The sequence below is a fragment of the Dama dama genome, chromosome 9 (assembly GCF_033118175.1).
Source record: "Dama dama isolate Ldn47 chromosome 9, ASM3311817v1, whole genome shotgun sequence".
In the NCBI taxonomy this organism is placed as follows: domain Eukaryota; kingdom Metazoa; phylum Chordata; class Mammalia; order Artiodactyla; family Cervidae; genus Dama; species Dama dama.
Genome location: NC_083689.1, coordinates 9,112,677 through 9,179,442, shown reverse-complemented (window position 1 = coordinate 9,179,442; position 66,766 = coordinate 9,112,677). Strand labels below are relative to the sequence as shown.

Here is a 66,766-nt window from a genome sequence, read left to right as displayed (position 1 = left end):
GAGTACTATGTTTATCTTCCAGAGTTGCTGTGATGGAGTATGTGGTGGAGGGTGCGGCACATATGGGTTCTCCTAGTTTCTCTTCCAGGACTTTTCTGAACACTGAGCACACTAATGAAGACCACGAATGGGATGTTCCACAAATCTATTTGACCTTAGGACACAGTTCGGGGGCGGGGGTCAGGCACTGGTCAGACAAGTGCCAAGAAAAGGAATGGAGGTTGAGAGCTCTGTGTAGCTCTGAGCAGGTGATTCAGCGTCTCTGAGTCCTGTTAGCAGCTCTGAGAAAGCAAATCATATGTGTGTGTGTGTGTGACAGAGAAAGACAAGAAAAGGGCTCATAAACATGAAGTGTCTCAAGCAATTGCCTGTGGCTAGTGATCACCGTGGTTACCACGTTTTACTTCCAATCTCCTTCACGACAGAGATGGGGAAGCCAGGCTCAGGAGAGGAGAAGGCCTAGGCCAAGGTCACTCCTGAACCTGAGCTGTCTGGGCGCCATGGGTCAACCCGAGCCACCCCTGCTCCTTACCCAGGATGTCCAGCCACTCGTCGGGGGCCGGGGCGGGTTCAGGCTCGGGCTCCATGGCGGCCAGGAACTCTCGGGCCAGGGCCCCGGGCTGCTCGGCCTCCTCCAGTGGGGGCTGCCCCACATCCTCAAGTGGCGGCAGCTCACTCAGGTCCTCCTCTTCTTCCTCCTCCTCGCCCTCAGCATCTTCCACCCCGTCCAGCACCTCGAAGTCCTCAAGTGGTGGGACCCCAGCAGGTGGCGGAGCAGTGGGCTCAGGGTCTGCAGCAGAGGGCTCAGCACAGGATGCCATGCTGCTGGGGGGATGGGAATTGGCCCTGGTGGGGGGAATGGACGGGGGTAAGAATTCCACCACACCCCTCAAATCTCCTCTGCCTCCATTCCCCACACTTGCTGTGTGACTCAGGGGCTCCAGGCCTTAGTTTCCTCATCTGTACAGTGGGTAGAACAACAATCCCGGTTTGTTCCAAGGACTTGACAACCCACTCACCAAACCCTGGCGTCAGGTTCAAACAGCAGTAGCTATTATTAGAGTTAATTATTATTTAATCTTTATAAACACGCTGGGAAGTAGAGAACATCCCCTTGCAGAAAAGGAAATTGAGGCCCAGAGTGGCAAAGCCATTTGCCCAAGGTCACAGAGCAAGCCAACCACAGGATGCAGGATTTGGAACCTGGGGCTTTTATCTGCCCAGAGTGGGTGCTGGGATTTTTTTTCCGGGGGACAACCCCTGAGATCTTGGGGAGGCCATTTTTAGAGCCCAAGAGAAAAATAAAGTGAATCTTTACCAGGGCTCCCCACCTTCAGTTGTCCCATCTCCTAAGGGGAGCCTCCCAGAAACCCCAAGGCATTCCTTCGCAATACCTTCCTGAACCTAATACCACCCCCCAACACCAGGGACTTTGGCCCAAACCATTTCCTAGGAGCCCCTTCTCTCCTCAGGCCTTCTTGACCACCTCCAAAGTAGCCTCTCCCTTACAGAAGTGGTCGACGCCCCCACAGCTTCTTCCCTGGACCATCAAGAACTGACCCCCTCGCCTAGGCCCCAAGCTCTGGAGGTGATAAAGCCGTCATTCTAACCCACAGCATCTCCTCCCTAACTCTCACCTGCCTGCTCTTTCCGGGCTCGGGTCCCATTTTCTGAGACCCTCCCAGCCCCAACCCCCACAATCCCCTGCGCTCGCATAAATAGCCCTCCCCCCACCCCAACCACCGCCCCCAGCCCGGACCAGCTTCCCCCACAGCTGGTCTGTCGCCCCTAAACACTTTGATCTCCCCAGACGCCCCCTTCCCACTCCCATAACACCCTACGCTCTCCAGAAGCCCCCTGCCCCGGCCTGGCCCTCCGTCAACCTCCCACCCCAGTCCCCAACGCCCCACGCCTATTTGACGCCACCAGTCTGGGGCTCCCGACCCCCCGCAACCCTCGGGCACCCCCGGCCCTGCACGACTCAGCCGGCAGCGCCCCTACCCGCTGCCCTTGACCCTCCGTGGCCCCCACTCCTAGTCGCCCCCACCAGGTAGCACTCCCTCCGGCACTCCGACCCCCGGCGCCCCCCGGCTCGCCTCCCCCGCGGCCCTTCACCCCGCCTAGCAGTCGCAGCCCCTGCCGCGCCAGGCCCCGGACTAGCCCAGGCCCGGGCAGTGCTTCGGGCCGACGCGGCCCCGCTGGCGCCCCGGGACACGTGCCTCCGGCTCCGGGACCCCAGCCTGGGGTCCTGCGCCCCCCTCCCCGCCCCCAGCCGCGGCCGCCGCGCCTCGGGAACCAGGCTCTGGCGCCCAGCCCCGCCCTCACCGCAGCCATTGGACGCCGCCGCAGTGACTACAGCGTCCATTGGTCTGCGCGCACGTCTATCTCCGGCACAGGCACCGCCCCCTTCCTGCTTGTATCAGCGGGGCTTTCTTAAAGGGGCAGAGGCCGCCGCGCCACCCCCGAACGGGGGTGGGGGCGGGGGGTAGAGCGGGGGCGGGAGCCGGGGTAAGGGTGAGGGTGCTGTAGATCGTAGTCGGTTCACAGGTCAGCACCGCGCAGCCTGGCCAGACAAACCGCTTGTCTGACGTTCGGCTCATCTGCGAAATGGGGATAAACACCTCTATCGACGCACTCTCACCTTGAGGGATGTTGGGAGGACAGCTTTAAATGGTACTTTCTCAAGGAACTCAGGTTTGCGGGTCAGGGCAGTTCTGAGACTGCTGGATAACCCACCCTGAATCCCTAGTTACTTCTATGGATCACAGGCTCCGAGGAAGAGCAACGTGCCCAAGGGCACACGGAGCCTTGGTACCCCTCCCCCACCCCCACCCCCGGCGCAACGTGGTCTGTCTAATCCCGGGAAGGTTGCCGGGTGCAAACTGGAGGAACTCAATAATGGCTAGGTTAACTGCTCAAAGAGCAGGGCCACTGGGAGGAATCCCGCCTCCCTTCCTCCCCTGCGGGAGTATGATAAGGTACCCATGGCCCCAAGGAGAAGGTGGCAGCTTTGATTAGAAGGGTTTTTATGGCTCGTGTTTTGAAAGGAGGGCACTTACTCCTCCTTCACTGTATTTTTTTTTTTTTTTTTTTTTCTTCCCGGCAGTTACCCCCTTCCAGAATGATCTTGCTAATTCTTTGGCTTCCCCCCAGCTCTTCTCCATTCTGGAAAGAATTTTGCCTGTTTTATCCTTACCACCTCCTTGAATGATGCTTAGGGTCTATGGGAGTTCAATATATGAATGAGTAACTGAATGAATTAATGAATAAATGAAACGCTGGCTTTTGGAGGTAGCTAACATTGTGGGAGGTAACTCGCTTTTGGAGATAATTTGTCAGATAGGAGCTCTGAGGTCCCCTCCTACTGGAAGCCCTCCCTGAGCTCCCCAAGGCAAGACTAGGTGTTTTGTTTGTCTTGGTATACTTCATAGGTGATTCACTTCTGTCTGTGCCATCAGTTGACTTCTGCCTCTCCCAGTAGATTGGAAGACCCTCCAAATCTGGGAAGAATATGTTTCTCATCGTTTTAGTCCTGAGACCTACATAGTGATTGTGCCTGGCACAAAACAGGGAGAGGTGTCCCGGAAATCACTGTGGAAGGAAGAAGCGGCGGTAAGGTACCAGGATTATGTGAAACTGCCTGGGAAGGAATAGCAAGTAAACTTTGGGCCAGTCCTGGTTCTGAGGGACTTGGACTAATCTCTGTTCATCTCTGAATCTGTTTCATCTGCATAATGGAGTCACTTACCCAACCAGTCCCACCCTTGTTATAGGGGCAGAAGGAACTATAGTAAACAACAATAGTACAAAAACAATTAAAATGAACAAATATAAAGTAATAACATCAACAATAATGGTAATAAAATAGTGACTGGCAGGTGTCAGAGATGTAGGCAAACACTTTAAGTGTTCTTAATCCTCACATCAGCCTTGTGAGACAAATACTCTGATATTTAGAAGCCACGTCATTGGCTGTGTATAGAGCTGCAATTGTCAGGTTCTCCCAGTGAACTGAGCTTTTTATTATTATGATATGCTCCTCTTTATGCTTCCTGCCTGAGAGTGGACTTTGGTATAAAAATCACACACCTAAAAAAATAAATAAATAAATAAAAATCACACACCTATTCTCCATTGGTGCATGTTTTAAATGCTCCATTCTCTTCCACCTTTATGTATCCTTGTGTTATTCATGTGCCCCTTGTAAGCAGCAAAGAACTGGGTTTTGCTTTTTTGGAGGGGGGGGTGTTGCTTTTTGATTCGGTCTGCCCATCCTTGCCTTTTAACTAGGGCATTTGGTCTGTTTACATTTAATGTAATTATAGACATATTTAGACTTAAATCTGCCTTTTTATGTGTTTTTTGCCACCTAATTTTTCTCTCTCTTGTCTTCTTTAGGATTGGATGTGAATGTTTTGGTAAGACTCTATTATCCTCACTTTACAGAGAGGAAAACTGAGGCACAGATTAATGAAGGATAAGATGGGCCCGGTCTTTTATACCCTTTGAACTTCTCTTCCAGCCAGGCAGCTGGATATTGCACAAACAATAAAGCAGATAAATATCTAGTTGCAGCTTTGGTGAGTGCTTTGCAGGAAATAAAACTGGAAAAAGTAGGAGAGAAAGGTTTCCTGTCCCCAGCCTTAGGTTTCCCCTAACCAATGTCACCATCGCTGGGCTGACTGGGCATTCCCACTCCTTCCCACCCTCTCTCTCAAATACACAGAAGAGGAAAATATTTTCTCACCTCTACTCCACTGTGCACAAAACCTTTGGAGCCAGCCAAGTCCCTTTTGGCCTCAATGTGCAGCCCCCACCCCTTCCAGGACCCTTATAAATGTTGCCTGGCCTCCAACAGAGCCCGAGACCCACTGAAAAGTTTCTGCAGTCTGGGCCTCTTCTGTTACAGCCTGCAGACAGAGTCATGGTTCTACTTTTCCCAGCAGCCATCACCCAGACTCTTCTCAGCACTGACTGCTGTCTGGCTCCGGAGGTTCCAATATTTGTAAAAGATCCAAGCCACACTACATGCTTTCACACCATCCTGTCTTTGTTCCTGTGATCCCTTCAGCCCTGAATGATTGTCAGCACCCAGAAAACTCCTAATCCTACCTCAAAACTCCATCCAAGGAACTTCCCAGGTGGTCTAGTGGCTAAGACTCCACATTCCGAACGCAGGGGGCCTGTGTTCAGCTCCTGGTTGGGGAACTAAATCCCACATGCCACAACTAAGAGTTTGCATGCCGCAACTAAGATTCTACGTGCTGCAACTAAGATTTTGCATGCTGCACCGAAGATTGAAGATTCCATGCACTGCAGCTAAGACTTGGCAGAGCTGCTCTGGCCACCAGGCTCCCTATGGGACACAGCAGTGAGCACACGCTTGGAAGCAGGGCTCACCATCTTGGACCACCAGTGTCCCCCACATGGGCCCCTGCATCTGGAGAACCTGCATACTGACCTCCCCAACCCCCAAGATCTATCCCACAAAGATGCTTGGAAATGGGCTTTTCAAGACCCCAGCTAGGAAATCAGGAGACGATTCCTGAAGAGTCTGCCTCCTTTTTCTTCTTATTCTTAACAAAACGTGCGCACTAAAGCTGCTCTTTCTTTCTTTCTTTCTTTTTTTTTTTTTTTTTAATATTTATTCATTTGGCTACGCTGGGTCTTAGTTGCAGCATGCAGAATCTAGTTCTCTGACCAGGGATCTAACCCAGACCCCCTGCATTGGGAGCACGGAGTCTTAGCCACAGGACCACAGAGAAGTCCCAAAGCTTCCATTTCTTTAAAAAAAAAAAAAAAAAAAAAACTCCATCCAGATGTACCTGCTTCCTGGCCTTGAAAAGTCTTCATACCCAATTCTTCAGGTTCCTCCAGCCTTCAGTCTTTCCTCCCTCTAGCACAACACTGTTTCCTTCAGGGCTGGGAGTGTCTGTGTTGGACTCTACTTCATTATCCAAGGCTAGGCAGGGACTGAGTATTTTCTGGATCCTCAGAATACAGGCCAAACCCTGAAAGGGTGGCTAGAGTTTACTAAATAATTTTTTAAATTGTTGGTTGAACTATAAGAATGTATAAGAATCCTCACCAGCATTAACTTTTCAATGAATGAAGGCAAGAGAGCATGGGAGTAATAATACAGTTTACCCACAGATAACCCTCAGTTTATCAAGGGCTTAAAATGGGCCAAGTGTTATAAGGAATTAACCCTGCAGGATTCATAAGGTTAAACCACTTGCTCAAGGACAGTCAGCTAGGATGTGACAGCTGGAATTTTAACTCAGATATGTCTGTTTCTTGGGCCCTCAAAGAGTATTCCATGTGCCCAAAGGCATGTGTGTATCTCTCAAGCTCTTAGCAACCATAAGAGACAGATGCTGTGTTACCTAGACTCACAGTTAACAAATTGAGACCCTGAAAAATTAGACATGTAATACAGAGCATCACATGATAAGACCTCAATAACTAATGATACTTGCTAACACTTACCTAGGGCTTCCCTGGTGTCTCAGAGTAAAGAATCCACCTGTCAATGCAGCAGACATGGGTTTGATCCCCGGGTTGGGAAGATCCCCTGGAGAAGGAAATGGCAACTCACTCTAGTATCCTTGCCTGGGAAATTCCATGGACAGAGGGGCTTGGTGGGCTACAATCTATGGGGTTGCAAAAGACTCAGACACCATTTAGTGACTAAACAACAACACTTGTCTAGCAATTTCTATTTGCTCTACTCTTTCATGTGTTTAACTTGGGTTATCTAACTTAAGAATGCATCCTATCTCAGTATAAATCATGGTTTTTGGTATAGACACAAGGGGACAGATAATAGAACTAAAAATAGATGTGTGTATGCATGGGTTTTTAGACATACATGTATTTCCTAACTCTGACTGATGAGAGAGTTTCTAAGCAATACCACCTGGGTAGCAGCAACACCTAGATCTTGGTGTCTAAATACCATTCTCCAAGAAAAGGAACCAGGCTCCTTGGAGAAAAGACTGATAGCAGGGATATTCCAAAGTAAGCACAGAAAATCTTGTGGTGCCAAAAGTAAGGAATTACTCACAGAAACACTGAAACATATTAAACGGACGCAGGAACTAACTTAAAGGGCCAGCAAAATAAATAATATAGAAATTAATTATAAGCCACAAAAAAAATACTCATGACTTCATGGTGATATAAATACTTGAATAAATACATAATTGAGAAGAATGGACAGCTCTTGTTTACAATAGAATTACATTAAAAGGCACCTTTATGCAAACAACCATAGTAATAATTATTGCTGCCAGGAGCGATGGATGACTGCTAAAACTAAAAGGCAAAAAATATGTTAAAAACAAAACAACAACAAAAAACAACTAAAAAGCCAAGGGTATTCATATGGTCTCTTAAGTATCCCCCCCCCCATAGGATACTTATTAATTGCAAAAAATAGTTACTTGACAGTTGAGAAATAAGAAGATACTGCCTTAAGTAAGTAATCGAAGTCAACATCACCAACAATGAGACACAGCAACATCCCAGTGCCTCCTGATAGAGGATGCATTGAGAAGGACACTATGTCACTTTTGTGGGGTTCCTGCCCAAGTGGCTTAACTTTGGTCTAAATGTGAGAAAATATTAAAGAAGTCCATAATCATAGTTATTCCAACAAAACCAGTGGCTCTTTAGTTCTTCTTCTCTTTCTGCCATAAGGGTGGTGTCATCTGCATATCTGAAGTTATTGATGTTTCTCCTGGCAATCTTGATTCCAGCTTGTGCTTTATCCAGCCTGGCATTTCGAATAATGTACTCTGCACGTAAGTTAAAATAAACAGGGTGACAATATACAGCCTTGACATACTCATTTCCCAATTTGGAACCAGTCTGTTGTCCCATGTGTGGTTCTAACTGTTGCTTCTTGACCTGAATACAAGTTTCTCAGGAGGCAGGTAAGTTGGTCTGGTATTCCCATCTGTAAGAGTATTCCACACTTTATTGTGATCCACACAGTCAAAGGCTTTAGTGTAGTTGATGAAGCAGAAGTAGATGCTTTTCGGGAGTTCTCTTGCTTTTCTATGATCCAGCGGATTTAGGCAATTTGATCTCTGGTTCCTCTGCCTTTTCTAAATCCAGCTTGAACATCTGGAAGTTCTCGGGTCATGTACTGTTGAAGCCTGGCTTGGAGAATTTTGAGCATTTCTTCGCTAGCATGTGAGATGAGAGCAATTGTGCGGTAGTTTGAGCATTCTTTGGCATTGCCTTTCTTTGGAATGAAAACTGACCTTTTCCAGTCCTGTGGCCACTGCTGAGTATTCCAAATTTGCTGGCATATTGAGTGCAGCACTTCCACAGCATCATATTTTAGGATTTGAAATAGCTCAGCTGGAATTCCATCACCTCCATGAGCTTTGCTCACAGTGATGCTTCCTTAAGACCCACTTGACTTAGCAGTTCAGAATGTCTGGCTCTAGGTGAGTGATCACACTATCGTGGTTATCTGGTCATTAAGGTCTTTTTTGGGTACAGTTCTTCTGTGTATTCTTGCCACCTCCTCTTAATATCTTCTGCTTCTGTTAGGTCCATACCATTTCTGTCCTTTATTGTGCCCATCTTTGCATGAAATGTTCCCTTGGTATCTCTAATTTTCTTGACGATATCTCTAGTCTTTCCCAGTCTATTGTTTTCCTCTATTTCTTTGCATTGATCACTGAGGAAGGCTTTCTTATCTCTCTTTGCTATCCCTTGGAACTCTGCCTTCAGCTAGGTATATCTTTCCTTTTCTACTTTGCCTTTTGCTTCTCTTCTTTTCTCAACTATTTGTAAGGCCTCCTCAGACAACCATTTTGCCTTTTTGCATTTCTTCTTCTTGGGAATGGTTTTGATCACCACCTCCTGTAACAGTGTCATGAACCTCCATCCATCATTCTTCAGGCACAGGAACTTAGAGACTACAAAATGGCCTGGGTTTCCTAAGAAGGAAGCTAAGATAATTCTTTGATAGACAAGATTACATTATTCCTACAAGTTTCCCCTCTTTTATGATATATTTTTACTCTTTCAATCAGTTAGCATGAGATGGCTCTCATGTTCTGATGTGTCTAATAGTAAGAGACTGTTCTGGTAGGGTTTCTGCAGACTGTTTATTTTTTTATTTTTATTTTTCGATCTTAGGTAATTTTATTTTTATTTATTTTTTATTTTTATTTTTTTTATTAGTTGGAGGCTAATTACTTCACAACATTTCAGTGGGTTTTGTCATACATTGACATGAATCAGCCATAGAGTTACACGTATTCCCCATCCTGATCCCCCCTCCCACCTCCCTCTCCACCCGATTCCTCTGGGTCTTCCCAGTGCACCAGGCCCGAGCACTTGTCTCATGCATCCCACCTGGGCTGGTGATCTGTTTCACCATAGATAATATACATGCTGTTCTTTCGAAACATCCCACCCTCACCTTCTCCCACAGAGTCCAAAAGTCTGTTCTGTACATCTGTGTCTCTTTTTCTGTTTTGCATATAGGGTTATCATTACCATCTTTCTAAATTCCATATAATGTGTTAGTATGCTGTAATGTTCTTTATCTGTCTGGCTTACTTCACTCTGTATAATGGGCTCCAGTTTCATCCATCTCATTAGAACTGATTCAAATGAATTCTTTTTAACGTCTGAATAATATTCCATGGTGTATATGTACCACAGCTTCCTTATCCATTCATCTGCTGATGGGCATCTAGGTTGCTTCCATGTTCTGGCTATTATAAACAGTGCTTCTGCAGACTGTTTAGTAAGGACAGTTTCTATTGATCTTAAGAGAAGACCTCTAATACAAGGGATTATACAATATCACATTAGGGCCATTCCTTCAAATACAAAATTAGGGAGGTCAGGACAGAGATCATTATTATACCTTTCCATTTGCCCCCCCCCGCCCCCCCGCCCCAACCATTGTTCCACCAGACTGGAGAAAGGATCATTTTCCCTGAGTTTTTAGCCAGCTTATTAGCCAAGGTGGTCAGCCCTTGCAGGGCTCTTGTTATTCTGCCATCAGGGGTGGTGGTGTTGGGTATGAAAGTACAACACTGACCTCCTGTCATAACACATGCTCCCCCTTTCCTGCCAGGATCATGTCTAAGGCAGTCGGTTCTCCCAGCTGGTCATCTTACTGGTTGAGTCTAATTGTTCTGCTAATCCTTGACAGTGTCTCTAGGATAGCTGACAAAACTCTGCTGGTTATAATAAATGTAGTTTATCCAATCCACATTTTTACTGATGGTGGACCACTAGAATAATATTGATTCAAATTCTGATATCTGGTTTCTAGCCTTGAATTCATTAGGGGCATCCCTGGGAACTCTAACTGAGTCCATGTAAACATGTGGATCACATGACCCACCATGCCTGGTGACATCTCTCTCGCGTCTATGTCTGGTTTGTACTGGGGTTGAGTCGGGGTAGAAATCCCAGAGTGAAACGGACAGCCAATTGAACTAAAGTGCGAGTTCCACTGCAGTCAGCCGGAAGAACCCCAAGCAGTGGTTCTCCACAGTACCACCAGACATCCATCTGGGTCATCAACAATGCAGATGGATTGCTGCTCTCAAAGGACTGGCTTTCTCTGCACCCAGATACATTGCCCAGGAATGCTAATTGCTCCCCCACAGACAGAGGCACGAGGTGTAATTAGTGTCATGGAATGGGGGTCAGACAGTCTTTGGGGGCCTATTGGAACCTTTCACAGTCAGGAACAACAGTGACTAGGTCTTACAGGATTTATTGCCCCAGGCTGTATTGTCCTGAAAGAGGGATATCGTGCATCCCACGCCCATAGGGTCTGAAGTCCATCCAAGTGGGAATGGTACCACCTGGGCTTCCGGCCTACCTGCAGCAAAGTGTAACAACTGCTCTTGTTTAAAGCTTGGACAGAATATCTAATCCATTCCACCCAGGCATTTGTTTTCCCATATCCAGTCTCCATCTCTATGGTTTGGTGTAAATCCTTCCCCTCTACCATGGTGACCTTAGTAGGGTCATTGGGAACTGGGGGTTGAATTGGTTCAGAAGTTTTGCATCTGTGGCACTAATTAGGAGGTAATTTTTAACAAGTGTAATAGCTAATCTGTCCCAGATATGTCTGCCCCTAGTCCACACCAGGGCTTCCCTGGTGGCTCAGGCGGTAAAGAATCTGCCTGCAATCCCTGGGTTGGGAAGATCCCCTGGAGGAGGCCATAGCAACCCACTACAGTGTTCTTGCCTGGAGAATCCCCACGAACAGAGGAGCCTGGCGGGCTATGGTCCATGGGGTTGCAAAGAGTCAGACACGACTAAGCAACTAAGCGCGGTACAGTCCATACCAACGCTCAAGAGATGGACTGGTTTTCCCTGGTTTTATCATTAACAGGATGGGTTATGTTGTAGATTCCCACAATCATCTCCGGGTACTCCCCTTGTCAGGGGTAATCTATCTTTTACTTGCGCTAGGGTGGGAGCTGCTTTATGTGGCTCAGCCATGTAACCCCCATACTGGGTAATCCACCATACTTCGGCCCAACTAGAGCAGAGGCGTTGGTGTGGATCATTTCTTGACATGCCCCATATTGCTTCAGGACAAAGGTACTTATGTTCTATAGATAGCTGTGTAGGTCATCACAAGGTAACACCTGGCAAGCATCAGATTTCACAGGTCACATTAATGTGACCACCTGCTCGTGGTCACATTAATAATTAAGTTGACCACGTAAGGGCTGCCCCCAACAATCTGCATCTTGGTATACAGAATGACCAAGAAGGGTATTAAAGTCTTTTCAGAGTCAGCTGTGTAGGATTGGGATGTTGGACCACAGCCCATTGTTCCTCTTGGTTAGGGGATTTAGTCCCTTTGACTTGCATGTAATGAGTCCAACCTTTCTCTGCAGTGCTAACAGCTGTTTCAGTCGTGAGCAGCATCTGGAAAGGTCCTTCCCAGGGTGGTTCAAGTTTGTCTTCCTTCCAGGTCTTTATCAGGATATGATCACCGGGCTGAAGAAGATGCACTGGAAATCCGAGGGGTGGATCCTGACACAACAGGCCCTGCAACCTAAGAGAAGACAGAGGAGAGGAGAGGCCAAGGATATAGTTTCTCAGAAATTGGTCTTTAGTTTCCATGGTTGACACGTCAGCAGTTTGACCCAAATATGGTAACCCGTACAGCGTCTCATATGGGGATCATCGAATATCCTTACGAGGGGCAGTTCTGATTCTGAGAAGAGCAATTAGGAGGCACTTGGTCCAGGGAAGTTCGGTTTCTAACATTAATTTAGTTATTTGTTTCTTTAGTGTCTGGTTTATTCATTCTACCTTTCCTTAGGAAGTTATTCTCATTTTATCCCCAGACTTTTTGTAAGTTCCTTAACAGGAGTAGAAATAAAATGACTTCCGTTATTTGAATCTATGTTCTCAGTTAATCCAAACCAGGGAATTATGACCTCTAATAGTGTCTTAGTTACGTTGCTAACCATGGTAGTTGACAGCAGGATGGCTTCAATCCCATTAGTTAAATAGCCTACAATTACTAAGAGGCACCTGAGGCGACCAGCTTGAGGCATCCTCCATATAGTCGACTTGGATACTCTGAAATGGCCTCAGACGCAGGTTCTTCCCCACCGAGGGCTGTTTTTTTAACACTAGTTTATGTACCTTCCTGCAAGTAATACAACTTTCATTCACCTGTTTAGTTATGGTATATATACCTTTGTTTTCCATAAACTCTTTAGGCAGAGTCACACAGGGCATGTGGGTCCCAATGACTTCCTCTATGTAACTTGAGTTAACAGTTCTCTCATAATCAGTTTTGAAAGCATCTCTTTTCTGTCAGGTAGAAGCCATTTCCCTTCAGAGGTTTTAGAGGCTCTCACCTTGGCCAATTGTTCTTCTTCCCAGGGTTTGAAAACCAGGGTGATGGAAGGAGGAGGGTGGATGGGGGTAAGATGGAAATTCGGGGCCTCTGACCTGAGGGCCATCTCCTTAGCAACTCCATCTGCCAGTCTGTTTCTCTGTGTCTCCATAGAATAGCCCTGTTGGTGTCCAGGTATATGTACTACTGCTATTCCCTTGGGTAACAGTAAGCTTTCCAGCACCTGGGTGATTAACTCTTTATGAATTAGGTCCCATCCCTTGCTATTAATAAGGCCACATTCAGTGCAAATCTTTCTGAAGGTATGTACCACTCCAAAGCCATATTGAGAGTCTGTGTAGATGGTCTCCTCTTTTCTTTCAGGCATTTTAAGGCTTGGATAAGGACGAATAATTCACATATCTGGGCAGACTAACTGTCTGGTAATCTTTCTGATTTGATAACTGTGGATCGCTCCCCATCTATAATAGAGTACCCATTGTGTCTTTTCCCTTCCAGCACTGGGAGGAGCCATCTACAGAGAGCTGAAACCCTGTGGATAAAGGAGTTTCCTTGAGGTCAGGTCGAACTTTAGTCTGGTCATCTATGAGATCTATACAGTGATGTTCCACAAGACCCCGTGTTTCATCTCTGGTCAAGAGTTCGGCTGGGTTTAGACAGCTGTCAGTAGTGAGGACTAGCTCATGTCTTTCTAATAGGATAGCTTCATACTTCAGTATCCTGGAATCAGTTAGCCACCTTCCTACCTTCTGATGGAGAATTGCCCTACACTGATGTGGTGTGCTGACAATCACTGCCCCACCAAATGTCCATTTTCTACTTTCCTCAGTTAATATAGCTATGAAAAGCTATGACCAACCTATGACCAACCAGCAGCATATTAAAAAGCAGAGACATTACTTCGCCAACAAAGGTCCATCTAGTCAAAGCTGTGCTTTTCCCAGTAGTCGTATGGATGTAAGGGTTGGACTTTAAAGAAAGCTGAGCACCGAAGAATTGATATTTTTGATCTGTGGTGTTGGAGAAGACTCTTGAGAGTCCCTTGGACTGCAAGGAGATCAAACCAGTCCATCCTAAAGGAGATCAGTCCTGAGTATTCATTGGAAGGACTGATACTGAAGCTGAAACTCCAATACTTTGGCCACCTGATGTGCAGAACTGACTCCTTGGAAAAGACCCTGATGCTGGGAAAGATTGAAGGTGGGAGAAGGGGATGACAGAGGACGAGATGGTTGGATGGCATCACCGACTCAATGGACCTGAGTTTGAGTAAACTCCGGGAGCTGGTGATGGACAGGGAGGCCTGGCGTGCTGTAGTCCATGGGGTCACAAGGAGTCGGACACGACTGAGCGACTGAACTGAACTGATTCCTAGTTTAGTCATTAGGTCTCGGCCTAGGAGATTAGTCCCCACCTTGGGCACAAAGAGAAATTCTGTCTGAGTCTGCCTAATCTTATACTTGAGTTTCTTTAAAGATGAACATTGAAACCTTCCCCTTTTACCCCTGAGACTAACAAATGCACACTGGCCAGAGGTAGGTAAGGAGGGTGACATGTCAGAGAGGAACGCGCCACTCCAGAGTCGGTCAGGAAGGTGACCTCTTCTTTCTCAGGTCCTACCTCTAAATTTATCAAGAGCTGTTGGTAGGACCCTTCAATGTAAAAGAGCCCCTGACCACCCCCCCCCTTCCTCATCAAAGGTCATGAGAGGTATGACTTTTTCTTTTTTCCTTCACTGAGGACAAAAGCATCCCTCTTGAAATGTCCCTCCTTCCCACATCTGTAGCACTTGATTTCCCCTTTTCCCCTTAACAGCCCCTGGATCCTCCTTCCATTAAATCTTCCTGGAGGTGGTCTTTGTTTTTGATTCTTGGGGCCACCTCTTCCCTGAGTGACCTGTTCTGTGATGGTAAGCATAATCTTAGTTTTCTGTTTCTGCTTTTCTTCATCCCTCCGTACATATACCTTCTGGGCTTCTCTTAATAATTATTCTAAACTTTTATCTTTCCAATTGTCTAATTTCTGGAATTTCTTAGAAATATATGGCCAACTATTAGTTACAAAATGAATTTTAACATACGTTGGCCAAGAGGATCATCTAAATTCGATCCAGAGTATTTTCTTATTTGGTCTTTCAACCTGTTCGGCTGGCCCTTCATCTTTTCCTTGCTGTATGTCAAAGGACTTAGTAATGTTTGGAATCAGGGAACTCTCTGATCCCTTTTTTTTTTTTTCAAATTGCTTCACATTTATATAGCATTTTACAGTTTAGAAAGCATAGTTGCTTGTGGTAATCTTACACTCTTTCCTATTACAAAATTATATTTTGCTCCAGTATCTTGTTTGATGTATCTTTTTACCCTCTCTCTTTCTCCTAATCCCTCCCTTTTCTTTTCTCTTTCTTAGGTATTTCTCTGGTATAAAAATTTAGTGTGAGAGTTCCAAATGAGTCATTTTTCTGTTTCCCTAGCTTGGGGTTTACTCTTCATTCTGGGTCCACTGTTTGTGGTTGAAAGTTCTGTCTCTGAACCTGAGGTGGAGATAGGTAAGGCGAAGACAGAATGATGTTCCATACACAAAGGAATATTACCCTGGTCACTACAGACTGACTCTCTCTCCCTGCTCTTTCCCTCACTTCCCTAGCCTCCATGGGCAATATAGTATCTGTCTCTTCTCCCGTCCTCTTTCCTTCCCTCCTCTCCCCTCTGCTTCCCTCCCTTCTCCTCTCCTCTCCTCCCTCCCTCCTCTCTTCCTTCCGTTCTCCCTCCCTTCTTCCTTTCTTTTTCTTTCTCTGTTTCCCTCTCTCTTTTTTTTTTTATTTTTATTTTTTATTAGTTGGAGGCTAATTACTTCACATCTGATCCCTTTTATAATTAGGTCCCTGAGATCTCTCGTATGACCTTATGTTCAGGACTGTTATTATTCCATTGTGGTTCTTGGTTAGGAAATTTTACTTCAGCTGCTAAGACATTTGAGCCAGCTAAGTGTTCCCTTTCCCAAGTGGCCATCACTGTTCTCCAAATCATTGATCTTTCCTCTCTGGAAAACAGAATGCCTAAAATAGATACAAGCTCAGCCCACTTGAAAATTTGAGGGTCTAAAAATTGATCTAACTGGTTTGTGACCCCAGGGGGATTCTCTAATAAGGGCTTTAGTTCTTTCTTCAATCCTCAAACCTCAGAGCTGGTAACAGGGAGGGTGCGGGGCGAGGCGGGGGTGGGGGGGTGAGGGGGGTGGGGGGGGTGCGGTGTTCACAAATCCAATTCCCCTTCCTCCTAGGGGACCCTCTTGGAGGGGTTAGAGGGCCTAAGGTTCCTCTCTTTCAGGAGGGAAGGGTAAATTTTGAATTTCCTTTTTACATTGTTCTGTGTCCTTCCTCAACAGAGGAAGGGAGGGATACAGTGCTGGAGAAGGTCCGAGGCCATGGCGGCCAGCTTGGGTTCTCTCTCTTCTGTTCTTATTTCCTCTCCTGCGGCAGTGTAGGCTATTTCCGCAGCAGTTTAGGCTATTCCTGGGGCAGTTGAGGCTGTAGGCCTCCTGAGTTATAAGGAGAGGCAAACAGTCGAGAGAATCCCACTTACTATTTTCAAAACTTCTCCTTGTCTTTACCTAGTTCCATCTTTAAGGGGAATAGAACCACCAGCCCCTTTCTCCAGCAAAGAGCATAATCTATTTCTTCCTGGGCAACTGGACTCTTGTCATCAACATACTGTACAAGCAATTGGCAGATCCAATCTTCATCGGACCCAAACTTAGGCCAAAATACTGATGGTTTGAATATAGGTTCTTGAGTCCAAAAGAAACAGCAATACTCTATCATCTGTTGTTTCTTTTTCCCTTTCATCCCCAATATTGGAGCGTGCATCCTAGGGGACTGTCTGGGGGAACCTTGTTGTTGGTCTTTCTCCCCTTGGAATCCTTCCGGCCTAAAGAAGATTCTTATTGTCCATCCCTATTGTCTGATTGTGTGCACTTGACTTGAGGCTCAACCCCCCTTTTCTTTCTTCGGAGGTTTCTTGCACTCTTCCTGAGTTACTTCGACTCTCTGGCCATTTCCCTCAAGGGAAAAATATCTCAGAAGAGAGGATATTTTGCTCTTAGCTTCTTAGCTACTGGCAGGTCGGTATAAGCCCCGGATTAGGTCAGAAAAGACTGCCTTATGCCATATGAAATCACCAAAGGATATTAACGGAACTATGGATCAGGACTCCACACTCGCTTCCACACACAGGTCTCATGCACACAAGACAGCCTCTGGGATGACCCGGCCACCAAGGAAATAGTTTGTCACCTCTTGTGACGTTTATTAGGGCTTTCCAGGTGGCGCTGGTGGTAAAGAACCCACATGCCAATGCAGGAGACATGAGACGCCGGTTGGATCCCTGGAGGAGGGCATAGCAACCCAGTCCAGTATTCTTCCCTGGAGAATCCCCATGGACAGAGGAGTCTGGAGGCCTACACAGTCCATAGGGTCGCACAGAGTCAGACACGACTGAAGCGACTTAGCACGCACGTGACGTTTCTTACCTTGGTCCCTGCACGGAGTAACCTGGTCGCCTATGTGCCTGCTTGGGCCCCTCCCCTGCGTGCCGAAGGACTTCCGACCCGGAGTCCGCTGTCAACCCAAGGGATAGCAGACTTCCCCACCCTGGATGCCACCATAGGGAGACGGTGAGACGCATCTCGGGGGTGGGTGGGGGGGGGTGGTGGGGAGGGGCGTCCATTCGACCCCTCCAGGTGACATGGATCCCAGACGAGCCCCCAAATTGTTGAAAATGTCTTCCGCCGGCGCTGCGCGCTTTGAAAATGGATTGGCAAGGCAAACTTCACTTTTGCAGAAGGATGCACAACCAACAAGTGTGACCGGCCAGCACACCGAGTGGGAAGCCAGCTCTGTTTTATCGGCTAATTCGAGGGAAGGGCGAGAACAGTGAAACAGCTAGGTGGGGGAGGGGTCGCCATGTGCAGTTTGTTTATACAGGAATTTACAGACTACAAAAAGGCATGATTTTCCTAAGAAGGAAGCTGATTATATCCTTTTATTGAAAAGGTTACGTTATTCCTACATCCCTTCCCGGTTCTGGGCCGCCGCGGAGTTCAGCTTTTGCAAACTACGCCGGCGCGAGATGGACTGTTCGATTGGCTATTTGTTGCGATGAGCCGGCAAATAGAAGCTACATGTAAGCCCCACCCCTTCCTGCCACGCCTCCACTCACGCAAGTCGGCCCTGGGCACGTCGCCGCCACGCGCGCGCTCGTACGCAGGGTGCGTGGTGACGTTACGGCGGCGCGGGCGCCATCCCGGAAGCGCGAGCAAGGCCGCCAGATGTGCAGGTGCTGCTGCCACCGACGCCCGGGCCGAGTTCAGGGTGGGGCTGGGGACGCAGGGGCCTCTGGGGATGCAGGCCGGGTTGGGCGCGGTCCCCGGGCTGTCGTGGGGTGGGGCGCGCCGCTGGCAACATCTGGGCACCCCTCCTGCGCACAGGCCTCAGTTTCCCTGTCTGCGCAGTGGATGCGCGGGTGGCGCTGTGGGCCGGATCCGGATCCGGGGCGCGAGAGTTGGGGCCTCTTGTATTCAGGCTGTGCCTTGTCACCAAAACCGGGCGTTGGCCTGCTTGGGCCTCAGTTTCCCGGTTTCACAAGGGCGGGGCATGAGGGGGTTGGGGAGCCCCGCCCCACTCGCGGGTTTTGCTGAGCTTGGGCGGCCTATTTAAATTCTGTTAAAAGACCTGGGTGGAGTAGCTGCCCCTCCCCGCCCTGGTGTGTGACCTTGGGCAATGGAGCCCACCCCTGTGTTGCCCTCGGAGGTGGTAGTGTCTGCCCAGTAGGGGGAATTGGGGATTAAATGAAGTGCTATACAAGTGTTTGTTCTTATTTTTGGAAGCACTGGGGAGGCCATCCTTAGATTCCTTCACGCTGCCCTCGGAGAAACTCCCTGCCCAGAACCCAGCGCCTCTTATCACTGTTGGTTTCAGTCCCCACAAACAGCATAGTGAGATTCTAATTCTTTGTTATTCCTGCTTTATGGATGACAGATCTAGGAGGTGAGATGACTTTCCCAAGGTCACACAGCCTCCCTCTCTCCCTCTCTGAGTTTTCCCCATAAATATATTTGGAGCAGGACCAGAGCCTATGCTGGGTTATTTCCACCCTGTATATAAGCCAGACTGTGGCTCAGATGGTAAAACGTCTGCCTACAATGTGGGAGACCCTGGTTCAATCCCCAGGTCAGGAAGATCCTCTGGAGAAGGAAATGGCACCCCACTCCAGTACTCTTGCCTGGAAAATCCCATGGACGGAGGAGCCTGGTAGGCTACAGACATGACTGAGCAATATCACTTTCTTTCACTTTCCTCCAAGAGGCAGCTGGTGGGAGAGTGTGCCTTGAATCCCTCAGCCCTCACATCTGGGAGCCAGAGATAGGAAAGAGCCCTGCTTTGAAGCAGAACCATTTTCCACAGGTCCAAATGCTGTACCTGCCAGGCTCTAGCTGCAGGCGTCCCACCACACGACTCTGTCCTTTGAGAGCCCAGTGTCCCCTTTATACATAATCTTCTTTGGAAATGTGGAGGGTGTTGGTGTCCATACCTGGCACGTAGTAGGAGCTCAGTAAGCATGGTGATTGGAGCTGGGGGGGGGGGGGTGGTGGGGGGGGGGGTGGTGATATTTCATCAGGTGTGACAGTTTATCTCTGGACAGCACATGGGGGCTGCAAACCAATAGCCAGATTCAGCACTAAGAGAAATGTACTCTTGGCCTCAATGGGGTAAATGTTAGTTGCTGACATTTGTAAATGAGGTGATTTCACAGGGACAAGAAATCCATGTTTCAGTTTTTCCTTTTTTTTTTCTGGAAAGAAACACAAGTCTGGCAGGAATCAGGGACTGTAAGAAGCAGCTGTCCTGTCAGAGGTAGATACTGAACATCCAAGTCACATTTGTGGATCCTATGGGCCGTGGGCATTTGAGTTGTGACCCATGGTTACTGGTTGTGTGTCAATGGCCCAGTACCTCAGTCTCTGAGCATCATTTTCCTCATACATAAATAAGGATGGTAACAGTTGCTGGTGCTTGAAATTGGTGTCTTGTTTAGCATAGAGTAGATGCTCAATAAAGAGGAGGGTAGACGTGGACTCTGAAAGCCCTTCCTCATCCTGTGCGTGAATCTTAACCAGTTGCAAGTGGGCTTTTCTGTTGGCCATTAAATGTGCTGACCCCAGAGCCAAGCTATGTCAGGATTCTGGGTTTTTCCTGAGTGTCATTAGGAGGGCCAGTGCTGAAGCCGTGGGCCCTACTGCCCTAGCATGGTCTCGGAAGTCCCCAGCTGCTGGGATGTAATCTGTGTGCCAGAGAAGCTGGGAGCTGCAGAGCCATCTGGATTGTTGGGGCTCACTGCCTGGCTTTAAGTTGCTAATAGAAGTCTAGCTTCAGAGCTGAGTTTGAAAGTTTCTGTTTTGCTCTCAGCAAATTAAATTCTGGCAATCCCTTGCTGTGAGCTGGGTTCTGGGCTTGGCTCTGGAGAAAGCAGCAGGCCAGAAAGACATGCCTTTGTTCTGCTGCAGTTGACATTGTGGGGGTGACCGGCAAATGGGTCACCTGATAACTAAAATAATTTCAGGAAGAGATGAGACAGTGGAACCATTTAAAAAGGTGAAGTGATGAGAGTGCCCAGAGTGGGGGTAGTCATCAAAGAGCCTCTTGGGAGAGAAGGCATTGGAGGGGGTAATGATTTGAGGGACAGCCATGTATATTCTCCCAGCGGGGATGGCAGGTGCAGAGGCAGGGGATATGGGAGGAGGGTGGCAGATCTATGCAGGAGGAAGTTGCCTGTGACTTTAGGCACATGGGAGTTGGGGGTGTGGAGGTAGAAGGGGTGATGGGATTCTGATGTGCTTGGGTACAAGTTATAAATATGAACTCCAGTGATTCTCAAAACACTCCTGAATTTCTGGGATGACAAAGCTGAGGCTCAGGTGGCATGACCCGCTTCATGTGGCTTGCAGGGTTCCCAGACCCTCTTATCCATCCCACCTCCCCCACTTCCTGATGCAAACCGACAATTCTTTATTCCTGCCTGTTTCAGGCAGCGGAGGAGGAGGAAGAGATGGACCCCCCGGACTCGGCCTCGAGGGTCTTCTGTAGCCGCATCCTGAGCATGGTGAATGCGGACGATGTCAGCGCCATCATCCTGGCCCAGAAGAACATGTGAGTGAGGCCAAGGGCCCTGGGGCCCCGGCGTGGGAAGGAATCCACTTGCTGGCCAACATTCTTGCCCTGCCCGCCTCTACCCTGGTCCCACACTGGTGATAAAATGAAGGAAGTGAGCAAATCTTCTGGCTGGCTCCAAAGTGAATTCCTTCCTTGCCTGGAGGCGAGGCCCTGGCACTGGCAGCGGGGCTCTGGGACAGTTTTGCAGCTGTGGACAGTTTGGCGGGGGCCGCAGCAGCTCCTACCCCGAGGCCTGTGGTGGGGAGACCTGGGTTGGGGGGGAGGATAAGGAAGGGGCTATGGGATTTAAGGGAGCCATGGCTCACTTCCTGTCGGGCGCCTGTTCTCACAGCCTAGGCTGTCTCTGCAGTGCATGTGGGGTCACTTGGAAGGGCTGGGAATGCCCTTTGCCCTCTTTGGGACTTGGCACTGTAGCCACCACAACTTCCCCCTAATTCCAGCATGCTCTCTGATACAATCTGGGGGTGGAATCAGTCTCCTGGGGCTTTATTTTTGTGTCTTTAAGCTAAAAGTTCTTCATTCCATTTATGGCACAGCATGGACCCGATACCTTACCTTTCTCGTCCTGTGACAAGGGTGCTGGATCTGCCTGGGTCTCAGCACCACCCATCTCCCTCCTGGGTCTTAAGGTCAGATTCAGACCTAGCCCTGGGGGAACTCCCAGGCTGAGAGGAGACAAAATCAGACTTGAACCTTCCTGGCCTCAGGGTATCAGGACTGGACCAGAGAAAGAACCTGGGGAAACAGGAGAGTCAAAGAGTCTGCTTGAGGGAGAGGGTGAAGGCTACATGAGAAGGGCACCCTTGAGGAGGGTTTTGAAAGTTGAATAGGAGTTTGCTAGCTGTCTCAGACACCAGGTAGAGCTCCACAGGACACGGGAATGATGTACACCGAGGTCACGGAACAGGAAAAGGCCTAGCAGGATCAGTTGGCAGGGCCCTGGAGGCTGAGCAGAGGAGTCGGTGCCCTTTTTCTGCTGCCAGGCTGGACCGCTTTGAAAAGACCAACGAGATGCTGCTCAACTTCAACAACCTGTCAAGTGCCCGCCTGCAGCAGATGAACGAGCGCTTCTTGCACCACACAAGGACCCTGGTGGAGATGAAGCGGGACTTGGACAGTATCTTCCGCAGGATCAGGTGGGTGGTCCCTCTCCAGCCTCCGCCTCCCACTCCATGCCTCGGGTTCCTCTTCTTTTCCATGAGGGCCGTCCTCTCCACATAGCAGGGTGGGAGACTCAGATTGTTTGTTTTACAAGGCTTCATCGCACACTTAATATTGGAGGACTGAAAACCTTAGAGTTTCTGAACTTAAGTTTTATTTCTTTTTGAACATGCAATATAGCACTGGACCCATAATGCAAAAGGTAGGCAGGAGCAGACAGTGAAAGGCTAGCCTCCTGTCTGCCTTGGCCTCCACCCAGTTCCCCAGGTCTTCTCTCAAGAGGAAAATGAGATTCCCGGATTTTGTGGGTCCTTCTCGAGCTGGTTTCCACGAGGACAGGGAAAGACAGTGTCCAAGTCCCCAGTCACACAGAACACTTGACAATCCCCACCCCCCGCCCTGGAGCTCACATCACCGCTGCTGCTGCTAACAGCTGGGGCGCCTGGCCCTGGAACCAGCTACGGCGGTATTTCTGGCCGACCATGCCGCTTCCTCTATTTCAGGAGCAGCCACGTCTGCTGGCAAAGTAGGTGCTGCAGATTGAGGGCAACAGGTTGGAGCAAGCTCTATGCAGAAATCATGAAACAGGCCAGATAAATCCTGTGTAAGAGGGCATCTTTTCTGGGGCACCTCACCAGGCTGCCCACCCATGTGTGGTGTTGCAGGGATGGGGCTAGAGCAGGAACCCCAAAGGCTGACATGTATGTGTCACTCAGTGAAAGTGAAAGTGTTGGTCAGCCAGTCATGTCCGACTCTTTGCAACCCCGTGGACTGTAGCCCGCCAGGCTGCTCTGTCCATGGAATTCTCCAGGCCAAAATACTGGAGTAGGTTGCCATTTCCTTCTCCAGGGGATCTTCCCGACCCAGGGATAGAACCTGAGTCTCCCACATTGCAGGTAGATTCTTTACTGTCTAAGCCACCAGGGAAAGTTCTGATGTCCCTCAGGAAGGAGATAAGTGTGTCTGCCCAGGCAGGGACGCAGTAGCAGTGGTACTTTGCGGGGAGGAATTGGGGGATGGTGCTGGCTGACCAGAGTCAAGGGTGAGAGACTGCTCTGAAGACCCTTTTGTAACTCTTTGTAAACAGAACTGCATTGAAAAAAGTGAAAATCTCAGTTGCTCAGTTGTGTCAGACTCTTTGCGACCCCAGGGACTGTAGCCCGCCAGGCTCCTCGTCCATGGGATTTCCCAGGCGAGGATACTGGAGTGGGTAGCCGTTCCCTTCTCCAGGGGATCTTCCCAACCCGGGTCTCCTGCATTGCAGGCGGGTTCTTTACCATCTGAGTCACCAGGGAAGCCCAAACAGAACTGCATTACTTCAGGTACAAAGAAAAAGCCAACAGTTAAAAAAGGGAAACAGGTGCCTCTCTGTGAACTTCAGTTTAATGAGTGCCGGTGTTTGGGGCGTGGACAGGCAGGCCCTCCCGGCCCCCTATACAGACATCCTCGCCCCAGATGGAAAGACAGGCTGGGACACGTCCCCCAGAGGAGTGGCTGTTGAGGTGAGGGGAAGGGGAGCTTCCTGGAAGGTGGTCCTGGTGGAAGAGGGTGAGACATGAGGCCTGACAGGCAGGGCCCAGCCCCAGCCCTGAGGACACACGGAGGCTGGGTGACAGGAGGGCAGCTACCATCCATCGCAGGGTCGAGGTCCGCGGGCTGAGCGCCAGGCCCTGCTCCAGCCTGGGAGCAGGGTCCGGCTGGCAGTGAGCGCGAGGCTCTGGCCTGCAGCGGGCCCAGCTGTCTCCTCAGCAGGCTCAGCCCTATGTTCCTTGCCTTCCCCCACAGGACACTGAAAGGGAAGCTGGCCAGACAGCACCCGGAGGCCTTCAGCCGTAAGTGTCACCCATAACTCCTGCATCCCACTTGCGGGCTCTGTACCCTTCGATGTCCGTGCCCTCAGCCCAGGGCTGGCTTCTGGAATGCACCCCACGGGCTGACACCAGGCCCAGGCCCTGGTGGGTCGTGGGTCCAGAGACGTGGGGCAGGGGTCTGGCCTGGTCTTCTTGGCAACGTGCAGAGCAGGTGTTGAGATCAGAATCTCCTCTTTTGGCAGAGGTCCTAACAACGGGATGTTCATGAGGATGACACTCCTTAGCCCAGTGAGTGTCATGTACCCACTATGAGGCAGGCTGTTACCCGTAGCCACCTGTGAGGTGGGGGCTGTGGCAGTGACTTGGCAGAGGAAGCACAGCATCGTCCATGCTGAGCCTCACTTTACCCAGTCTGCTGAATGGGCCAACAGCTCCCCACCCAGGGCTGCTGAAACCACAGGCACAAAGGCAGTGCCATCATCTCCCAGTTTATAGAGCAGGGAGCTGAGGCACAAGCAGGCGAGGGGCCAGGCCCAGGTGACACAGTCAAGAGGGCAGAGCCAGGCTCAGGCTCACCGCCCAGGGCCCATATAGGCCAGACCCTGGAGAACCTGAGTCCTTACCTCACTTCACCTTAGAGGGAGGCCTCTTACCTGCCCAGGCCTCAGTTTCCTCCTCTGTAAAGTGAACAAAGTCTTGTCCTGTGGGGTGGAGGTAGCTGTCAGGGGTCATGGGCCCAATTCATCCCTCGGCACAGTGCCCAATGATGACAGTGACTCAGCCAGCTCTTGGGTCTCCTTCCCCCAGACATCCCAGAGGCATCCCTCCTGGAGGACGAAGATGAAGACCCCATCCCGCCTAGCACCACCACCACCATTGCCACTTCGGAACAGAGCACAGGCTCGTGTGACACCAGCCCTGACACCGTCTCCCCCTCCCTCAGCCCAGGCTTCGAGGACCTGTCCCATGTCCGGCCTGGTTCCCCCGCCATCAACGGTCGCAGCCATACAGATGACGAGGAGATGCCGGGCGAGTAGCCCCGCTCCCAGGAGCTCCGAGCGGGTCTCAGGGCAGCAGCAGCATCGCTCCCCAGATGTCTGAAGTGGCGGCTGAGAACCCTGCCCCGAGACACTCAGCTTTGCCACCCTAGTCTGTCATTTAGGGCTTGCCGAGGGGACAAGGCTCCCTCCCTAGAATTCCTGGGGATCTTTCATTCCTGCTCCTTCCTGAGAACATCTCTCTTCTGTGGATCCCTGTATCAGACTGGGGATGACCAGTCCATCTGGAGTTGGGCTGAGCACAGGGAGCTTTTCCAGAGTCAGGCCTTAGGTCTACTCTGAACAACACTTAAAGCTTCCCAGAGATCAGAGCCAGATGTCCCCTACCCCAGCCCCCTGGTCAGAACCCCCTCAAGACAGTCAAGCACTGTCATATCCAAGTTCACCGAGCCCACCCCTGCGCCTACTAATTCTGGTCTTCTTGCCCCTTCCTCTAATGAAAGTACTGAATCCTTTCTCCATTCATTATCTCAAGGAGGTTTCTGAAACAGATGTAGAAGGCTCAAGACAGAGATTAGCCATCCACTCAGCCCCAAGCCTGGTTGGGCCGTTTCTCTGACCGGAGGTGTAGACCTCTAGGGCCTAACAAGCCTCTCCTTGGGCCTTTGTGGAGCAAGCCGAGCAACCTTGGAAAACAGAGTTAAGTGGAATATTTTTGTACCCGATGTTTACAGATGCTGTTGGGAAGCTATCAATAAAGAGACTCTGTTACTAAAAAGGGGAGGGTGTAACTAGCAGTGACTTCCTTCCACCCTTGGGCGCAGCATCCCAAAACAGGGACAGGTGCTGCATGTGGGACAGCCTGGTTATGGATCGCCAGGCACCACTGGCCTAGAAAGAGATGTGGCTGCTCTGCGTGGGAGTCCCCAGTGGTGACAACCGTAATGACCCCACTTCCTATCACCACAGAAGCCTTCCCACTGCTTGCACATCATTTCCTTACTTCCTTGAATAATTCCTCTAAATCTCAGCCACAAAATGGGCTCCTCAGGGAGCTAGACGGGGTCCCATTCCCCATCAGACACGGTCACAGATTCCCCTCATCTTTGACACAGAGTCCCCTCATCTTTGAAGCACTTTCCATTCTGTTATTAAAGGTCTCTTCCCAGACTTCAGTGTGTCTGCATTTGCCTGGTCCATAGGGGGCGCCGGGAAGTGGTCAGTGAAGTAAGAAGGTACGCTGATCAATGGCTCCACTGTGAAGAAGCCGCCTGCAGTGCAAATGTGGGTTCGATCCCTGGGTCAGGAAGATCCCTTGGAGGACAGCATGGCAATCCACTCCAGTATTCCTGCCTGGAAAATCCCATGGACAGAGGGGTCTGGCAGGCTACAGTCTATAGGGACGGAGTCAGACACGACCGAAGCGATTTAGCATAGCACGCTGCCAAACCCACGGATAACTTCGTCCTCACTTGTTCCCGGCGCCCAGCACTTTTTAACTTCTTCCGTCGCAGATCCAAAACAGACCCTGGGACCCACTTCATTTCTTTGAGTGAATGCACCAACCCCACCTGCTCTCCGCGCTCCGGTACGCACCCACCCCGATATCTATTTATGCACAGCAGCCAGAGAACCTCCAGTGGCTCCCAGGGGTCTAGCCCCGGCGCCGCCTCCCGCCTCCCGCCTCGACCCCTGCGTCTTTGGACCTACGGCTTAATACCTTTCTTTCAGCACAAAGGTCTCTCCTACTCTGTTTAAATATTTCCGGAGCACCCGCTATGTGCGGGCCGTCTTCCAGGCGGTATGGAGACAGCGGGCAGTAACACCTGGAAAGGTGCGGCAGTCTTACTACGTGACCCGGTGGGTGGGGCTCACACCCGGAAGCTAGTGGGCGAAGGTCCCACTCAAGCGCCGCGACTTGGTTCGCCTGCACCCATCACGGGGGCGGGGCGGGGTCGCGGGCGGGGCACGGCGCGCGGCGAGGATTGTGACGCAAGCACGCAGCGTGCTCGGTGCGCAGGCGCTTTCGGCGGCGAATCGGCGGTTTCCGGTTCCGCCGCCCTCTTTCTCTTCAACCAGGCGGCGGAGCAGGTTGGTGGTGGAGGCCTTGCGGGTTGGCGGTGGGCCGGGTTGGTTTGTAGGGTTCGGGGGACTGTGGGGACCCAGGGAACGGAGGCGGCGGCCTGGAATCCGTGTAGGCGGGCCAGGTTCTGCGGGATGGCTTAGCAAGGCACGCTGGGCCGGGTTCCGGTCCCGAGCTGGGCCCCGCGAGGGAAATCGACATTTGGAAGGGGAGCTTGCCTGCTCCGCCGGCCCCAGCTATCTGAGGAGGCCTTGGGGAGAGAGCGTGTGTCCTTCGGGGATGATCCAATATAATGCGGAGGGGTGTTAACTGTAATTTTTTCTCGTGGCGGAAACTGCCAGTGCCTTCGAAAATATGAAGCCCCTGAGCTGGGTTTCCATCTATCTCCTTTGCCAAGTCTGTAAAGAGAGTCTGGTAGTAGCAACTGTTTTCTTAACTTAGAAGAAGAAAATGGTGCTCGCTTCGGCAGCACATATACTAAAAAAAAAAAAAGATGAAAACGATACCTGTGTAAACAAGTGCCAGGCACGTGGTTAGCAGTTGTTATATATGGGTTGGATAAAAAGCAGGAAGTGTGGTCTGAGCATTAGGGTGTAACCCAGAAGGAAGCCGGAGTTTTGGGTGTCTGAGCTTGGTATTGAAGAGGAAAAGGGATTGTAGGGAGGAAAGTGTGTGTGTTGGGATGCTACTAAGATGAGATTCTCACCCAGGCTGCAAGAAGAGCAGGGTCTGGTGAGGAGAGGAAGGGTGGGACTTCCAGACCACCTTGGAGAAAATATGCTTGGCAGGGTGGTGCCCTAAAGTTGAAGGTGCAGGCTCAGAGGGGCAGAAGGAAACAGGCACAGAGGTGGGCCTGCATTTGAGGTCGAGGCATGCACGGGGCTGTCAAGGACTAAACCTGCCTGGTCAGCCTGTGAGCTGGGGCTGCTCAGACGTTTAGCGATCACCACTCCCCCATCCATGCTAACTCTCTCTCCCGAGCAGACGCAGAGATGCAGATCTTTGTGAAGACCCTGACGGGCAAGACCATCACCCTTGAGGTCGAGCCCAGTGACACCATTGAGAATGTCAAAGCCAAAATCCAAGACAAGGAGGGTGAGTTGGACTGAGTCTGAGTGCTTGGCCCAGTAGGAACTCCTCAGCCCTGGGTATCTGCTGTCCTGTGTGGAATGGGTGCTGGGCTTCAACAGATCTCAGTCATGCCCGTGTTCCTCAGTGTCATCTTGGGAAGGCAGCTTGCCCTCCCTACCTCAGTTTCCCTTTTGACAGATTGGGGTAATCCTGGCACAGCGTGTGTGTGTGTGTGTGTGTGGTGGCGGAGGCGGGTGGTTGCGGCAGTTGCCAGCAGTGTGCTTGCGAGAGAGCCTCTATCATGGAAATCCTCTTTTCTTAGGCATCCCACCTGACAGATTGGGGTAATCCTGGCACAGCGTGTGTGTGTGTGTGTGTGTGTGTGTGTGTGTGTGTGTGTGTGTGTGTGTGTGTGTGTGTGTGTGTGTGTGGTGGCGGAGGCGGGTGGTTGCGGCAGTTGCCAGCAGTGTGCTTGCGAGAGAGGTAATCCTGGCACAGCGTGTGTGTGTGTGTGTGTGTGTGTGTGTGTGTGTGTGTGTGTGTGTGTGTGTGTGTGTGTGTGTGTGTGGTGGCGGAGGCGGGTGGTTGCGGCAGTTGCCAGCAGTGTGCTTGCGAGAGAGCCTCTATCATGGAAATCCTCTTTTCTTAGGCATCCCACCTGACAGATTGGGGTAATCCTGGCACAGCGTGTGTGTGTGTGTGTGTGTGTGTGTGTGTGTGTGTGTGTGTGTGTGTGTGTGTGTGTGTGTGTGTGTGTGTGTGTGTGTGTGTGTGTGTGTGGTGGCGGAGGCGGGTGGTTGCGGCAGTTGCCAGCAGTGTGCTTGCGAGAGAGCCTCTATCATGGAAATCCTCTTTTCTTAGGCATCCCACCTGACCAGCAGCGTCTGATCTTCGCGGGCAAACAGCTGGAGGATGGCCGCACTCTGTCAGACTACAATATCCAGAAAGGTACGGGGGTGGGGTGGCTAGACAGGACCTCAGTGAGGCCTAGGACCCAGGATGGAATACTGACCGTTTGTCACCAGGAGGGAGCTGTAGAGGAGGGTGGTCCTTAAGGTGGGGATCAAATGGCACTAGGTAGTGTTGTTCTCTAAAGTGCTGTTTTCATCGCTGAAAAGCATCTCCATCAGTGTTTTCCAAATGGCCATGGTTTTTCATGTTCTTAGTCACTTTTTTTTTTAAGGCCTCTGTGTGTGTGTATTAATGTTATAAGTATTGTAAAAGAAATCACCACTTTTTCCCTAGCAAAATAAAAGGTTATCCTTGCATCTTTTAGGAATTGCCTTGCTTGTGGGGAATTGCAGATGGATACCACTGTTGATGTATATTTATATTAGTCTCCAATTTCGTGAGGACTGGTGGGACATGACAAGGTGGAGGTTCTGTGCAGTGGCATGTCCATCTGCACATACCCACGGGATTCTGATGTAGCCCCATCATACTTGATAAACTGGTCTGGAGGGCCCTGGAGGCTGCCCTCCACCCATGGGACTGAGGTGGTGAGGCAAGGCTCGGTCAGTGTCTCTCTCCGCCCTTCATTTCCTGTAGAGTCCACCCTGCACTTGGTGCTTCGTCTGCGAGGCGGCATCATTGAGCCTTCCCTCCGCCAGCTCGCTCAGAAATACAACTGCGACAAGATGATCTGCCGCAAGTACGGCTCCCGTGCGGGGCTGGGGGGGGGTGGGCTGCGGGCCGGCGGGGCGGGGTGTGCCCTCACCAGCCCTGCTGTGTTCCCACAGGTGTTACGCCCGCCTGCACCCCCGTGCTGTCAACTGCCGCAAGAAGAAGTGTGGCCACACCAACAACCTGCGCCCCAAGAAGAAGGTCAAGTAAAACTCCTCCACCGGCTTCTCCTTTGCCCCCAGGGCGGCCTCCTGCCCAATCCCCGTGGTCCTGGGGCCTCAATAAAGTTTCCCTTTCGTTGACTGGAGCAGTAATTGGTGTCCCTGTGGCTGGTCTGTCCAGTGGGGAGGTGACTGAGGTGTGGACATCTACGGGACTTTGTGTCACTCAGCTCTTCATAGCCCTTGGGGGGTCCCAGGTCTGGAGTTCCACTTGTCTCATCTGTAAATTGGGCCGTGGTCCCTGTTCTTCACATCTGAAGTTGTCATAACCACAGCACAGGCAAGTCTCAGACCTGGCCCTCTGCCACATAACCTATTGAGCCCTCCCATTTGGGTTTACCATCTGAAATATGAGAATAAAGACCTTCAACCAAGTGACTGGTGGGACCCGGTCAGGCACATTTAACAGCCCCTCATGTCTGGGCCCTGGAGGTGTTTGGATGTGGGTGGGTGGATGGGTGGATAGGATGGAACACCCCACCTAGTGTAATAACACCTTTTCTCTGTTCTGCCTGACCACTGGAGCCCCTGGGCCCCACCCAAGACATGTCTGTCAGCTGAGGGTGGCAGCACCCTGGCAAGCCCACGTTTTTATTTGTCTTGGGATGACTGGGGCTGGATGTAGGTGACAACTCAGGCCCAGACAGTGATGCCTGAGAATAGCTGAGACCTGGAGGCCGTCGCTTCATGTCTCAGGTAGATGAGTTTCATTTTTTGTTAGCTACCCCTCCCTCCCTAAGGCCAGGCCACCATTTTCCTGGTCTACCCACTTGTCCACTCCTAGAGGAGGGAGGTTCTGAAGTTCAAATTAGGCAGTGTGTATCCAGCTCTCAGGCCTCTCAATATGAAACACTATACCACCACCCTCGCCCTGCCCTGCCCTGGACTCCCATCTCAGGGGCTCTTTTTCAGCTCACTTCCAATCAGGGCTCCCCTGATAGCTCAGTTGGTAAAAGAATCCACCTGCAATGCAGGAGACGCTGGTTCAATTCTTGGGTAGGGAGAGTCCCCTGGAAAAGGAGTAGGCTACCCACTCCAGTATTAGCTCAGACGGTAAAGAGTCTGCCTACAATGCCGGAGACCCAGGTTCGATCCCTGGGTCAGGAAGATCCCCTGGAGAAGGAAATGGCAACCCATACCAGTATTTTTGTCTGGAAAATCCCATGAACTGAGGATCCTGGTAGGCTACAGTCTATGGAGTCGGACACGACTGAGCGACTTCACTTTCACCCACTCCAGTATTCTTGGGCTTCCCTTGTGGCTCAGCTGGTAAAGAATCCGCCTGCAGGGACTTCCCTGGTGGTCCAGGGGCTAGGGCTCCATGCTTCCAGTGCAGGGGGCCCGGGTTCAATCCCTGGTCAGGGTACTAGATCCCACATGCCACAACTAAGACCTGGTGCAGCCACATAAATTAAATAAATAAAAAGAATTAAAAAAAAAAAAAAAAAAGAATCTGCCTGCAATGCTGGAGACCTGGGTTGGGAAGATCCCATGGAGAACTGGAAGGCTACCCACTCCAGTGTTCTGGCCTGGAGAATTCCATGGACTGTATAGTCCCATGGGGTTGCAAAGAGACAGGACTGAGTCAGTTTCTTCTTCCAACCGGTTCACATAGGACCTGCTAGTCAATCTGCTGTGGGCTGGGTTCCAGCGACTTGAGCTTTCCAATGTCAGAACCTGCGCTCAGATCCCACTCTTGTCACAACCTTGTGGCGTCAAATGACGAATATCACTTCCCAGATTGCTTTTTCTTTAGTTGTGTGGGAATGGGATGTGAGGAAGTGAAGTCAGGTGTTGACAGTTGTATAGAAACAAAACCTTGTGTATATAGAACCTTATATTCAAGATCAAAAACTTTGAGAAGGCGAGCGCTGGACAGGAATAAACACGGGGTGGGTTGGCTAGAGGGTGTCAGTCCTGAGAAGCCCTCCAGTCTTTGCTTCCCATTCTTCCCAGGGGTTTCCTCCAGGTTGGCTAGGTTCCGAGGCCTCCGGGCCTTGAGGGGGCGCCAGGCGCATCGCAGCAACCTGATCCCGGGCGGGGCCAGAGCTGCGCAGTCATGATCACAGCGGAGGCCGCATCAGAGTCCACTGTCCCTGCGGTGCCCGGTGATACGGCCGCCACTGGAGTCCCAGAACGCGAGGAGCTGGTGTGGCCCTGGGTGAGCTCGAGCCCGAGCGGGAACATGAGTGGGGCGGGCGGTGCAGGCCCGGGGGCGCCAGCTTCATGCCCTAGCCATGCTCCCCGCTCCGTAGAAAGATGCTCCGATCCGGGCGCTGGTGCAGCGCATCCACCAGCTGCAAGCTGAGCGCGCGCAGGCCTTCCGCCGGCTGGAGGAGTGAGTGTGGGCGTATGGGAGGGGAGGGGTCCCAATGTTCGGCCCTCAGCCCACTCTGAGGATGGGCGAGCCTTGAGGGAGGAATTGGGTCCCCGCGCGCCTCAGTGTCGGAGGTGGAGCGGGCTTAGTGGGGAGACCAGATCGCTCCCTTCCCTATGCGCTGGGGTGCGCTCGTCTCGGGTTACCCTGCGGGGATCGGAACGTCCTCCACACTCTGGGGTCGAGGGACACTTCTTGGGCGGCTTTCAGGCGGTCGATGGGGGTGCAGGGCCTGAGAGCCGGGGCCGTAGCCTCAGGACCCCCACCTGCCGCAGAGGCCACCGCCAGTACCTGAGCAGCGGCCCGCCCTACGACTTCCCGCGCTACCGGAGCACCGTACACGAGGTGACCCAGGTCTTCGCCGCCGCCTCGAGAGAGGTGCTGGCGGTGGAGGCCGAGCTAGCCGGACCCCGAGCGCAGCCGCTGCTCGCGAGTCACGTGCGTAGCCTGCAGCAGCTGGAGGAGACGCGACTGACCACGGTGAGGCCCCATTCCCGGGGTCTTGGCCCACGGTGCACCCCTTGGGGGAAGGGCCACATTCCGTCCCTGCAAACCCCGCCCCTGGCGCCCCAGCACCCGCCTCTACACGCCCCAGCTAAGTCGTCCATTAAGATTTCACTTGAGAGTCTCAGGCTTAGCTCCCTCCTTTCTGCCCCCACTTTTATCCAGGACAAGTCCGCTCCGCCCCAGACCCCACCTCTCCAGGGCTCCTCCCCGCTCTGGCTTGTCCCAGTGCCCCGGATCTGTTACTCCGCCCTCAGATTGGGCGCCGTGAAACTCCAGGTCAAGTCCCCTTCCTAGTAACCCCAGATCCCAGCCTAAGTTGTGGGCCTGTGACCCGGCCTACCCTGCCTTCACAGCCAATCCTGATCGAGATACAAGGCCACGTGAAGCCACGCCCGCACCACACTCTCCGCTGGGATTCCCAGGCCAACCCAAGTCTAGGTTTTTGGCCTACTTCCAAATTGGGATTATAACGCCCTGGCTGGTCTCTGAGACTGAGAGATTCTGCCTACTTTATAGCCCCACCTGCACCACTCCTGTCCCCCAATCCCTGGCTAAGATTTCACCCTTAGTCCCCTTCCCCGCCTACATGAGGCCACACCCTCTGACTAGGGCCCGCCCACTCGGCCCCCCTGGTCAGGAGCACCTCTGAAACTAATCCTAGATTCCTCCAGCGTTAACAGAACCGCTGCCCTTGAGAGTCCTGCCTGCTTTGCCCCTCCTCCCCCTTGTGCTGCCTTTCTGGGTGCTTCAGTGCTTCCCCCTCCCTCCTGAGGGCACAGCCTCTGCCAACCATGACATCCTCCTTGCTGCCCATTCCCCAACCAGGTGGCCCTGCTGCAGCTGATGGGGACACCAGAGCTGACTGGGCAGGACGACAGCCTGCAGATGCACCAGCTGAAGATGAAGTGAGTGCTGCCTCCCAGTGGGCTGACCATGCTAGATCTGCAGAGGCATCCTTGGGCACCCAGCCCCAAACAGGCATGCCCCAGGGCTGGCAAGGTCGACCGCCAACCCTGCACACACAACCCGTTGGGTGTGCACACCAGAACCTTCACCTGGTGATCCTAGATGAACTACCCACCTTCCCCCAGTGCATATGCCCTGCCCTTTCACACCAGACTTGTGGATTTTCAGGACACAGCTGCACACCTCACACCCGTCGATCCCGCTCACATGGCTCGACTCAGAGCTTGGACATAGTTGCCCAGGCCCTACCAGCACACGCCTGCACAGTCCTGCCTTTCGCCTCCCGGACACACACATGTGCACACCCACTAGACATCGGCCACAGTCACCCTGCACACCTTCCTGCTGGCACACACTCACCCAAGGTGACCTTTCCTCCTGCCACTCTGACCCACAGGACCACCCCTCCTCCCAGGCACCTCAGTGGTCCTCCCACTGCTAGTGCTGCTTGGAGGTCTGGCGGCAGGCAGGAGGGCCCGGGGCTTGCTACAGCCCCCTTGGAGCTGCACTGCGGCGGCTAATTCGCCCCATCTGGGTTTTATTTATAGTTCCCATCCACTCTTGTAGGGTAATTAAAACCATGGAAGCGATCAGTGAGGTTCTCCAGGACCTCAGGTTTGATGCGGAATCTGCCGAGTGATGGTGGCTCCGCAGGGACAAGAGAGATGGAAAATGGGGCATATGGAGCCCTGCTCTGACCACCAGCTGGCTGGGGTCACACCCCACCGGACCACTGACCCTCCCTGAGTTCACTTCACCTCTCATAATAAAGAACCTTCTGTCTGCAGCTGCTCCACTATCTCTTGTGTCCTGGGGTGCTGGGGTGGGGTCCCACAAAGCCAGGGATGCTGGGTGCAAGAGTCCCTTCCACCACCCCCACTGCATGACTGTGGAAACTCTGGTGTTTTGAAGCCCACTCTCCAAGGAGTTTAGAACCAGATATTTCAGATCATGGAGAGAGTTGGAAATTCTGGGAGGTGAAGATTCCCATCCCAAAGGGTCATCAGGATTCCATGTGCCTCCCCTAAGCCCCGCAGCCCGCCACCCTAGGCCACTCTAACCCCGAACTCACCTTCACAATCAGGGCACCTAAATAGTTTTGTTTATTTAAAAAGATTCCTTGGAGGGGGTCCTGGGTAGGGGGAGTAATAACCCTTCTTCACACTCAGCTCTGGCAAGCATTCTGGGAAGCTAAGCCCCCCTTCACACCCACACTCCCCACTGGGGTGCACCTCACATGGAGGCCAGAGCTGTTGCGGCCCTCAGAGCTCGGAGTACTCGCCCCTGCTGCTGCTGACCGGGCTAGGGCACCCTGAGGTGAGGGTACAGAGATGGCCCCCAGCCTGGGGGTGGCCCCTGGATCTCCATGCAGCAGGGAGGGCAGCCCCAGCCTCTAGAGCTTATCTGGCAGGACCTGCAGGCAGAGGGGAAGCCAGGCTTAGCAAGAAGCCTGGGAGGGGCCAGGACCACAGAGCAAATGAGGCCCCAGTCCAGGTCCTGGGCCCACCACTTTCAGCTAGGTGCCCTCGGCAGGCTGCTGCCCCACTCTGGGCCCTGGTTTTCCTATCTGAGAAGTAATATCTATCCATTCCATGGGTTGTCCTGCTGGTAACAGACTTGGCACCGGGCCAGTATGCAGTAGGTGCTCATACATGCCCCGCAGGTGGCTATATGCATTCATTCCTGAGGACGATATTCCCCTCTGGACATTTTGAAGGGGTCTGGGTGTTCTTACTTGGCTAAAGGCCACAGGGGCAGGCACACAGTAGGTGTTAGGTAAGTGCTGGAGGAAAGACTTGACCTCAGCAACTCTAAGGCTGAGGATGGAGAGCCCGCGGCCCGTGGTCACCAGGGGGGCCCTTGTCCCGCGGCCTGCCCGCCCACCTGGGCTGCCCCTTACCTCTCGCCGCGCCCCGTCTGCCCGAGGACAGGATCCCCTCGTCCTGTGCTTGGAAGGAAGGAGGCAGTGTCTGAGGGCTGCGGTCCCACCTCCCATCCCCTTTACCCCCTGGCCCCACGCCTCCACCCCTCTCCCGGGGGTCCCATTTCCCTACCTGGTTGCGGGTCTTATGTGACTTCTGCATCCAGGCTCGCCACTGGTCATAGAGGCGGAAGCTGAGGTTCGAGCAGTACGCGTGCTTCTTGAGCCAGCCCAGAAACTGCTTGAGCTCGCGCCGCACCGGCCCCGAGCTCGGCTCGCCGCCCCGCGGCTCGCAAGCCCCGCCGCCCGGGCCCGGGCGCTCTAATGGGGGCGGAGCGGCAGCGTCAGGGCGCGGCCAGCAGAGGGCGCGCGCGGGCAGGAGAGGGAGGTTCCCTCGCGCGGCAGGACCGCGTTCACCTTGGGGATCCCCCCCGCCCCCCCGCCCGTCCCTGTTTCAAGGCGACCGGGTCCGCCCCACGGCCCGGCCCAGCACTGCAGCCCAGCTGCGCCCCCGAGGAGACAGGGGCCAGGGTGAGGAAGGGGTTCCTCCTCCACATCTCCAGGCACCCGATTCTTGCGGCCTGAGCCAGGTGTGAGTGAAAGCGGGGGAGTGGGGAGGAGAAGGGCCAAGGCCAGAGGGATAAGCCGCAACGGAGCAGGGGGCAGGGGAAGGGAGAGAGAGACGCTGATGGGAAAGCTGGAGAGAGCAAGGCAGACATTAAGAGCTGGAGGCTAGGAGAGACAGATACAGGGAGAGTGAAAGCCACGGGGGACGGCCAAGGAGATGCAGAGGGTGGAGAGATGGAGAGGGAGCCAGAACAGGAAGGGACAGAGACGCTGGGGACGTAGGGACGCAGAAACCAAAAAAGGCAGAAAGACGGACACAGGGAAAGAGAGTGAGTGACAGAGAGATGAAAGGAGGCTGACAATCCGAAGTGACTCTGCGGGGAGGGACAGTCCCCAGGACAGGCCTGAGAGTACAGCCGGATGGATGGGGAGTGGGCCAGGAGGGCCAGGTGGGAGGCCGGCCTGTCCATCCAGCCGCCAGCCGCCTCCAGTCCTGAGCAGCCTGAGCGGGCCGGCGGATAAGGACATCGGCCTCACGTCATAAATAATGCCGGGGACCCGCTGACAAGCCCTGGCACAGCCCCGGCCCCCACTGCCCCTGGCGGCCTCCCCTGGCCTCCCCCAGCCTCCCCAGCGGACGCAGCCGCCTGCTGGCTCCCGTGCAAGAATCGCAGGTGCTGGGCACGAGCAGGGGCCAAGGCTCAAGCCCCTCCTGGCTGTGCTTGTTCCCGCCCACCCCTGAACCTGGAGGGGCCCAGGATGGGGGCTGGGGAACTAGCTGGAGCCTTGGTCTGCCATTCCCTGACTCTGAGACCCTCTCTGGGCCTTGGTTTCCCCATCATTCCAAGAGTGTGAGCCTGGACTTGGAGGGAACTGCGTTCAGATCCTTGTGTGACTCTAGGGGGCTGGCTGCACCTCTTAGGGGCTTGGGGTCCTCGTCTGAGAAAAGGGTGCCTCCCTTGGGTGAAACCATGGTGGGGAGCAGGCAATAGGAGCCTCAGTAACTATTACTTGCAAACACTTGGGTGGCACCCACCATGAGGGCACTTTCCATGGGTTATCTCTCATCTAACCCTCAGGCAATGGCCTCAGGCAAGCATGACTGTCATCCCCACTTTCCAGATGGGAAAGCTGAGGCCAGGCATACCAAGTAAGATTTCATACCATTTCACAAAGGAAAGAAGATGGCAAAGGGAATCAGACCCAGGCCTCTGATCATCCCATCCCGCTACCTTGATCTGAAGGGGAAACCAAAGCCTGTTTGTTGTAGGGAGAGTTGGCAGCCCATGGTCTTAGAGAAGCAAGGGTCTCATATTCACTTGCCCTTAGGGGCTAGGGAAGGGGTACACGTGGGTGCAATGGGCCAAGTGGGGATAGCGCAACCAAAAGAGCAAGGGCCATGACTTGAGGGGCAGCCTCTGCTGATAGGGGCTGTGGAGTAATTCTGCATCCCGTTACATTTTCCAGACAATTTTTTTCTAGGGAATCTAGGGTATTTGGGTAAAACTTACTGTTTTTAAAAGTCTGCAAGTAGTTCAAACTTTTTTTTTTTTTCCCAAATGACAGGCTAAGAAAATAAATTCAAGGGCCACAATTGGCCCCTCGGGGGGCCAAGAGTTTGAGACCTCGACTCTCCCGAAGGAAATAAGGAAACAGAGGCTCAGGCTGTTTTGGTGCTGGTCCCAGGCCCACCCAGCCCTGCTGGGGTGCTCACCACTTCGGGGGGTGGAGGCGGCCGTGGGGTGGCTCCATTCGCTCCAGATCCCAGCCTTCTTGGAGCCGTAGATGCCAAAGGGGTTGCAGCGCACTTGCACGAAGTAGACGGTGCCGGGCTTCAGGCCTGCCAGGCGGCAGGAGGTCTGGTTGCTCACATCGTCCACCACCTGGGCGGCCAGCGTAGGGTCAGAGGCGGGCGTGCGGTGGGGGATGGGAGGAGGGCGGAGTGGACCTGGGGGGCGGGGCCAGGCACCTTCCAGTCCACGCTGTCCTCCACTCGGTAGCGGATCTGGTACTTGGCTTGGAAGAGGAAGTCCTTGAGGGCAGGCGGTGAAACCCAGCGCACACTCAGCTGGTCCTCCAGGCCCCCTACGCGGCTCACGTGCACGTCCGGTGGGGGGTCGGTGGTCACTAGGGGGGCAGGGCAGGCCTTCGTCATCAAGATCTCTTTGGACCTGGCTGGCACCCTCTGGGTCCAAGTACCAGAGCACGTGGCTTAGATGGCACCTGCTTCCGTTCTCCTCCCTCCCCCGACTTGGGACGGGTGGATTATATTAGATAATATTCGGGTAACACTCAGCACCTAGAAGCACTCAATTAATGTTAGCTGTTATCACCACAATTATCTGTGACAGGAGAAACATAATCCTATCTTCAGGGAACTATGTAAAAAGCAGACACTGCCTGGATGATGATATTATTATTATTATGCCCAGGAGTGCAGGGGGCCCTTAGGCTGCCAGACCCCTGGGAAGCTCCCCTTGACACCACCCCCCCCCCCCCCCCCCGCCCACTGCCTACCTCCTGCTCCTTCCGGCTTCACAAAGGTCCTCAATGTGACTGCTATGCTAGGGGCAAAGGGACACTGGGACATGCCCGCAGCAGCTTCAGAAATTGAGGAAACAAAGTGGGAAGCAAGAGGAGGGACTTGCTGCAAGCATTCCAAGGATCCTTCTGGGAGTCCTTTGGGCTGCAAGGAGGGCTGGCCTCTTCCCCTGAGGCCTTGGTGAGGGGCTGAAAGGGTTAAGGCACAGGCCTGCTCGGGGCTGAGAAACACCCTAATTAGATTAGGCCCAATTCTGCTCGCGGATCATCCACTTCCTGCCTCCTGCCTGCACCCCCTCTCAGCTCCAGGCTGCGGCTTCCTGGGGCGCCTCCCGACCTGGGCGCCCCCTCCCAGCTCCCTGGGGCCCTTTCCCCGCACACCTGGGCTGCTGATGGGGGAGGCAGCCAGGCCAGGTGTTCTCCACAGAGTAGGGGTATCCTGGCTGCTGCAGGGGGCTGGGGACCAGTGGGTGGATGCCTCGCTCCTCCCATCCCCAACCAGCCTGGTCCATGAGACCTCAGCTGAGCTGCAGCCATGGCTGGGCTGGTGTGTGTGTGGGGAGGGCTGGAGGTGAGGATTGCAGGTGGGCCACGCCGGCCTTGGTGGGGGGCAGGGCTCACCCACATCCAGAATGTCCAGTGTCAGCACATCAGAGCGGGCTGAGCCCAGCCGGTTGGTGGCCTCCACCCAGATCTCATAGGGTGTGAAGAGAGCCAGGTCCTTGGGGATGTGGCAGGAATGAGGTCCCACCGTGTGGTACTCCTCACATGTGTTGTCCTGCCCGTACCACCTGCAGGGACAGGCGGGGAGGAGGACACGTGAGGGGCCCCCCAGACCTCCCCATCCCAGCCCAGAAGTGCAGACAGGACCCCGGAGCTCAGAGAGGGCGGCCCAGGACACACAGCCGGGCTGGGACACGTCACCCGAGGGCCACCACCAACCTCAGCTTGTACTTGAGGGAGTAGTTGGTGTGGAGGAAGGTTTCCCCGTGGGCCCCCGGCGTCCAGCGGCATGTCAGGTCCTTCATGTTCTTGGACCAGCAGCTGATGTTGAAGGGTTTCTCTGGGGGGACTGGGGAAGTGGGTATGGGGGCTGAGGTCTGGGCTGGCCACGGACAGGGGGAACGAGGACTTGTTGGCTGTCAGCCAGGGGCCCCCCCTTGGAGCAGAAGGAGGATGGACAGAGCGGACGTGGGCAGTTCCACCTGCCCAGCTCTCTTGAGGATGGTGTATGGGAGCCTCCAGGATCTCATGCCCACCCTGGGGGCCCATGCCCCTCAACTTGTGCCAGTATACCCACTGTTCAGCCCAAGACCAGAGGGCCCATGATTCACACCCCTCTTCAGAGGGAGATGCTGCCCCCAAGATCTGCCCCTGGGTTGTCCACTTACGGCCAACATAGAGGCAGGAGCCGGCCAGGATGCTGCCATCGCGGGCATGGCACACGAGGTTGTCCCCTGACTGCTGCCTGGACCCATTGAGGTTGGCCAGGGCGAGGGCCATAGTGGAGGCGTTGAGCATTCGGGAGAGCTCAGGCGGCAGGCGGCGCCCGTTGAGGGTCCAGTAGAGGCCCTCGGCGGTGGCCCCCGGGGTGTCCCCATGCACTGAGCACGTGGCCTGCAGGGAGGAGCCGATGAGGAGCGTGGGGTCCTGGGGACTGATCACAGCCGTGTCTGGGATCAGAGAGGAGCGCCGGTCAGGGCTAGGATGGAGCTGCCCTGTGCCTTCCACCATCCTAGGACCCCCCAGGCACATGGCAATCCTGCAAAGGAGCTGTTTATGACTGTGGCCCATTTTATAGAGAAGGAAACTGAGGCTCAGTCGGGTCAAGTGACCAACCTAAGATTGATGGCAAAGCTGAGATTCAGCCCCAGGACTGTCTGATTCCACAACTCAGTCCTTCCAAGCCAGTTCCTCACTGACTTGCTCAGGGCTTTTTCCGATTGGTGACAAACCTCATTCAGATCCAGGGAACTCTTACTTTGCACACACTTCTGACAACCACTGCACTCTGCTTTTTTTTTTTTTTTTCTTTTAAATTTCATTTTATTTTTTGACAACTAGAAATAACAGATTGTGTGTTCTTTCTTTGATGTCCCTCAGAACCTCACACATAGTAGATGTCTCTAGGGGGAGGAAAGCACTTCTAAAGAGAGGTGCCCTACTAGAATCCTGCTGATTTTATGGATGAAAAAGACAAAGCTCTGAGAGATGAAGGCCCTTGCCTACGGTCACCAAATAGAAGGTGGGCACACTACATCTGTATTCATCAGTCTCTAAAGTTCTGCTCTGTACTGCCACCAGAACTGAAGGGGACTGTGGCAAGCTCTATGCTCCCAACCCTCATCCAAAAGGTCTGGCCATCATCATCATCCTTCCCCTCAACTCAGTTTTCCTAATCTGCAAAATGGGAACAAGAAAGCTCACAGTCCTCAGGGCCATTGGAAAGATCAGATGGGAAGTGACTTCCTAAACTGGGCTGTGTGTGAACTGGGTTCTGAGCACAGGAACCTCGGGGAGGCCATGGTTGATGCCTTTCCTCCCGACTGCCACTGGGGCAGCCCAGGGCTTCTTCTGAAGATTAGAATCTAAGGGGAAACTGTCTTTATCCAGGAGGAAATCAAGGCACAGAACAGGGAGAAGGGTGCCCAGTTCAAGTCCTAGATGTCATTCTAAGCCTCAGTCTCCCCATCTGGGAAATGGGCATCATGGTATTCACCACATGGGGTTGTTTGATAAGAGGGAAAATTTTGTTTTAAGGACAACTCTGTGGGACTTTTAAGCCAGACTGGCCTGGTTTCGAATGCCCTTAGCTCACCCTGGAAGTTGACCCAGTTCCTTTATGTCTCTGAACTTTTGAGAAAGTTTCTCTCTCTCCACCAACAGTGGTTGTAAGGATTCATTTGTTCATTCATTAATTCAAGGAGCACCTACAATGTGTTAGGACCTGAGGGCACAATGGTAACCAAGACACTCAAAATTCATGCCCTTGTGGGACTTGAATCCAAGGGAGCAGCAGGAAAAAGCAGAAATATCTAAGAGAACAGACAAGGGAGAAAATAAAGCACAAATCAATGGTGGCAGCTAACTGACCCAAGAGGCCTGTCTGGGGAGGTGGCATTTGACCTGAGATGTGAATAAAATGAGTTAGTCACTCAGTCATATCCGACTCTTTGTGACCCCATGGACTGTACCCCGCCAGGCTCCTCTGTCCATGGAATTCTCCAGGCAAGAATACTGGAGTGGGCTGCCATCCCCTTCTCCAGGGGATCTTCCTGACCCAGGGATCACACCCGGGTCTCCTGCATTGCAGGCAGATGCTTTACTGTCTGAGCCCCCAGGGAAGCGCGTGAAATGAAAGAAGCAGCCATGAAAATATATAGAAAAGGGTGTTCAGACAGTGCAGTAGCAAGTGCAAAGATCCGGGGGTCCAGGTGGTAGGCAATGAGGTCAGCAGGGGCCAGACCTTCAGAGAGGAGTCATTCCAGAGTTGAGCAGGGGAGGGATTTTTATTTTAAAAGGATCACAGGGCAGCTGTAAGAGGGGACTGGAGGGGGGCAGAGGGGCCGGGGGGGCGGCCAGCTTCCCTGACAGCCGAGGACAGGGTGATCCCAGTCTCCTTGTAGGCCTCCTCCGTTCCCGCGGCTGCCCTGTGCTGGGCCCCACGGCCCCACATGGGTGAGATGGGGTGGACACAGTTCCGGGGCCGGCCCTGATGACTTTCCCGGGCAAACTTGGCCTGGAGGGCCAGGTCTTGCTAGAGCCTGGGATCGCAGTTGCGTTTGGGGCTTGGCCCAGGGCTCGCCGGAGGTCTCAGCGTCCGTGCGAAGGAGCCGGCTGAGCGGGCCAGAGCCGAGGAGGCGGGGGCGGCCGGGGGCGGGGGGCCAGGGGGCCGCCCCGGAGGTCCCAGGCAGCCAGCCGCCCGCTAATTCGGAATTCCTTCGGCATGAACTCGGGCGTGCCAGCGTCTCTGCCCCGGCCCACCCACCGCTTCCTGCCTGGGCCCCCCCCCCCCCAGCAGGGTGGGAGGCACAGCCAGGCCTGCCCAGACCCCAGGCCCATCCTCAACCCTCAGGGGTGGGTCCCGCCCCTCCTGTCCCCCACCCACCACCAGAGCCAGGCCAGGAAGGGGGCGCTCTGGGGGGTCCTGGCTGGAGGCGGGGGCAATGCCCCTCTGCCCCACCCGCCTGGCCTGGGCTGGTGTGACCTGCCTGCCAGCAGCTGCAGCTGCCCTCCCGGGGCTGGGCGGGGGACGGGGCGAGAGGGCAAGGCCAGGCGGGATTGGACAGGCCGGTCCCCCGACCCAAGCTCCAGCAGGAAAGGTCACGGGGAGGCCTTCTCCTCCTGAGGATGTGGGTGCCCATCTCAGCTGGAGCACCTGGGCAAATGGCTTCCTTTCTCCTGTTCTCAGTTTCCTCCTCCGTAAAATGGGAGGAAAATCCATTCTACCTGCTGGGGAGATGAATGAGATGAGCTCATGACGTCCAGAGGGCCCAACACACTGAAGTGCAGAGGAGCTGTTGGGATTAGGGCCCCTCCCAGCTCTGGGTCCTGGCCGGCTGGTGCTCTCTCTACGAACAAAGCGCCAAGGCATTCAGCAGAACTGGGATGCATACATTCCAGCCCAGGCAGAGCAGCTGGGGACAGTCCACTGAGGTTGGGGGGGGGGGGGGCTTGGCCTGGTTTGGGGGCTTCCTAGAAGGCTCCCCAAGCAGATCCCTGGGCTAGGCTTTTGGACAGATCCCCCCCCACCCCACCCCCTCTCCCTGCCTCCCCGCCCTTTCCTGCAGAGCTGGGGCCTTTAAAAGTTTTTTCCTCTCCCCCTTCCCAATCTGGAGCCACTGCCGTTATTAAAAAGGAACACCATGTGTTTTAAAAGTGAAAAGTGTGAGATTCTCTGCAAGCAAGGCAGGAGGGTGGCCTCCATCCTGGGGTCCCCATCTCCTGTCCTGCTGGTACCTGCAGACACTTTACGACCTGCTCGCCTGCTGGTCAGGTGCTAAGACACACCGTAAGTAGAAACATATTGCCGAGGTGTGAGAATCTTTTATTTAATTTCTTCCCCCTTAAAGGAAAAAACACACACACAACAATCCCACCACACCTTTGCTTGTTGCTCTGCTGGCTGGAAAACAAAGCCTGCCACTAAAGGTGGCAGTCATGAGTGCTGCCCGCTGCCTGGCAGAGCTGTCAGGAATCCGAGGAGGGCCTTGGGGCAGCCCCTCACCTGTCCAGGAGCCTTGGGCATGCTAGGCTTTCAGCAAGTGCCCCCAGGACCCGGGACCCTGAGCCTTCTGGAGGAGCACCGCAGGGAGCCTGCAAACTGCTCTGTGCAGTTGTAGGTCCGCCAGGGGAGCAGTTTGTGCTCCTGCTAGCCGACCTGCGTGCCTGGATGGGGCCCTCAGGGTGACTGTGAACACCCAGGGCAGGCTGTGCCTGCCTGGGTGCCCCGCGTTGCCTCCCCCTTGGAAAGAGTGTGTGACCATGAATGTGTGTGTGTCAGGGATGGAATGTGTGTGTGCGCGCCCCGATGGTGTGAGAATGTGCATCTGGGATGCAGTGTGCACGCATCCGAGGGCGAGGGTGACGGGCCACAAGCCAGTGTGAGCCTTTGTGTGTCTCTGGGTGTGTCCCAGAGTGGGTCTGGATGTGGAGACGGTGTCCTGGCGGGGGTGTGCATCGGGTGGGGGCCCGGAGAGTGCCGGAGGCCAGGAGCTCCCAACAGGGTGGGGGTCTCTCGGCCTGCGGGGGCTGGGGGCTCCCGGTGACTGCCCACCCCCACATACCCAGGCTGGGCCCACGGTGCCCGGACTCGCGGGCTCCCGCTCCCTCTCACTCTCACCCACTCTCTCACAAAGATTTCTCTCGCTGGAATCTCCTAGTCCGGCGCAGCGTGGCCGGGAACTGTTCTAAACGCCGCCGGTGGCGGGGACTTCGTAGAACCCCGCGCGCGGGGTCCCGCCGGGGGAGGGCGGCGGCGCCGGCCCGCGGAGAGGCGCGTCCCCGGGGACCCCGGGCCGCGCGCCAGGCGGCCAGAGCGGCCCCCTCCCGCCCCGCCTTCCTCACGGGGCTCATCCCTCCACCCGGGGGGGCCCCGCTCAGGGCCGGCACCCAGCGCGCCTACTGCGTGCGCCCCCGCCCGGGTGCGGTGACCCTCAGTCTCCCCGACTCCAAGTCAGCAGACGCTGTCGCGTGCGCCCCCCGCGTCCCGGCGTGCAGAGGGTCCCAGGCCGCGGCCCCTCACCCCCTAGGGCCGAGTCGGGCGTCCTCCACAGGGCAGCCCAGGTAAGAAGGCCTCAGTATCGGAAGCCGGACCCTCGGGCCAGGGAACTTCGGCGCTGTGCGCCCCACAGGTGAGGGCGCCCCGAGGGCCGCTCCGGGGGCGCCTTCCTTTGTTCCCGGGCCGTCCAGGTGGCGCCCGCGCCCCCTCCCCCCCACGGTTGCCCCCGGGGCGCACCCTCTCGGCCCAGGCGGGAAGGAGGGAGCACGGCGCCGTGTACTCACCGGCTCCTGATCCCGCTCGCGGCGCCCCGAGGACGCAGAGCAGCAGTAGGGGCAGCAGCGGCGGCGGCCGCCGCGCGGATTGGGCGGCGGGGCCCGGGCGGCCGGCGGGCATGGGGCCGGCGCTGCCGGGGGCGCGCGGCGGGCGGCGGCGAGGGGCGCGGGGCGCAGGCCGGGCGCAGGAGGGCGCGGGCCAAGCAGCCCGCACGTCGCTGGGCGCGGGCGCGGAGGCCAGAGCAAGTCTGAGCAGCCGAATTGACAAGGCGCTAATGCGCCGCTGGCCCCGCCCGGCCCCGCCCCCGGCCCGGCCCCGGGGGGGCGGCGGGCCCCGCACCGGCCTCCCCGCCGCCCGCCCGCCCGCCGGAGGGCACCGCGAGCCCCACCCGTCCGGCCTCCGCCCCGCCGCGCACCGCACACGCCGTTTTTCCCGCGGCCCCAAACCCCCCAACTCTACCCTTACCGACCTGGGACCTCCCTTTCCGACCCTGTCAGCTCCAGGCTCCCTACCCCCAGTCTGGGACCTGGCGGCCCCCAGTCGCGTCTCCGTACCCCCGCCCACTTCCCCGCACCCAGCCCTCAGCCGTGTGCCCCTTCAGCGTCGCCTGCAGCCCCGAGCCCCGGTCCGCTCCTCCCCCCCATCCTCCGTCCCGGCCCCCACCCCAGCTCTGGCCCCGCCCCCCACTGAGCGGTCCCTGAGCCCCGCCTGCTCCCATCTCCAGCCCCTTTCCTCCCCGGGGGCCTAAGAGTCGCCCTCCGTCCCGCCCCACGCCCTCGGCGCGCGGGTCCCACAGGTTTTGGCCCAGCGTTCCCCCTCCCATTTCATCCCGCCTCTTCTGGTGCTCCGCGCGCGCAGCCTCGGCCCCAGGCTTTGCTGGAAGACCGAGCAAAAGTTGCAAGGCTTGGAGTCCCCGGACCTCGCCCAGGCTCAGCTGTCCCCCTCGAGCGGGTCCGAGCCAGGATTCTGTGGGGGCGCCCGGGGGCCTCGGGAGGGAGTTCTCGCGTGGGCAAGAGGGGAGAAATGGGCCCCGTGGGAAAGGAGACGGGGGCTTGCGCGGGTCCCGTGTGCGGGGCAGGAGGGATCCCCCAGGAGGAGAGCGGTAAGCAGGCCCTCCCCCGACTCGCTAACACCCCCCCACGGAAAAATCCGCTCAGCGGCCCGCGGGTGGGGTGCGCCACGCAGTGAGTAATCGCTGGGGCGGCCGCCGCCCGCCGACTCCAGGTAACGCCGGCTGCCCCGAGCGACGCATAGTTTGTCTTCCTTTTTTTGCGCAGGGATCCTTCTCCGTGTTATTATTTTTGGCCACTGCTTGGGTTTCGGGACCCCTCCCGGCCCCGTTGCCTCACCCTCCTTCTCTCGGTCCTCACCCGACTCGGGCGCCCACAATAAAAGGGCTCCTGGACTCCAAGGCCCCGGGGGAGGGGGGGAGCTTGAAATGAGAGTTCTGGGGCTGCCTCCAGCCCAGTCTTCGGAGCCGCAGCCCCGCCCACAGCCATGTGCCCTCAGAGAAGAAGGGCTCTATCTCCCCCTTCAGGGGTTCCCTTAGAGACCTGGACCTTCCCTCTAGCCAAGGGGGTAAAAGTGTCTGAGGAGGGCTCAGGAGTTCCCGCCTCGTTTGCCTAAGGCGGCCCTCCACCACCCCTGCTAAGTAGCCTGAGGTCCCCAACTCAGACCTCAGACTATCAAACAAGACGATTGAAGGACTGGAGTCCTGGGTGTGCCCCCAACCCCCAACCCCAATCTGGACCCTGGATGAGTTTGTGAAGGAGAGAGCTGAGCCCTGGCATGGGGCACTGTCATCTCCTGGGGAAAATCAGGCCCCTTTGCCTCGGTTTCCTCCTCAGCACCGTGGGGGACTCCTAGCCAGCCCACACGTTTCTGTGGGAAGTTGCAGTGTAGCAGAAGGCTCCACAGTCTAAACACTTGTGATAGAGCCTGGCACTGGGGGCACATTCTTTTGGAGTCCCAGTGTGTCACCTCTGAAAAATGGGGCCACAGTCCCACCTGCCAGAGAATTCAGTGAAGGTGGCCGTTCTCGGCTGGAATTGTGTTTTCAGGATATATCCCAACCCTCCACCAGAACCTCGGTTCAGCAACGTTTGTCCTCCCACCTGGAGGACTTCAGCCCTCTGGAGAAAAAAAATATCAAATTCCCCCAATCCCGTCTCTGCTCCTCCCCACCCCCACCCCAGTCATTCCCAGTCTCGGGGAAAAGGCTCCCCCATCCACCCAGGTGCTCAGGCCAGAGACCTGGAGGTGCGCATGACAACTCTCTCCTTTGCTCATCTCCCACGTCCAATTCATCAGCAAATCCTGTTGGCTCTGATTCCAAATCGCATCCCCATTCTGAGATTCGGACCTCTTTTCTCCACCCCATCCAGGTCCAGGCCCCACCGTCTCCATCTGGGATGCTGCCCAGCCTCCTAGGATTCCCGGGTAAACCCTCCTGCCCTTGTCTGTACATTAGGAAGAAGGAGTTTTTAAAGAAGCAAAGCAGGTCTTCTCTGTCCTGCCACCCTCTCCCCACTCCTTTTCTCCTCTCTCCTCATTCTCTTCCTTCCTCTCCCTCACGCTGCTCCAGCCCCGAGGCTTGTACGTTTGCTGTTCCCATCTGCGGGGATGTAGTTCCCCCCAATTCTTCCCCCATAACTAACGCACCTTCTTTTCCATCAGGTCACAGGTCAAGTTTTCTCAGAGGGGGCCCCCCAACCTTTCCAGGCACTCTCTGTCCCCTTCCTCTTTTAAAATTATCTTTGTAACACAGTTCTTCAAACATCATCTTCTCTTGAGACATTTTCTTTACACTGCGGGCATCCAGAGAGCCATTAGAATGCCATTCTGGGCCCAGGGAGGGCCACGGGAGAAGAGCTCAGTGAACAATTGCAAAAACGAAAGGATGGAGGTGGAGGTGGGAGGATATTACAAAAGAAAAAAAGAAGAAAAGAAGAAAGAAAGAAAAAGAAAGGATGGAGAATTCTGAGTCCCTTGGAGTAGCAAGAAAACTCAGTCCCAGTGAATCATGCTGTCTTGGGCCCCAGTCAGGCCCTGGATTTGCTCTGTGACCCAACCTGGTAGCCACCCCTCTCTGGTCCTTAACCTGTAGAAGGGTATGCACTGGTGGCTCAGTCCCTCCCTGGAGCATGCCCTCTGCCCTCAGGGTGACCTTAACCTCATACCTTTGACCTTCTAAGGAAAGTGATTTGACCTCTAGGTGCATCCTTCCCTGCCCTTGGTTCTCCAGGTGGCTTAACTCCTTCATCAGTCCCGCCACATCTTTGTGCAGGAAGGGGAACCAGCTCTGGTGGAACTTCTGGCAAATATTGACCCAAGTCCTCGAAGGTGGCTGGGAATGTACTGAGGTGGCAGATGGAGGGAGGGCCCCCGGGGGGGAGGGGCTCCTTCTTAGTCTTTGTATTTAATTACGTTGGGGGAGACCCTCCAGCCCAGCTCCCTGCCGAATTCCAGGGCACTGAGGGGCCCCTGGGGATGGGCAGTGGTAACAGCACCTTCAGAGTCCCCATGAGGAGGGCATAGAGCTGCCTTTCCCATGCTGAGACCCACATGGTCAGGGCCCTCAGTATGGGATTAGCTGTCTTGTGTTCCAGGCCCGTGTTCCCAGGGAGCAGGGACAGTGAGGGTCTAGCCTGGATGTGGGCTTGGAGCAGCAGAACCCAAGTTCCAGACCTGTATGCAGGAGAAGGTGGGGCTTTATCATTTCCACCCTGGAGGTTCAGCTGGAGGAGCTTGGATTTCCGGCTCCCAAGCTTTGTGCAGTATGTAATTTATAAACCCAGACCCCATAGGCATTGGAAGTGAGATCTTAGGAGTACAGAGCTGCCTATGTCCAAATCAGGACCAGGGTTCACCCAGCCTGGGAGGTCTGGGTTCCCTGCCCTCCGCAGTCTGGAGAACCTCGGATGTCTGGGTTCCAGGAGGCGCCAGCTATGTTGGGGGTGACAGTTGTGTTCCTTCCCCTCCCCCCACCCACTGTCAGCAAGTCCCCGGCGCCACGGTGCCCTGCTAGCTCCCCAGGCTGTACCCGGCTTGGGGGTGGGGGTCAGCGGGGTCGTGGTGAGGGCGGCAAGGGACAAAGGGTGCTTGTCCGATGCCCGCCCTGACCTCTGCCGCCGCTTCTCGGACGCCTGGCCCGCCTCTGATTCAAGCCCAGGCCGGCCGCAGCGACTCCTCGCTAGCCGCCCCGGCCGGGCCGCCCCGGGGGGTAGGAAGTGGGGGGGGGGTGAGGGGCGGCGCCGAGTCAACTTTCCCTCTTAAGCCCCGAAGGAATGTCGGCGGATTTCCTGAAACCCGACCCCGGCCGCCCGCCGGCCCGCCCGCCCCTCACCTGGACCAGCTCCCCAGGGAAAGGCAGGAGGGGCGCGGGGGCTCACCTGGGGGGCCGGGGTCAAGTCCTCCTTCCGCTCCCGCCCCAGGCGGCCTTTTGCAGCGGAAAAGGGGGTGAGTAGGAGGCAATTAAACCTTCGTACTCCTCTGCGTTGACCTAGGCCAGCGTCCCAACTCCTCCAGCCTCAGTTTCCCCTTCTACTTTACACACGGCGCGGGTGTCCTTCCTTTCCGTTGAGCCTTAAGAGACGCTCTGAGGCCGGATTACTCTGACGCCCCACCTCCCAGTATTGGCGGGGGTCTGCCCACCTCTCTTTGATTTTTTCGCTTGTCACCTGGGCCGACCCCCTTTGACCATCTGATCCTCAGCTTCCTCATTTGTAAATTGGATAACGCTACCAGTTCTTCTTTATAGGGTTGTTGCAAGAAAATACTGCGGAAGTGTTTAGTTTGGAATGAATGAATAACAGTAATTGTGGAAGGCTTCAGCGCGCGGGGCTCTGGAATTGACATGTGTGGGCTTGAATCCTGGCTCTGCGGAGGGGTCCTGGGGACTAAGTTTCCCACCTGTGAAACGGGGGACAGTATTGGTCAGAACCGTTGGCTGTTCCCCAAGGCGCAGGCCTGGCGCGCGGTGGGCTAAACGCGGGGTTCCCTGGCTCTCGCACAAACCGCAGGCTGGAGGCCCTAGCCGCAGGGTCGCGGCGGCCTAGCCCGGGAGGGGCGGGGCGGGGGAGGGGCCGCCCGGGGATCCAGATGTTCAGGGTCCGCCAGGCACAGCCGCGCCTGATTAAGCCACGTGGGGGCTGGCTGGGGCCGCGGAGATGAAAGGGCGGCTGCCGGCCCGGGGAAGGGAGGGTGCGCTGCCCCCCCCACGCCGGCCCCTCCTCGGCCGGAACCTGCGGCGCCCTCTGACCCGCCGACCCCGTGTGGCTGCCGCCGCGTCTGCTGGGGCGGAGAGTGGACAGAGGATGCGCGGGCGGCAGGCACCTGCGCGCCGGGCACACCAGCGGGCGAGGGTGCCGCTTTTGCAGGGTCTCAAACTTAGAGGGGCGTCCTCACATGCCCGTCGAAGAAGAAGCTAGGGGGACCTCCGAGGTCAGGATTCATGGGGCTACCTTTTGTCACCTTGAAGTGCGGCAGTTATGAAAGCCAGAAGTATTCCTGTTTGTCCCATGTTTTCCCACAAGAATTAGAAATTTTAGCAGCACCCCATCGCCCTGGCTGTGCCCCCTCCTACTCAGCCCCAGGTCGAGGGGCTCCCAGTCTGGGAGAGCAGGGGCCAGGCCCCCCCCCCCCCCCCCCCCCGCCAGGTCTGCGGAACAGGGCTGGGCCAGAGAGAGGCGAAGCTGGGGGAACCCTGGAGGGACTTGGAGAGCTTCCTACAGAAGCCAAACTGCGCATAAATTACCGGCTCTCTGATTTGGGTATCAAAAGAGATGAAGCTTCAGAAAGTCTTCTCTAACCCAGCTCTGCGACCCTCATGACCCTCCATCCCTACACTCTGGCTGGGTTCCAGCCAGCCCTACCGTCCTCCTATTTCCTTTTCCAGCAAGCTCGTCCGAACCTCGCTGTTCCCTCGGCGGCCTCCTCGAGTGGCCAGCTCGAAATACGCCTACTCTGGGAGGCCTTCCCTGATCCCCAGGCGAATAGATCTCTCCTCCACGCTATCATCCTGTTTGTTTCCTTTTGGCCCCTAGCGATGACTGAGATCCCCTTGTCCGTGGATACTGGCGAGGTGTCATGGGGTCCCGACGTGGGACAGACGGCAGGGGCCACGATCCACCTGCCTCGCCCTGCGGGTATCCCAACAGTGCCGCAGCGCCGCGCCCCCGCCAGTTCTCCGCATCCCCCACCCCCCCTTCCCAGGCTGCCTCGCTCGGGTGACGTCAGCGACCCGGTCCCCGCCGCCGCCGCATCCTCCGCGCCCGCCAGGAGCCGGCGTCCCCCGCGCTCCTTGCGCTCGGCCTGGCCATGGATTCGGTCGCGCTGATGCCGCTCTTACTGCTGCTGCTGCTGCAGCCTCCGCCCGCCACCCCCGCGCCGCCTGTCCGCGACCCCTTCGCCCTGCAGCTTGGGGACACGCAGAATTGCCAGCTGCGGTGCCGAGACCGCTACCCTAAACCTCAGCCTGCTCAGGTGAAGCGCGCGCAGCGCCAGCAGGAGGACCGGAGAGCTCTCCAGTGGGGGATGGGTTGAGGATGCAGCTCCTTCCGTTGGGAGCGGGAGGCCAGGGTTCCTCGGAGGGGGAAGGGGTCAGGGAAGGGGGTTCTTCAATGGTGGTGGGCCCCTCTGGTGGGGGAAGGGCTGGCGTTCCTTCGACGGGGGCGAGCGCGGAGATCAGGGGTCCCTCCGATGAAGGTGGGGATGTGTCTCCCGCAGGGGAGGGGCCGTGGGGTCCCTTTGACACGGGGCGGGGGTTTAGTGATGCCAATCCTTCCGATGAATTCGGGGTTGCGGGAGTCCCTCCAAGCCGGAGGCCGGAGGGGACTGAGGCGTCTATTGCTACCCAGCGGGTTCTGGCTCCCCTCTGCTGGGCCAGGGCCTTGGGGGCGCCCCACCCCCACCTCCCTCAGGCCGGACAGTCCCCTTTTCCCCCTCTACTCAAGCATCTTCCTCCATCCTCTTCCCTACCCCCCTTAGACCTACCAGTTCCCACCCCGATCCTCACCACCCCTCCCCCAGTCAGATCCCAATTTTCCCAGGCCTGAAGGATGACAAAACCTCCTGAGTCCCGCTTCCTTCTTCAGGCCCAAGAACCCCTCCTCTCTGGAGGGTTTTTTTGGGGGAGGGCGGTAGGGAGGGAAGATCATTGCCCTTCATCTTCTCCAGTTTTTCAACCATTACCCAAACCCAGCAGCGTCCATTGTTTACTCTCCTCAAGCTCCCCCCCTCCCCATCCCTCTCTCCTCCTTGGAGCTAACATCCCCCACTAATATTCTTAGCCTCCTCATCAACCTCACCCCAAATCCCCTAGAAGATTTGGGGGGATCAAGTCTTCTACCTCTCCCCTGCGCCGCTCGCCGACTCCTGCCCCTCCCCCTGCCTGAGCCCGCAGCTTCGCTTCCAGGAGGAGCCGGGGGAGGACCCTATTCAATCCAGGAGAGCGAAGGCGTATGACAGGGCCGTCCTGACCAGCGCTTGCGAGCGAGGCTGCCGCCTCTTCTCCATCTGCCGATTCGTGGCCAGGAGCTCCAAGCCCAATGCCACCCAGGCTGAGTGTGAAGCAGGTGAGGGTTGGCTGGGTGGGCCAGGGTGGGGAGAAGTGGCCTGGGACGGACGGTCCCCCAGTTACGCTCTCCTGCCCCCTGCAGCCTGTGTGGAGGCCTATGTGAAGGAGACGGAGCAGCAGGCTTGCAGCGAGGGCTGCTGGAGTCAGAACCCAGAGCCGGAGCCTGAGCCCGAGCTGGAGCAGAAGGTGGGCGCCCTCCCACCTGTGGCCCCAGGCCCATCCCCCCTCTCCTCTACTCCCCTCCCCAAATCTGCACTCATATCCACAGTCTCTCCCAGGCTCTCCATGCCATTCCGGGCCTCCTGGGTGTCCTGGATTAAGCCATATGACATCTCAAGACTCAGTTGTCATCTCTGTGACATGGGAAGTCCTCCCCACCCCTCATCCCCGCCGTCTCTCCCACCCAAACTGCCACCATTTACATTATTTAGCAAGCTTTTGTCCTGGTCCAGGCCTAACCTCAGCCTGTCCCAAATTTCTTGTGCCACCCGAGGCACCTGAGACAATGTTATCCCCATTTCATGCCCCCAGAGCAACTGGCCAAGGTCACCCAGGGCTGTGTGGAGGTGGGATTTAAAGCCAGTGCCACCAGGGCTTATGACCACTCCTCACCTCCCTCATCTTCAGAGCTGACTTCTGAGCACCTACATGCTAGCTCCTGGTCTAGGGCCTGTCCTTGTGATAAACAGGTGGTCAGAACGGAAGTGTAGGGAGGAGGAGCCTCCCAAGCACACATAGCTCCTCCTTCCCCACCCCAGGGAGAAATAATAACTGTACACTTATCATCCTCCCTGAGTCTAGACAGTGCTGCATCAGGGGAAACCAAGGCACAGGAAATCCTTCATCCCAGTCAGAAACCCTCTGGCTGGGATTCCCCAGAAAGCCCTCTGCTCTCATCTCTCATTTTCCTCCACCCTTCCCAGGCTTTCACTGTTCATAAAAGCCCTGTGCATCATCATTTCTTCCTATTCCATGTTCTCTCCTGATGCTGCTAAAATAACAATGATGATGGTAACATTTTAAATCATAGCAGCTACTATATATTAGGCACTTGTGCTTTTTGTGTGTGTGTGACCCCATGGACTGTACAGTCCATTAAATTATCCAGGCCAGAATACTGGAGTGGGTAGCCTTTCCCTTCTCCAGGAGATCTTCCCAACGCAGGGATCAAACCTAGGTCTCCTGTATTGCAGACAAATTCTTTACCAGCTGAGCCACCAGGGAAACCCAGGAATTCTGGAGTGGGTAGCCTATCCCTTCTCCAGCAGATCTTCCTGACTCAGGAATTGAACCAGGGTCTTCTGCATTGCAGGCGGAGTCTTTATCAACTGCGCTGTCAGGGAAGCCCTTGTGCTATTGTTTAATTGAAATCTCATAGCAGTTCCCTGAAGGAAGAGTATCATTTCCCATTGTAGGGCTCAGAGAGGGCAATCTACTTTCCCAAGGGCACACAGTTAGTCAGCCAATGCAGTGCTGAGATCTCTGTTCCCTGTTGCCCCAAACCACTTAGTGAATTTTGATCACAGTGAACTTTCCCAGCTCCCCTCCCACTTAACACGTCACATTGGTGACATTTCTGTGCCTTGGGCCTCCCCTTGGCAGAGAAAGGTCCTGGAAGCTCCGAGCGGGGCCCTCTCGCTCCTGGACTTGTTTTCCACCGTCTGCAATGACCTTGTCAGCTCGGCCCAGGGCTTCGTCTCCTCCACCTGGACATACTACCTGCAGACTGACAATGGGAAGGTGGTGGTGTTCCAGGTGAGGGCTCTGGCAGGGGCCACACCAGAGAAGTGGTTGGGTGGTCAGGGTAAGGAGGTGGGATGAACTGGTTCTTGGCTCACGGGATGCAAAGTCTACAGGTCAGTAAGCTTCAAGCACAGCTGGATCCAGGGGTTCCATGTCTCACCCCACCCCTGGATTCTGCTGTCCTCTTCAGCAGCTTCATTCTCAGGCAAACACGTCCCTCCTCACAGCAAGGTGGATGCCTACGGCTCTAGATTACAACCGCTCTGAGGTTTTAACTAAGTTGATTGGCCCTGGTTGAGTCATGTGATGACCTCTCAGCCAGTTCCTGTGATTTTATTGGCTAGTCCTGAATCACATCCCTATCTGAGGTGTTGGAGGATGGGGTCAAGGCAAATCAGGGTCCCACAATAGCAGGGAACAGTATCCCTGATATCACAGCCTGCAGCTGTGTCCTCTCTGTCCCCAGTGGAACTAGATGCCAGCTGGGCATGGGATAAGGTAACCTACATGGGGCGCAGAGAGGTGCCTGCTAGGGTCAGGGTGGTGCCTTTCTTAAGGGCTTCTCTGTGCTGTCTTGTTCCTGGCCCAGACCCAGCCTGTGGTAGAGAGCCTGGGGCATGAGGGAGCCCGTCTGCAGCGAGTGGAGGTGACCTGGCGGGGATCCCACCCTGAGGCTTTGGAGGTGCATGTTGGTAAGGTTCAAACTTAGACCAGTGTTCCTTCCAAAGGTGGCTCCTCTGTCACAAGGGGTTCTCCTGGCAAATGAGCCCTTGAGGATTGGTATTTCCATCTCTCAGTTCCTGGGGTTCCTTGATCCATCTCCCTGAGTTCCATGGTCCATCTCCCAGGGTTCCATGGTCCACTTCCCTTAGTTCCATGGTTCATCTCCCAGAGTTCTATGGTCCATCTCCCAGGGTTCCATAGTCCATCTCCCTTAGTTCCATGGTTCATCTCCCAGAGTTCCATGGTCTATCTCCCAGGGTTCCATGGTCCCTCTCCCTTAGTTCTATGGTCTCTCTCCCAGAGTTCCATGGTTCATCTCCCAGAGTTCCATGGTCTATCTCCCAGGGTTCTATGGTCCATCTCCCAGAGTTCCATGGTTCATCTCCCAGAGTTCCATGGTCCATCTCCCTGGGTTCCATGGTCCATCTCCCAGGGTTCTATGGTCCACTTCCCTTAGTTCCATGGTCCATCTCCCTTAGTTCCATGGTCCATCTCCCTGGGTTCCATAGTCCATCTCCCTTAGTTCCATGGTCCATCTCCCAGGGTTCCATGGTCCATCTCCCAGGGTTCCATGGTCCATCTCCCTGGGTTCCATAGTCCATCTCCCTGAGTTCCATGGTCCATCTCCCAGGGTTCCATGGTCCATCTCCCAGGATTCCATGGTCCATCTCCCAGGGTTCCATGGTCCATCTCCCTGGGTTCCATGGTCCATCTCCCTGAGTTCCATGGTCCACTTCCCTTAGTTCCATGGTTCATCTCCCAGAGTTCTATGGTCCATCTCCCAGGGTTCCATAGTCCATCTCCCTTAGTTCCATGGTTCATCTCCCAGAGTTCCATGGTCCATCTCCCTTAGTTCCATGGTCCATCTCCCAGGGTTCTATGGTCCACTTCCCTTAGTTCCATGGTCCATCTCCCTTAGTTCCATGGTCCATCTCCCTGGGTTCCATGGTCCATCTCCCAGGGTTCCATGGTCCATCTCCCAGGGTTCCATGGTCCATCTCCCTGGGTTCCATGGTCCATCTCCCTGAGTTCCATGGTTCATCTCCCAGAGTTCCATGGTCTATCTCCCAGGGTTCCATGGTCCCTCTCCCTTAGTTCCATGGTCCATCTCCCAGGGTTCCATAGTCCATCTCCCAGGGTTCCATGGTCCATCTCCCAGGATTCCATGGTCCATCTCCCTGGGTTCCATGGTCCATCTCCCTGAGTTCCATGGTCCATCTCCCTGAGTTCCATGGTCCACTTCCCTTAGTTCCATGGTTCATCTCCCTGGGTTCCATGGTCCATCTCCCAGGGTTCCATGGTCCACTTCCCTTAGTTCCATGGTCTATCTCCCAGGGTTCCATGGTCCCTCTCCCTTAGTTCCATGGTCCATCTCCCAGGGTTCCATAGTCCATCTCCCAGGGTTCCATGGTCCATCTCCCAGGATTCCATGGTCCATCTCCCTGAGTTCCATAGTCCATCTCCCTTAGTTCCATGGTCCATCTCCCAGGGTTCCATGGTCCATCTCCCTGGGTTCCATGGTCCATCTCCCTGAGTTCCATGGTCCCTCTCCCAGAGTTCCATGGTTCATCTCCCAGAGTTCCATGGTCCCTCTCCCAGGGTTCCATAGTCCATCTCCCTTAGTTCCATGGTTCATCTCTCTGGGTTCCATAGTCTACCTCCCTGAGTACCATGGTCCATCTCTCTGGGTTCCATGGTCCATCTCCCTGGGTTCCATGGCCCATCTCCCAGAGTTCTATGGTCCATCACCCTAGGTTCCATGGTCCACTTTTCAGGGTTCTGATTTATTCCAAGACCCCATGCCCCATTGCCTCAGGTCCTGGCCCCCTGTTTACCCTCCATGGCTGCTGTCACCTCTTGGCTAAGACCTGGAGGCTACTGAAAGGTGACTTGTTCTCTCAGACCCTGTAGGCCCCTTGGACAAGGTAAGGAAGGCCAAGATTCGAGTGAAGACCAGCAGCAAGGCAAAGGTGGAGTCCGATGAGCTGCAGGACAATGACTTCCTCAGCTGCATGTCCCGGTGAGCGGCTGAACCCTGGGGATGGTGTCGGGGTGGGGCCTGAGGGAAGAGGCTGTCTGGTCCCACCAGGGCCCCTGAACATGCCTGCTGGGCGGGGCAGGCGCTCGGGGCTTCCTCGCTGGATCCTGGCCTGCTGCCTCTTCCTCTCTGTGCTGGTGATGCTGTGGCTGAGCTGTTCCACCCTGGTGACCGCGCCCGGCCAGCACCTCAAGTTCCAGGTGGGCAGGGCCCATGGGCAAAGATAGGAAGAAAACTGTTCCCTCATCTGGACAGGGCCACGCGCTTTCCCATGGAGATAGGGACCCTGACTTGCTATGTTACATTAGGCAAGTTTCTTCACTCTCATGAAATGAGAGGAACAACTCCCACCCTTAGCAACCTGAGATCTGGGGTGGGAAGGAGCCTTGCCAGGGTGGGGACTCATGGCCCTCTCTCGCTCTTCTTTCCCCTACAGCCCCTGACTCTGGAGCAGCACAAGGGTTATATGGTGGAGCCAGAGTGGTCCCTGTACCCTCCCCCGTCCCACGCCTATGCAGACAGCCCCCCGCCCTACAAGCTGAAACTGGACCTGACCAAGCTGTAGGCCTCCACTGCCAAGTTCAGGGGCTCCCGGGGTCTTACTTGCCCTTTGCCTAGGCGTCCAGGTCAAGGTGGGACCATCCTTGGGCTCCTCCCTCCCCCAAATTCTTCTCTCTCCAGTCCCGCCCCTCACCCCTGGATTCTGGGGGTGCTGTGCCCCTGCTGGAGGGTGGGATCTGACCTTGGTTCCTCCCTGTCCCCCTTCCCCAGAGTGTGTTACTTTTGTCTTCTATTCTGTAGCTTCTTGAGTATTTGAACCCCAGTTCTGTGCTGCCTTCCTCCTTCCTCCTCTCTCCCCTCTCTGGGGGGCTGAGGCCACAGGGGAGCCACTTTGTGCTAAGGCTCCCCCTTTTTTCCCCACCCCACCTCTGGAGACATAGCCCCGTGAGAGGAGGCCCCCCAAGAGAGGAGGTGGCTCCATGCTGGGAGGGTGAATGAGGCTGGTGTTGCAACATGGGGGTCAGAAGGAATAAACCATGTATATAAAAACTATCTTGGACTGAGCTTACTGCTATCGGTCTTTCCGTCTGCCTCCTTGAGGGGAGGCCTGAGTGTGGCCATGACTGCTGCCCACCAGGCCCTTCCTGAGATGTGGGACCCCAGGAACTCCCCATGGCTTGAGTGGTGTGGACCAGCTGCCACCTGAAAGGAACCAGCACACATCATACTCCTAGCTAGGGGTGACTCTGGCAAAGTGGCTCCTGCCACCTGCCTGGCCCAGGTGGGTGAGTGCCCCTTCCTGGGCCTCCTTGTTTCTCCTGTGAAACGGACAGGGCACATCTCAAAGAGGACATTTGTTAATTTTGTAACCAGCTGGCTTCCATCCCCCTTTCTTTTGGGGATGGAGCTCTGTCCCACTGGAGGCAGTCTCAGGGCCCTGTCCACAGGTCTTCACCCCTTCCCTACCAAGGGGGTCCAGCTTTGGTGAGTTGGCATTCTTTCCCTGCACTCTGCATTCAAGAGGAGTCTTTCTTGCCTGGGAAATCCCATGGACAGAGGAACCTGGCGGGCTATAGTCCATGGGGTCACAAACAGTTGGATACAACTTAGTGACCAAACACAAGTGCAACAGTGAAGGCCCAGCACGGCCATAAATAAATAATCAAAATAAGGGGAGTCTTGTCAGACAGGAGTAGCCCACCGTGATGAGGCCGTAGCCATGACCCTCCATCCTTCCTGTCTGCAGACTCCCCAAGAGCCTCTCAATAAATCTTTTGGTTTAGTAGGCTAGAGTTGTTTCTGTTGGTGGCAACCAGAGAGTCTTGTTTGGTGGAGGCTGCATCTCCTGGGAAGAGTTTGGGATGATGGACATGGTGGTCAGTGGGGTAGATGTTTCCAAGGGCTAATGGAGGCCTGTGGGTGGTGGGTGGGTGATTGGCGGGGGGTGAGTTAGGCTGAGTGAGGCTAGTGCCCCTCCACTTTTCATCCTGCCCTGTGACCCGAGAAGTTGATTCACTTGGACCCTCAGCCTTCTGCTAGAGTCTGCCAGAGGGGGCCACCAGCAGGAGGTAGAAGGAAAGAGAAGTGAGAAGTCCCTGGGGGAGTGTTCTCTCCCCACTTCTCTCTCTGTATCCCCGAACCCAAGACCACGGCTCCACCAAGTGGACCACCGGTCCAGGCACGTTAAAAGCTCCTGGCTGTTGCCCCTCCCGTGTGCTGCACCACCCCGTCAGTTACCTACCCCTGCCGCACTTTGCAAATATCCCCTTCATTACCACTCTCCTGCACTGTCCATTCTGACTGGCTCCTGCTTGTTGCCTGGCCCCTGCCTGAAATCACGAACATCAGGATTCAACCAAAAGGCAATTTAGGCCCTTGAGTAACATTCTGAGCCCAGCGTGGGATTTCAGGGAAGCCCCTAGGAATGTCACCAGGAAATACGACCTGGGCAGAGATGAGAAGTGATGGCAAGCCAGTGCTGCCCTGTAGAACATTCTGTGATGATGTAAGTGTTCTGTCTGTGCCATCTCCAGCCACACGATGTTGCTGAGTTCTCGCAATATGGCTCATGCGACTTGATTGTGTTCCTCATTTTATTCAGTTTGAGTTAATGTACATTTAAGGTTTTTCCTCTTTTTTTTTTTTGTGGCAGTGAAAAATATGCATCATATAAAATATGCCATTTTAGCCATTTTTTTTTTTTTTTTGGCTAGGCGGCACGTGGGACCTTAGTTCCCCGACCAGGGATTGAACCCGCACTCCCTGCAGTAGAAGTGTGGAGTCTTAACCACTGGAATGCCCGGGAAGTCCCGTAGCCAGTTTTTTTTGGCTGCGCTGGGTCTTTGTTGCTGCTCATGGGCTTTCTTTAGTTGCAGCAGGCTGGGGGCTAATGTGTGGTTGTGGTACAAGGGCTTCTCTGTGGTGGCTTCTCTTGTCGCAGAGCACGGGCTCTCAGCATGTGAGCTTCAGTAGTTGTGGCACGTGGGCTCAGCAGTTGCAGCTCATGGGCTCCAGAGAGCAAGCTCATTAGTCATGGCCCACAGGCTCGGTTGTTCTGCGGCATGTGGGATCTTCCCCTACCAGGGATCAAACAAGTGTTCTTTGCCTTACAAAGTGGATTCTCAACCACTGGACCACCAGGGAAGCTCCCCCTTAAAAACTTCACAATTTTTAAGTGTACAGTTCAGTGACAATAGGTACATCCACAAGCTATAACAAACCTAGACAGTGTATTAAAAAGCAGAGACATCAATTTGCTGACAAAGGTTATGTATAGTCAAAGCAACTGGTTTTTTGGTATAGTCAAAGCCAGTCATGTAGTGATGTGAGAGCTGGACCATAAAGAAGGCTGAGCACCAGAAAACTGTTGCTTTCGAGCTGTGGTGGTGGAAAAGACCCCTGAGAATCCCTTGGACAGCAAGGAGATCAAACCAGTCAATCCTAAAGGAAATCAGTCCTGAATATTCACTGGAAGGACTGATGGTGAAGCTTAAGTTCTTTATGGCCACGTGATACAAAGAGCTGGGCTCATTAGAAAAGACCCTGATGCTGGGAAACATTAAGGGCAGGAGGAGAAGGGGATGACAGAGGATGAGATGGTTGGATGACATCACCAACTCAATGGACATGAGTTTGAGCAAGCTCTGGGAGATGGTGAAGGACAGGGAACCCTGGTGTGCTGCAGTTCATGGGGTTGCAAAGAGTCAGACATGACTGAACTACTGAACAACAGCAAGAGTGTTGTGGAGTTATCACCATCATCTATTTAAATGGTGGTTGTAATCCCTTAGCCCGGCTTAAAGGGGAGCTTGGCTGCCCTTTCAGTTGTGGATCCGCCCTCCCCCTGGCCTCCCCATCTCAGTGAGTCTGGACACTTGAGTGGCATCTTGATTCTTCTCTGTCCTCACTCCGTGTTGCTTCTTCAGCCATGCTTTTCCTCTTGGGCTCCAGCCCACATGCTTCTCTTTGCTTTCCTTGGCAATAGCCAAGGTCCAACCTCCATCATCTCTTGCCCAAAAAATGTGCCCATCTTTTCTCGTGTCTCCCTGCTTCCCTTCTGGCCACCCTCTAGCTCCAGGCACCAGCTGGGGAGCCATTGGTATAAAGTATATCTAATCCTAGACATCACCCACTTCTGGGTTCTAGTGCTGCAATGAGGAGCCCAAATATCCACATGATCCAACAGGTACCCCCATGACTTGGCCCAATTAGGATCTCCAACCACTTCTATGAAGCTGTGTCCCTTGCTCACTATGCTCCAGCCACACAGGCTCTTTCTAGATTCCTTGAACCCCGTTCCTTCCAACCCCAGGGCCTTTGCACTTGCATTTCCCTCTGGCAGGAACACCCCTGAAGCCCGGCTCTAACCAAGTTCTCAACACAAAGGACTCCTCAACCAATCACATCCTCGCCACCCAAGTCTGGGCCAGCATCCCCTGTTACACCAATGCTCAACTCCTCGTTCATCTTCGCTGTGCCCACCACATTTATAGTTGATTAATAATTATTTGTTTCAGTGTCAGCCTCCTTTAACATAATTTTATGAGCTCCATGAAGTCAGCTCCCTAGGGTTTCATGTGCGAACTGGCATGGAGCAGGTAATCAATAATTATTCTTGATTGGGTATTTTCCTGCTTCCCTCTCAGACCCCAGAAGCAGCATCATCCAGTCAAATCCATGCCCTGTGTGGGCTCTGACCTTGTCCCTCTCTTACAAGCTCATTGTTGCCCTTGGATACCACCTGCTTTCCTCTGCTTAACTTTTAAGGGCTTTTAAAATCCACCATGTTGGCAGCCACCACCTCCAATGTTCCTCCAACCTTTCATTCTGAAGACAGAAGGGGCATCAATGTTCTAGCCTGCAGACCTTTGCTATAACTGCTCCTTTTGCTCAGAATTCAGGAAACCCTGGTTTGATTCCTGGGTCAGGAAGATCCGCTGGAGAAAGAATATTCTTTTGCTTCCCTATGGCTCAGCTGGTGGAGAATCTGCCTGCGATGCAGAAGACCTGAGTTCGATCCCTGGGTCGGGAAGATTCCCTGAAGAAGAGAATGGCTACACACTCTAGTGTTCTTACCTAGAGAATTCCATGGACAGAGGAGCCTGGCGGGCTATAGTCCATGGGGTCACAGAGTTAGACATGATGAACAACTAAGACTTTCTGCTCAGAATACCATCACAGACTTGGTAGGAATCAACCTGGCACCTGGCACTGTCATCTCTTCTTTCCTAACAGAACTGATCTGGTTTGATCACACCTATGTGGTTTAGGGGAAGTTGAGCAGCATGATCCAGCCTCCTCAGGTATTGATAGGATATATTGGGAGAGAGACATGCCCTGTTGACTGGGGTTGTTGAGCCTGGGAGAATGAAGCATCGTCTGAAGCAAGAGGCATGGAGAAAGACAGTGTCTTCATGCCATTGCCGGAAGTCCTGAAACAATAAAGCCATCTTGTCCTTAATTTTCAGCTTAATCCCATTTGTGTGGGGCTCCTTGGAACTGAAAATTATGATCCCTATCTCTTTGTCCTCCCTCAAGACAGAGTTTTGCAAGGGCAGAGGTTTGTTTGCATGCTGCTGTGTCTAGCACATTAATTCCTTTTCCTTTTTTTCTGCTGTGTTGCTTGGCTTGTGGAATCTTAGGTCCCCGCACTAGGATTGAACCCAGGCCCCTGGCAGGGAGAGCACGGGCCACTAACCACTGGACCACCAAGGAATTTCCTAATGCGTTAATTCTTGAAACCCCTGTGACCATCCCAGGGTTGGACCCAGAGGAGATGCCTCATAGGTATGGAATGAATGATGTCAGATGGTGCCGGTAGAAACTGAGTCCTGCGGATGTGCGGAGGTGGGAGAGGAGTCCTTTCCAAGCAGGTGGTGAGTGATGGCTGCCTGGAAGAGATGGCAGCTGACGTGGGCTTTGAAGAATGGATAGAATCCAGGGACAACGGAGGGTGTCCCGGGTACACAGGTGTGCGTGTGCATTCAGAGAAAAGTAATACCTATTCACATTACCTGTCTCTCTCAGGGTTTCACTGGGGAAGGGGCCCTGAGTGCCAAGTGAAGATTCTTCTGGAGTCTCAGGAAAGAGGGAGCCCTTCACCTCCATCTGAGGCTGCTTCCCAGTGCAGGGGCTCACAGAGCTGACTTGAGGATAACTCCTGACTCGCTGCAGCTCTTTGGACCTCAGGTTCCTTGTCTGCCTTCCCCAGCTCCACAAGGCATCTGGGAAGCCGCCCTCTCTGCGCCTCCCTCTGCCTTCCTCTCACATCCCAGTGCAGACCTGGTGGAGGGTGGGTGGGTGACTGGTGTCATGGCAACAAACAGGAGCGCCCATGTGTCCGTAGCAAGGGTTGCTGTGGCAACCGGCAGTCCTCGTTCCCTGGCGAGAGGCCTGAGTTCTGGGCTTAGGGGTGGGAAGGGAGGGAGGGAGGTGTCCCTGGAGACACTTTGCAAGTGCTTGGAAGGAAGGATGGGGATTCATGTCTTTCTCTTCTGTGAAGGGGGAGCCTCAGGCCAGATCCCAGCTGAGGATTGCTGGGATCCCTGCCCCGGGCCAGGTTGTGAGCCCAACAGGGAAGCTGAAGCCTCCAGGGGTCCTGTGTCGTGGGATGCTGCCCACGATCCCCTTCACACCCAGTCCCACCAGGCTCTAGGTGGCTCCTGGCATGCTCCCTCCTCCGTGTCCGCACACAGTCTGTTCCCTTTGGCTGGAAGGCTCTGCTCTCTTCTCAGCTGAGTCTTCGCACTGAGTGTCCCTCCTTGGCCTTCTGGCTCAGCCTAGCCCTGCTAAATCACTATACCCTAAGCCTCTATCATGTTGACAATTAAGTGATTGCCTCTTTGCTTGTGTGATGATTGGTTTAATAAATGCTCCCTCTGCCAGATGCGACACTGTAGCAATCCCAGTCACAGCTGTGTCCCACACACTGAGGAGGCTGCCCTCAATACATCTTTGTCAACACGCTCCCTCCTAGCTCCACATCAGTACAGCCAGCGCGATCTCCTCTCTGTCCCTGGAACTCCTTCCGGCACCTATTTGGTCCATACCCCTGACTTCCACCAGGAATGTCCTGGAACATTCTGGGCCCTTCCACAATGTTCTGGAATGTCCCAGAACACCCCTCCCTGCTTCTCTCTCTCCGCTTTTATTAAAGCTGGAACACTGCTTCCTCAGAGACTCTCCTCCGCCTCCTGGTTAAAACAGTGTTTCCCCCGTCGGTCATTCTCAGCCCATTGCCTTCATGGCAATTAAAATCATCTCTGCCCTTTATTGGTTCGTATGTCTCAGGTTTGTCCTTCCCATGAGGATATATACATGCCAGAATACTCAGGAGCATGAAGGGTAGGGATCATGTCTAGTGTGCTTACAGTTGAAACCCTAGCCCCTTGTGCACAGCCGATGTATAAGTTCTTGCTTTCTTAAAAGCATTAAAATTAATTAATTAATTACTGGCTGTCCTAGGTCTTCATTACTGTGCAGGTTTTTCTCTAGTTGTGGCAAGCATGGGCTACTCTCTGGTTGCAGTGTGCGGGTTTCTTGTTGTGGCATCTCTTGTGGAGCAGAAGCATTAGGGCACGCGGGCTTCAGTAGTTGCAGTACATGTGCTCAATAGTTGTGGCTCCTGGGCTTGAGAGTACAGGCTCAGCAATTGTGGCCCATGGGCTTAGTTGCTCCGAGGCATGTGGGGTCTTCTCGGATCAGAGATGGCACCTGTGGCTCCCGCATTGGCAGGCAGATTCTTTACCACTGAGCCACCAGGGAAGTCCAACAAGTGCTTGTTGATTGGATGAAGGGAAGGGGCGAAGAGACCAGGAGGTGGCCATGCGCTCTAGGGTAGGCAGCTCTGACACCGTCCTGCTAGAAACGTGCGTGAGTCACTTACCTCTCTGAGCCCCAGGGTCTGGCTTTTCAATCCAAGTGTAATTTACAAACAGCAAAGCGCACTCAGTTTTACTGCTGTGACCCAAATGCAGAGTACTCCTCCTAATCCCCAGGGGCTGTCTTGTGCCCCCTCGAGTCACCTCCCAGGGGTCGTCCCACAGCTGACCTCTGTCCCCTAGGCTCCACCTGACTTCTTTTTCGTTGTTGATTTTACCAGGCTGTGTGGCTTGCAGATCAGTTCCCCCACCAGCAATTGAACCTATGACACAGCAGTGAAAGCCCGGAATCCTGACCACTAGGCCACCAGGGAGCTTCCTGCTCTGTTTAAGAAACCAACTTTAGTGAGGCAGACTTTACATGTAATGATGCAACTGTTTTAAGTGCTCAATGAATTTTGACAAATATGCCCCCCCTGTTGCCCCATAATTCAAGACATAGGACATTTCCATCACCCCAAGGCCACATGCCCCTTTGTGGTCGCTGCTTTTGCTCCCTGATGACCCCCACCAGGAGGCCCCCGGCCCAGCCTCTATCACTGTAGATTAGTGTGGCTTCTTTGTGAAGCTCACATAAATGGAATCACGACATGTGTCCTCTTTGCTTCTTTTGCTCAGTGTTGGTGAAGTCCCTCGTGGGATACATATATCAATAGCAGCAGGTCATTCTTTTTCTTCGCTGCATAGTATTCTACTAGTGACCATGTCATTGTCCATTTATCCATCAACCTGTTGATAAACCTGTGGGCTGTTTCCTGTTTGAGGCCATTATGACCATTTATGTTTATATCTTTGGATGAAATCATGTCCCTTTTTCTGTTGGATGAATACCTGTAGTGGGTTGAGTGGTGCCCCTACCACCCTCAATTCAAGTCCACCCGGAACCTCAGAATGTGACTTTATTTGGAAATAGTGTCTCTGCAGATGGAATTTAGCTAAGAATCCAAATGAGATCAAACTGGATGAGGGCAGACCACAAATCCAATGAGAGCATCTTGGTAAGAGACATAAATGAATACACAAAGAGGCACAATAGGAAGGCCATGTGAAGATGGAGGCAGAGACTGGGGTGATGTAGCTGCAAATCAAGGGATGCCAAAGATAGCGGACAACTCCAAAAGCTGGGAGAGAGACGCGGTTCTCCCTTATAGACCCACAGAAGGAACCAACCCTGCCAACATCTTGATTTTGGACTTCTGGCCTCCTGAACTGTGAGAGAATAGATGTCTATTGTTTTAAACCATCTCCTTTGTGGTCATTTGTTATGGCAGCCCCAGGACACTCATAAAATGCCCACGGATAGAACTGCTAGAATGTAGGAACACTCCCTTTCAGCAAATATTGCCAAACAGCTGT

General features: G+C 54.3%; 6 protein-coding genes and 1 long non-coding RNA gene across 12 annotated transcripts in view; 5 read left to right on the top strand and 2 right to left on the bottom strand.

The window, feature by feature from the left end:
- Positions 1-2,312, bottom strand: part of FKBP8 (FKBP prolyl isomerase 8) — a 10,066-nt gene extending 7,754 nt beyond the window's left edge. For 2 of the 3 annotated variants that reach the window (XM_061149801.1, XM_061149803.1), the window contains exons 1-2: positions 2,116-2,260; positions 533-846 (exon numbers count right to left, since the gene is read on the bottom strand). In XM_061149801.1, coding sequence (XP_061005784.1) covers positions 533-821 — 289 coding nt within the window. In that variant the 5' untranslated portion in view covers positions 822-846; positions 2,116-2,260. Of the gene's footprint in view, positions 1-532; positions 847-2,115 lie in introns of all 3 variants that reach the window. The other variant, XM_061149802.1, reaches the window with a different exon arrangement.
- A 219-nt stretch (positions 2,313-2,531) lies between these two features.
- LOC133061186 (uncharacterized) lies at positions 2,532-4,537 on the top strand. Its single transcript, XR_009693964.1, has 3 exons — positions 2,532-2,673; positions 3,482-3,612; positions 4,399-4,537. It is a non-coding gene; the product is annotated as an uncharacterized LOC133061186 (long non-coding RNA).
- Positions 4,538-17,260: 12,723 nt separating this feature from the next.
- Positions 17,261-25,868, top strand: KXD1 (KxDL motif containing 1). Of its 4 annotated transcripts, XM_061149796.1 has the most exons (6): positions 17,261-17,551; positions 17,931-18,060; positions 20,962-21,083; positions 22,091-22,243; positions 24,054-24,100; positions 24,887-25,868. In XM_061149796.1, exons 3-6 carry the CDS (start codon positions 20,983-20,985, stop codon positions 25,114-25,116), a joined length of 531 nt encoding a protein of 176 aa, XP_061005779.1. In that variant the 5' UTR covers positions 17,261-17,551; positions 17,931-18,060; positions 20,962-20,982; the 3' UTR covers positions 25,117-25,868. The 4 variants fall into 4 exon arrangements, with proteins under 4 accessions (XP_061005779.1, XP_061005781.1, XP_061005778.1 ...); XM_061149798.1 differs by lacking the exon at positions 17,931-18,060; XM_061149795.1 differs by lacking the exons at positions 17,261-17,551; positions 17,931-18,060 and adding an exon at positions 18,098-18,213.
- Positions 25,869-27,037: 1,169 nt separating this feature from the next.
- On the top strand, positions 27,038-30,168 carry UBA52 (ubiquitin A-52 residue ribosomal protein fusion product 1). Its single transcript, XM_061149800.1, has 5 exons — positions 27,038-27,168; positions 28,145-28,255; positions 29,093-29,179; positions 29,780-29,882; positions 29,971-30,168. The coding sequence occupies exons 2-5, from the start codon at positions 28,153-28,155 to the stop codon at positions 30,062-30,064; spliced, it is 387 nt and encodes a 128-aa protein (XP_061005783.1). The 5' UTR covers positions 27,038-27,168; positions 28,145-28,152; the 3' UTR covers positions 30,065-30,168.
- A 1,922-nt stretch (positions 30,169-32,090) lies between these two features.
- Positions 32,091-34,712, top strand: REX1BD (required for excision 1-B domain containing). The gene is made up of 5 exons (XM_061149794.1): positions 32,091-32,236; positions 32,331-32,413; positions 32,728-32,932; positions 33,785-33,864; positions 34,493-34,712. The coding sequence occupies exons 1-5, from the start codon at positions 32,135-32,137 to the stop codon at positions 34,563-34,565; spliced, it is 543 nt and encodes a 180-aa protein (XP_061005777.1). The 5' UTR covers positions 32,091-32,134; the 3' UTR covers positions 34,566-34,712.
- Positions 34,713-35,010: 298 nt separating this feature from the next.
- CRLF1 (cytokine receptor like factor 1) lies at positions 35,011-45,570 on the bottom strand. The gene is made up of 9 exons (XM_061149170.1): positions 45,459-45,570; positions 40,346-40,627; positions 39,897-40,026; positions 39,576-39,745; positions 38,383-38,540; positions 38,128-38,296; positions 35,980-36,167; positions 35,826-35,868; positions 35,011-35,339 (listed from the first exon to the last, which is right to left on the bottom strand). Exons 1-9 carry the CDS (start codon positions 45,568-45,570, stop codon positions 35,326-35,328), a joined length of 1,266 nt encoding a protein of 421 aa, XP_061005153.1. The 3' UTR covers positions 35,011-35,325.
- Positions 45,571-51,703: 6,133 nt separating this feature from the next.
- On the top strand, positions 51,704-58,588 carry TMEM59L (transmembrane protein 59 like). The gene is made up of 8 exons (XM_061149169.1): positions 51,704-51,933; positions 52,865-53,024; positions 53,109-53,212; positions 54,629-54,781; positions 55,359-55,461; positions 57,395-57,512; positions 57,613-57,730; positions 57,967-58,588. The coding sequence occupies exons 1-8, from the start codon at positions 51,769-51,771 to the stop codon at positions 58,093-58,095; spliced, it is 1,050 nt and encodes a 349-aa protein (XP_061005152.1). The 5' UTR covers positions 51,704-51,768; the 3' UTR covers positions 58,096-58,588.
- The last annotated feature ends 8,178 nt before the right edge of the window (positions 58,589-66,766 follow it).

Excerpts from the sequence above, each read along its gene's own strand:
- REX1BD (XM_061149794.1), top strand. The coding sequence starts at position 32,135 with ATGATCACAGCGGAGGCCGCATCAGAGTCCACTGTCCCTGCGGTGCCC. Across the intron at positions 32,414-32,727 it reads GCCTTCCGCCGGCTGGAGGA|AGGCCACCGCCAGTACCTGA; the intron begins GTGAGTGTGGGC and ends CACCTGCCGCAG. Across the intron at positions 32,933-33,784 it reads AGGAGACGCGACTGACCACG|GTGGCCCTGCTGCAGCTGAT; the intron begins GTGAGGCCCCAT and ends TTCCCCAACCAG.
- CRLF1 (XM_061149170.1), bottom strand. The coding sequence starts at position 45,570 with ATGCCCGCCGGCCGCCCGGGCCCCGCCGCCCAATCCGCGCGGCGGCCG. Across the intron at positions 40,628-45,458 it reads GCGAGCGGGATCAGGAGCCG|ACACGGCTGTGATCAGTCCC; the intron begins GTGAGTACACGG and ends CTCTGATCCCAG. Across the intron at positions 38,541-39,575 it reads ACTGGACATTCTGGATGTGG|TGACCACCGACCCCCCACCG; the intron begins GTGAGCCCTGCC and ends CTGCCCCCCTAG.
- KXD1 (XM_061149798.1), top strand. The coding sequence starts at position 20,983 with ATGGACCCCCCGGACTCGGCCTCGAGGGTCTTCTGTAGCCGCATCCTG. Across the intron at positions 22,244-24,053 it reads AGTATCTTCCGCAGGATCAG|GACACTGAAAGGGAAGCTGG; the intron begins GTGGGTGGTCCC and ends CTTCCCCCACAG. Across the intron at positions 24,101-24,886 it reads GCACCCGGAGGCCTTCAGCC|ACATCCCAGAGGCATCCCTC; the intron begins GTAAGTGTCACC and ends TCCTTCCCCCAG.
- TMEM59L (XM_061149169.1), top strand. The coding sequence starts at position 51,769 with ATGGATTCGGTCGCGCTGATGCCGCTCTTACTGCTGCTGCTGCTGCAG. Across the intron at positions 55,462-57,394 it reads GGCTTTGGAGGTGCATGTTG|ACCCTGTAGGCCCCTTGGAC; the intron begins GTAAGGTTCAAA and ends TTGTTCTCTCAG. Across the intron at positions 57,513-57,612 it reads TTCCTCAGCTGCATGTCCCG|GCGCTCGGGGCTTCCTCGCT; the intron begins GTGAGCGGCTGA and ends TGGGCGGGGCAG.
- UBA52 (XM_061149800.1), top strand. The coding sequence starts at position 28,153 with ATGCAGATCTTTGTGAAGACCCTGACGGGCAAGACCATCACCCTTGAG. Across the intron at positions 28,256-29,092 it reads CAAAATCCAAGACAAGGAGG|GCATCCCACCTGACCAGCAG; the intron begins GTGAGTTGGACT and ends CTCTTTTCTTAG. Across the intron at positions 29,180-29,779 it reads AGACTACAATATCCAGAAAG|AGTCCACCCTGCACTTGGTG; the intron begins GTACGGGGGTGG and ends CATTTCCTGTAG.